This window comes from Leptinotarsa decemlineata, unplaced genomic scaffold (genome assembly GCF_025532065.1).
Source record: "Leptinotarsa decemlineata unplaced genomic scaffold, Ldec_3_MD MMD2_tig00000505_RagTag_RagTag, whole genome shotgun sequence".
NCBI classification, from domain to species: domain Eukaryota; kingdom Metazoa; phylum Arthropoda; class Insecta; order Coleoptera; family Chrysomelidae; genus Leptinotarsa; species Leptinotarsa decemlineata.
The window spans coordinates 4,975,546-5,036,493 of record NW_027412549.1 but is presented as its reverse complement, the minus strand read 5'-3'; the positions used below and the strand labels follow the sequence as shown (position 1 = coordinate 5,036,493).

The window sequence follows — 60,948 nt, the reverse complement described above, 5'->3', positions numbered from 1 at the left end:
AAAGAACATCCCGGTCAGGTCTCATTTTTTCAATTCTGTATTCATTTCTATCAATTAAATTTTTCATAGTTGACTAGTTGTTGCCCGCGTAAAATTTGGTTTGTCACATTAAGTTTCGTGACAGACCATTTAAAAAAAACGTTTTTTTATGAACCCCAAACTTCAGGTTGCCAAATTCAAAATTTGACAAGTTCAATACAATCCTTGAACCCCTAATTTTCATCCCTGGGTGTGGAAATTCCTGCTTATGCTATACAAAGAACCTACCTGCATATTTCAAGATTCTAGGTTCAGTATTCCTGTTGTGCGGCGAACAGCCGCACTGCGGGCGTATAAGTGGGTACGTATTGTATAAGTGGCCGGCGAATATACTGTTATACTGTGAAATAAACTTCTGAAATTGGTATCAATTGATAGTTGATTAATTTTCGAATGAGGAAGATTGAAAAAAAACTAAAAATCTTATCGAAATATATCAATGGAAGTCAATTTTTGAAAGCAGTTCTATATGAACATTATCATCTCCAAATGTATCTCCGGGATGAATGTTTATGCATTTGATTTTACCAGTAGTTTGTGCTACCATAGAATTTTGCATTTCCATGGCTTCTGTACAGAAAATAACGACATTAGTGAAAACTTTGCTGTGAACTGATTTCATCTGAAGAAAACTTGTTGGTATTGAAATTAGGAGGTGTGAAATAGTAGCATTGATGTAATTTTTAGAAATAACAGTACCTATGACACACAATTATTGACCTTCTGCTACCATATCACCAACACTGCAAGCAACTGATTTAATTGTAAATATAAATAATAAATGAATAAGAAATGAATTCCACCATCAAAAAATTATTTAATTAATTGATTTTTTGATGATTCTGTTAATAACAAATAGAAAAAACATTAGTGCACTACTCGCTTATTAAAATACAGGTTATGTATACTGTAGCAAACACAACCGTATATACATAGGTATCCGAGCTCAGTGTGGCAAGAGAGATGAAGTGACGCTGAACCAGTGGGAAGAGAATCGCACAGTCGCTTACACTCGGCGACCCGTCGCCACGGCATGTGTCGCCTTGACAGCATTCGGTTTTACATGTGGCAATATATTTTTTCAAATATAACTTCGATAACAATCATTGTGAAGAAATTAATTCTGACAATCGCCATGTATGAACTCACAGTCCCAAATTCATTTATTGCCATCTTCAATCTCTACCGCAACATCAGAAAGTTTTCACATTATTGCCAATATGTATTATGTATACTGTAGTAAACACAACCGTATATACTATATCCGAGCTCAGTGTGGCGAGAGAGATAAAGTAACCAGTGGGAAGAGAATCGCACAGTCGCTTGCACTCGGCGACCCGTCGCCACGGCATGCGTCGCCTCGTCAGCATTCGGTTTTATGTGGCTATAGTTTCACATCAAAAATATCAAAATGTCACAAGTGGGGCTTTCTGTAAAAACTTATATGAACTTATATTGTAAAATAAAGTTCTGAAATTGGTATCAATAGATAATTGATAAATTTTCGAATGTGAAAGGTTTAAATGAAACACAACAAATCTTATCGAAATATATCAATAGAAATCAATTTCTCAAACCAGTTCTATAAGAACATCATCATCTCCAACTGTATCTCCGGGATGAATGTTTATGCATCTAATTTTACCTGTAGTTTGCGCTACCATAGAATTTTGCATTTTCATGGCTTCTGCAAAAAAAATAAAGAAAGTGAAAACTTTACTATGATTTGATTTCATCTAAAAAAAACTTGTTGGTATCGAAATTAGGAGGTGTGAAATAGTAGCATTGATATGATTTTTAGAAATAACAGTACCTATGACACACAATTCTTGTCCTTCTGCTACCATATCGCCAACACTGCAAGCAACCGATTTAACCAACCCAGGCATGGGTGACCTCACTTGTTTCGAAACATCAAATTTGAGTTTTTCTGGCATCAAATGCAAGTAATCAGCTGACCTCTGAGAGAGAATGTAGAGCTTGTAATTGGTACCATGATATCTATAAAATAAAATCTACTCAAATTGAAACTATAGAAATAAATTATGTCTCTGCCATGGATATGTATGATAATGACATTTCAAAATAGATGATGATGATTCAGTACTTACATTATATTATAAAATCCACTAGCATTTTTTGATAACAACTGTATTACATTGTCCTCATTATTGATTTTCACATTCAACAGAGGTGATGCCAGGTTAATAGAGTTTTTATCTATCCTAAATTCTTCTGCATCAATTTCAACGACAAATAAACCATTTTCTTGCTTGACTTTCAGTTTAAACTTCTCTTCCATCATTTCTATATAGAGATTCCATGAGTCTAAAGTTTTTCCATAAATTTTGTGTTGTGGAGCGTTGATGAAGTTTCGGCTGCGAAGCTCGTTTGTTGCAAAGATTGTGGAAGCCATTGCTAAGAGTTTGAGTTTTTCGTTTGTTTTCAAAAGAGAACCTGAAAAACATCAGATTTGGTTGAACAAATAGTGAAGTGATTGTTGGTAAAATAATTGTTTCATGTACTGCTGTGCCCATCATCACTTTATCTCAGTGACAATAGAAATATTGAAGGGAAAATGAGATACTGCTAATCAAAGATTTCTTATGAGAAACGTAATACCTACATTTATTATGTAATATATCAATACCACCCTTCAATAACGGGGAGTGAGAATACCCCTGCTGGGTAAGACTTCACCCGTAGAGATAAAAGTACTCCTAAATGACGCCTCATCCTGAAGTATGTGTATCAGTGCCGAAATGTATGACACTAAGTTCACTCGGCATCGTTAAAGGAAGCTTCAAAATATTGGCACCGTTTCTTCGTAAAAAGTCTTGTGTCACGGTAATGCGAGGATAAGCCGAGATGAACCTTCCTTCCTCAGCCTCCAGGGATCCTCATGGGCCATGTAGTAATCAAAAAAATCCGAACCTGAATCTACAGAGGACGTCTTCGAATAAACGACTTCAACTCTTCTTCCTGTAATGAAGGATCCAGAGGAAGATTTTTCTAGTTCTCCAACTCTTGAACAAACCCAAGAGGCTAGGTAGTGCAATCAAAAAGCGACTTAATCACTAACTCAAGAGTAGAAGATCTTCCCCTGAGCAGGTCATGTAAACGCTCAAGCTTGAAAGATAGTTCATCAAAGACCTGCATGATTGAATCTAATGTATCGTCAGGAATAGCCTTTAAATGGATGCTACGGGCATCAAGATGAGAATCTGAAACCTTGAACATTCATCAATCTTACTAAGATACGATTCTAAAGCTGCACATTCTGGCCTGGATGATTACAGAAGATCAGGAGAGCTTCTTCTAGCTGGTAGGTGCAGGTGCATGTAGCCAAAGCCATAGGATAGCGTCGCCACGAAATCCGCCACACTTTTGAGTTGCTTATATATCTATCGAAAATAGTCGTAGACTAAATGCCGATCAGTTCCTCACTACCATGGTCTGTCAACCCTGAAGGGGGTTATTGTCTACTGGGATATTCAGGTCCTGGTAACAGAGCACGTAATCAGTGATTGCTTTGCCGTGGATCAGATCAAGTTTTTAGAATTCAGCAGAGCACCGCTCCTGCGAGTTTACCTGAAATATCACTCAAAAAATAAAGTGATCGGTTCTTTTGAGAAGCTGGATTCATTTTGTCGAGTTGCCAATTGTAGACAAGCACGCCCGGTCAGCTACAGGAAATGCAAGTTCTTTTTCGAAACAGATTTTCCCTACCCGGTATGCTGAAATATGACCGAAGGAAAAAAAGCAGTTGAAATCAAGGTACACAGTCCCCAAGAAATTCACCCAAGACCCAAGCCTCACGAGAGCCAAAACACACGGAAGTTCTAGTTATTTACCTAGTTGAAACCAGTACCTAAAACCAAAGCAAGCATCTTCGATCCAACACCAGACAGCGATGTTTCAACCTGGACAGCTCAGTTCATTTTTGATATTCGTAGATTGTGTTTTCTGTTGATTCCGTAAATGGTGATATTTTCCTAATTTCTCTGATTCTATAAGAAGACGCGCAAATGTGATATGTTTTTGTACTTATATACATAATGTTTCATGTAGAATATGAAGATAAATGTGAGGTAGAGTATACAAAATTTGAAATGATACTCGATGTATTCTGTATGAAAATGTATCTCAGATCATTACACGCTGAGCTAGTATTATCTAACCCACTTCACCTGATAGCTTTCAGATGTTTGGACGAATGGTTGAAATACAGTTATTCAATTCATTCTTATATTTATGAAAAAAAATATTAACTGTATACCATGACGCTCTGTTGAAAGAATACGGTACGAACTATAATTGATTTTGAAACGTAACCTGGTATACAGGGTGTAACATAAGTACTTTGAAATATTCAAGTGACGTATTCCTGAGATAATTTCAAGAAAAAAAGTCTATATGAACTTGTGTCCGAAAATGCTTTGTTTCGGAGATACGGGGTATTGTAATTGAATTTTTTGTTCGCTTTTTGAAAATAACTCTTGCAAAAAATAAGTTATTTGCACGAAATTCGGTACCCGGGGTTTTTTTGACGTGAGAAATCATAATTTCGTATTGATTTTCATGAAACATCTAGAGGGCGGTGCGTACGCTGTCATTATTTATTTCAAATTGCCCTAACTTTTTTGACAGTAAACTTTTGGTACTTTTCATGAAAAAACCTAATTGTCACCTTTTCCAAGTATGAAAGGTACACCTCCTCAACAACGCTGGAGGTGATCGTTTTCGAGATATATACAATTTTCTATATCGATGCATATTACTCAGCTCCTAGGGCGCTGAGAACATTACAAAAACTAATTATGTGGTGGATCTCGTCAAAATAAACAACTTTTTCCTATAAAATGACACATTTGACAATTTTTTTTTTAATTTGGATTGACTAAGCAGTTCGAGAATGCTCAATTTAGAAGAAGTCAGGCATACTGCGTATAAAGTTTGATGAAAATAACTAAAATTGCAAAAAACTTATGACAAAAACCTACCATGTTTTGGAAAATTTCAACAATCTGTATTTCGAAAACGAATCATTCTTCGTTAAACATTTTATAGGAAAAAATTCTTTATTTTGATGAGATCCACCACATAATTAGTTTTTGTAATGTTCTCAGCAACTTCACTTAGCCCTAGGAGCTAAGTAATATGCATCGACCTAGAAAATTCTAATATCTCGAAAACGATCACCTTCAGCGTTGTTGAGAAAGTGTACCTTTTTTACTTGGAAAAGGTGTGGAAATTAGGTTTTTTCATGAAAAGTACCAAAAGTTTACTTTCAAAAATGTTACGGCAATATGCAATGAATAATGACAGCGTACGCAGCGCCCTCAAGATGTTACATAAAAATCAATACGAAATTATGATTTCCTACGTTAAAAAAACCCCAGGTACCGAATTTCGTGCAAATAACTTATTTTTTGCAAGAGTTACTTTCAAAAAGCGAACAAAAAAAATTCAATCTCAACACCCCGTATCTCCGAAACGGAGCATTTTCGGACACAAGTTCATATAGACTTCTTTTCTTGAAATTGCCTCAGGACTACGTCACTTGAATATTTTAACGTACTTATGCTACACCCTGTATACTTGTGTATATATGTAGAATATTATCGATATTTTGAGCAAATAAGTACTCTTGGGTCACCCGGTATAAGTAATACCTGAGGCAGAATTGACATATTTTTATTGTTGGTGATTTTGTCGAAGTGAGGACCGGGAATCAGAATTCGAAGATGAGAATCAAGTTCACTTGTTGTTGGAAATAGAAAGATGAAAAATAAAAAAGGTGATCGAACAGAATATCTCATAAACACATACAAACCTTTGAACCCGTCTGGATAAACCTCTGGCAAGTAATTGGTACTTATATCTCCTTTATTAAATCTCTCCTCAGTCAAAATATCTCGTAGAAGAGGTATATTATGTGTCACTCCCCTTATGACATATGAATCCAGTGCTTTTATACTCCTCTCGATGGCTTCTTTCCTATCTTTTCCTCTGCAAACCAGTTTGCAGATCATTGGATCATAGTAGACGCTGATTTCGCTTCCTTCCTCGATACCACTATCGCATCTGACACCTTCTACTTGAGTGGGTTCAATATACTTGTGGAGTCTACCTGAAAATGTTGATTTAGAGTATAATGATTTATGTTTTTACTAGTGACGTCACGATTAAAGAAAACGAAATGCAGGCTGGTTGACCGTGGTCAAATGAAACTGAAGTATCAAACGTTTCGTCTGTCGCAAACATTATTAGTTGTATATGCGCCGACTGTGAGGACGAAGGTTATATTTCGAAGAATCTGCAACGAATTGTCGCAGTCAATGCAAATACCAATGATGATTTCTGCTATAGTAGTAGAGTAAACATTTGGTGCTACAAGTTCCATTCGAATTTGTTTTCCCTAATCGTTGATGCATTTACGCATTTACAGCATTTGATGTTATGAATTATGATCATTGAAATATCAGAGGACTGCGGTTCAGAAAGTGATAATTTTGCGCAACTAATCAGGAAAAATGCTCATTTCTCAATCGTTACGCCATCAGAAGAAATATTGGGGAGGAATGTCTAAGAGGTGTATTTGAAGGTACATTTTTGAACCCACTGTCGTAAGTGATTCAGAAGAAGTCATTATGCTTCTCATTAGCAAGTTTTTGCTCTTGTAAGACACAACACATACAGCACCAGATATTTTTAACATCTTTTGCAAATTAGAATGTCTGAAAACGTTCGTTCCAAAGTTCGTTCCAAAATTGCGGAATTTGTAGTAAAAAAACCGTGCATGAATCGCACCAACGGTGATCCAGATTTGCTTCAAAGTTTCATAACTGGTGACGAATGGTGAGTATATGGTTATAACATCGAAACCGAAGTATCATAATCGCAATGGAAGAGCCCACGAGACCAAAAGTCCAAAAAAGCACGCCAAGTTCGATCAGATGTTGAGGTTTTCCTTAGTGTCTGCTTCGATTACTGTGGCGTTGTGCATCAAGAGTTCTTGCCACGAGGTCGTGCGGTCAATAAGGAGTATCATCTTATTTAAAAAAATATGTTTAAGATATGTTTTTCCGTTAACCAGCTGTCACACCTCTACGAACGACAACCTTCAGAAGTTGAAACTTGTGCGAGCTAAGTACTAAAGAAGTCTTACCTTTTAACGTGTAATTCCTAACACGGGTTGGACGATAGCAAGTGAAAATCGATCGTTCAGACTGGGGCTTGAACCACCGACCAACACGGCACTCAATTCGAGTGAGTGAATAAAGCACCCACGTCGAACCGCCTGGCTACCGACCGGAAAAACAGTGCATGGCTTTTGCATCACGATAATGCACCTGCAGACTCGTCATTGCTTGTTCGTAATTTTTTGTCCAAAAATAACACAGTTGTCATGCCACCATATTCACCGAATTTGCCCCCTTGCGACATATTCCTGTTCCAAAGATTGAATAGACTCATGAAAGGACGGCGTTTTGTGATGATTGGGAAGATAAAAACTGAATCGCTGAGAGGGCAATAAAGGCATACCAAAAAGAGCATATCACAACTGCTTCGAGGATTGGATAAAACGCAGGCACAAGTGTATTATATCTGAGGGGGATTACTTTGAAGGGGACAAAATGAAACTTGATGAATAAATAAATTTTTTTGGAAAAAAATGAAAATTCGCGTCATTTTTGAACAGACCTCGTATATAAACTGATTTGGCGATATACGTACATGTTCAGAATTAACAAATGTGAGGCACGAAATCGTACACGGTTCGTATTGCCAGGTTATTTTCATGCTGAGTAGTAGATTTTCTGTTAGAGAAGCATTACACTTGTACAAAAAACAGTACAAAATACATTTTATAGATGCATACTATAGGTAAATGCCACTATTTGAAGTAATCAGTAGATTTTAATTTTCAAACAGTGGATCAGTAAGAATTGAAGGGGTTATATTTTTTTTGGGAAAGAAAGTTTTTGGCTTTCTACTACTCCATCTTGGATGAGGATGAGGGAATCTCCCAAAGAAAGGAAGGAAGTAATCAATTTGAAAATAATTAACTCTATACATGGTTGTGTAGATCATGCAAAGAAGTAACTTTCAGACACAAACTGAAAGAAAGTCCTCCTGATACAGCTACTCTCATATAAACATTGAATTACACGAAAGAACAAAATTCTTTCGAAACAAATACTACTGAAGAGCCTTGGGGCAAGTGTCTTAAGGCGAAACATCGATGTATACCAGTGAGGGTCACAGTGTTCCATGTAAGTGCAATTTGTTACCATTCATTTAAAGTAGAACTCATGTGAATGATATCTGCTTTTTATTTCACAACGAATGTTTGAAATACAAACTGAGTAGAGAAAAGTATCTTCTGTATAATTCAGTGTTCATATAGAAGTATTTGTTTCGAAAGAATTTTGTTCTTTCGTGTAATTCAATGTTTATATGAAAGTAGCTGTTTCAGAAGGACTTTCTTTCAGTTTGTGTCTGAAAGTTACTTCTTTGCATGGTCTACACATCCATGTATAGGGTTACTTATTTTCAAATTGATTACTTCCTTCCTTTCTTTGGAAGATTCCCTCATCCTTTTTTTTGTATCAAGATGAAGTAGTAGAAAGCCAAAAACTTTCTTTCCCAAAAATGGATCAGTAACTCGAGAATCGCAAAAAGATAAACCTGGCAACACTGAACACAGTGCTCCTTTCGTGCGTTTTCTTCTTGTTTTATGTCCTATCATCCATATGTTATATTCATAAATCGTATCTATACTCGTAACTGTTTTGTATTCGACTTTCATTGCAAGTCTTTTCATAATTATATTTCAATTTCATCTGATTCATGGTCAACAACACTTTTGAACTAAAACCCCAATATCCATATATAATTCACAGATATCAGGAGATCTATTTTCAACATCTTGAACTCAGAACACTGTTTTCATTAATGTGTCAATGAAAGTCATTTTGGCATTGTGAGTCAGTCTAATTTAGGTTTCTGACTTAAGTTTGGCGGTTCTGGGATTTTAGAATGAAAAACTTGATATCACAAAATTACTAACCTCGATTCTATGGGAACTGACAACAGACACATTATATTTAAAAATAGTTTTTGAACGTTTGTTGTAGTAATTAGTAATCAGTCATGGTTAGAATACATATGTTTATTACCCAAGAGTATTCGATGGCTAAATTGGTGAGATCCAACCTTGACTATGCCTATACTTTATGATTTTCATGCTGAAGTTATTCATGTTTGACAAGATCCTGAGGTTGGCAGGTGATACCTATAGGCCCACCCCCAAGTAATATCCGCATACTGAATCACGTTAACCATCCTAACTGAAGAAAAGAAAATCGTTGATCCTTCAACATACTTCTGAAATCTCATTTGATAACAGCCACCTAACATAAGGAATAAACTTTTCTAAATCAATTCCTAATTACTAATTAATATTTTATTTCATTCTGTCTAAAAAAATCAGCTCACCCTCTACTTATTTGAGGCCATTAAATCGAACATTACGGTACCTGATACCGTAATGTGTTGCCTAGCAATGTATTTTGTTTTTGAAAGCAATGGCATGTTAGTTTCGCTTTTCGACCAGTTCTCACTCAAAAATGATAATGAGAATTTTCTTTAGAATATGTAGAAAATGTACAAGCTGTGTTCACTATTATTTCCATATTGATGAAGACTAAGATTATAATAAGAACCATATATAATAATTATAAAACTGTCATGATTAAAAATCATAGTTAACTAGAAAAATACACACTGTGTACCCTCGAGACCAGAATTGCGTTTTTCATAATATTTACATTAACTAAAATTAATAATTTGTATTCCAACTGGACCTATATCTATCGATAAAGTTTGGGTAGTTTTAGGTGAAATACATTTTTCTACTTCAGTAAATGAAAAGTATTGGAAAACTGTGGACCTCAATGGACCTTATTTCCATTGATACCTATGGATAATCTCTAGGTCTTTTAAATTGTAAACTGTAACTGTAGTGAATAAAAAAATATAAAAAATAGAGAACCATAGAATATACTCCTACTATTATTTCTAACTGACCGTTAGGTGTTATTAGGTACAGAGAGTACTCTTTTATATTTCGGACTCATCTCATCTCCCACGTCGTCTGGCAAAATAATTCGTACTCTAATGTCACTTGCCCGAGTTACCGTAAACTATTATCAATTTAGATACTTGATGATGTGAAGTACTGTCAATATCTCGCTGCAATAACCCTTGTGGTTGATGAAAGATAAATATTAAATAAAAAATATATTATATAATGAAGTTCATATCATCCAATTTGTATCCAAAAAGTATTTACTGTGAATTATTTTATTACTGACCTATACTAGGCAACCCAAAATTTTTGTAAGGGTCTTCCGCATACACTCTACTCTCTATCGCCCACCCATTGATTCCGATGTCTTCCTGGCGAATTTTAAGCTTGTGTCCCCTGGCTACTCGAATCATCTGTTGAACCAAGTCCACTCCTGTTATGCACTCAGTGATTGGGTGTTCCACTTGTAATCTTGTGTTCATTTCCAAGAAATAGAAGTTCTGTTTTTCGTCGACGAGGAATTCCACCGTTCCAGCTGAAGAGTAACCTAGTTTTTTACAGAGTGATACCGCTTGCTCGCCCATTGCTTTTCGAGTTTCTTCATTGAGGAACACGCTGGAAAAAAGCAAATGAGTACCAAAAGTTTCCTTTTCGATTTATTTCACACGACAATCAGTAGAATATGATTCAAAAGGTATGTAGAATCGCTACTATATTCAGTTCAGCACATTTATTGTATACATTTCTTGATTAACTGATGGTGTCAAGGATAGTTTAGAAAATTATTTTTTATATTGAGTACGAGGTGCTTAAAACCATGTCGCAAATCGATGGCAAACATAGAACCATATATACAGTGTGTAAAAACCAAATGAAATAAATTTATTATATCGGTTACTGTACATATTTAAAAAAAACCCGAAACACGTCGAATGTAAATTATAATTCAACATTCTTCAATGCCACCCCTACCTTCAACCCCCTTCGAATGACAGGTACAACCCCCAATTTTTTAAATGGGACTTATAGGTTTGAAAGGTCTCTTCATTCTCCATTCAAAAATGTTATAGCTTTCAAGTTTATTGCTACCATTAAGATAAAATAAATTAAAATCATGTGGTATTTTAAAATACACTCAAAAACTGAAATGTAATGCAAAACGTGATGAAATGTAGAATACGAAAAAGAATTATGGATGTTAACGAAGTAGATGTTAAAAATTTGTTTGAAGGTAGTTGACAATGTTTCTTGGTGCATTTCATTAGTTTGGACTTCCATTGTCTGATATGTTATAAATTGATTTGAAATACCTGAAAGAATCTGTAAAAAATTGAAAAAGAGAATAGCTGAAAAAATAACAATTATATTAAGCAAAAAAACTGAAATTACAATGAAATGAAATACAAGCAACAACCATAAAATCAAAAAGAAAATTAAACTTATAACAGAAGATGAAAATTAAAAAATTACCTATTAACAAAAAATGAAAAATGAAAATTAAAAAGTTATTAATTAAAAAGATTTAAAACCGAGTTATTTCACGACGTTTCGATTGTTAGTATCCACAATCGTCTTCGGATGACAACCTGAAGACGATCACCCGAAGACGTTTGTGGATACTAAAATCGAAACGTCGTGAATCAACTTGGTTTGGAATCTTTTTAATTTTCAATTTTCATTTCTTGTTGATAATTTTTTAATTTTCATCTTGTGTTAACATTTCTTTTTTGGTTGTTGATTGTATTTTATTTCATTGTAATTTCAGTTTTTTTGCTTCATATAATTGTTATTTTTTCAGTTAATCTCTTTTTCAATTTTTTACAGATTTTTTCAGGTATTTAAAATCAATTCAAATCATATAGACAATGAAAGTCCGAACTAGTGGAATGCAGATGTTCAAAATGCTCACCGCGAACGTCTTGGCAACATCACAATCTCAAATGAAAGTGTCTTCTAATATTATTTAACATATCAGGCGTGACCGACCTAATCGCAAGCGTTATTCGTTCTTTTAAGTCATTAAAATCTGAGGGTTTAGTTTTATACACATTGCTCTTTACATATCCCTATAAAAAGATATCTAATGATGAAAGATCAGGTGATCGCGCTGGCCATTCAATCGATCCTCGCCTCCCTATCCATCGATTGGGAAATGTTGTATCGAGGTATTGCTGGACATCAACTTGATAATGTGGTGGTGCTACATATCGTATTCACTGGAACTTGAGGTTTCCTGGATCAGGATATAAATTTGCTAAACTTGGAATGATATCATTTTGAAATAGTACCAAATTATTATCGTCATTCAAGTTCCCCTCAATGAAAAAGGGACCAATGATATGGTTTCCTACAATACCTGCCCAAACATTAACCTTTTGAAGGTATTGCGTGTGTTCTTTTCTCATCCAGTGAGGATTTTTCCTTGACTAGTAGCGGCAATTTTGCCGATTGGCATGACCGTTAAGAGACAAAGTTCACTCATCAGAAAACATACGTCTTCTAATTGGATAATATTGTTATCCAACATGTCCATCATTTGCTCACAAGAAGAAGTTCCTTTATCAAAATCGTCTTCCATGAGCTCTGAGTAGATATCATTTTATAGGTATGCATTTTATTTTCGTTCAATATGTTTACTATCGATGTATGGATGGCTAACATTTCCTCAAACTCAAGCATCACATCAAATTTGAGTTCATCACCTATTGCATTGGCAGCTGCTTTTTTTATTAGCCCCACATGACCAAACTCGCGAAACTGATTCTCTATTTTGCTCATTGTTCCTTGAGATATCGGCGGTAAATTAGGAAATTTCTCATGAAACAGGCGAGCTACCTCCGCTTGCGTTCGGGTTTCATCTCCGTAACCAATCATTTGTAAAACTATTATTTTATACATTTCCGTTAATCCAACCATTTGTCAGACTTGAAGTTAACAAACTTCAAACTTAAATTAAATTACTGACAACTAATGTTGCAACTTACAAAACAAGTTGACAACTCGTTTTGAACTAACGTTGCCATGGAAATTATTTACAGGATGCCATCTAAAAAGAACATTGCTATGATTTTTGCTGACTTTCTTATTATCAATACCTCAACATAAAATAAGTTTTAAGTATATTGCAATAATTTTTGAGTATATTTTATCGAATGACGATAATCACATGATTTTAATTTATTTTATCTTGATTGTTGCAACTCCGTTTCTAGTTGAAATTTTTGGGGATGGCTGTCAGAGAGGGTTGAAGTAAGGTATTATTTTATAAATTCAGTAACACAAAAAATGAGTACGTTTTCATTATCAGGTTATTTTTGGACTGAACTGTGTTTTACGATATATTTATGAAGATGATAAATTTTGTCATTTATAATATATTTATCGCTCGTTCAAAGTCCAATTTATATATACTACTAATATCTATGCATTTTCTTAAAAACAATCATAATGTTCCACGAAAAATTAAAAAGAGATCAAGAGTCACGATTGTTTCTACTGTCAAAGCGATAATGATAAAAACATTGAGAGGGCAATAATTGTTATTGCTCAATTCATATCAAATTATTTTGCGTAATCGCTTCAATGAAGTATTATTTTCAAAGAGATAGCAAAATAATGATCATGCTTAAGAATTTTTTTCGAATATATTCTTGCAAATCAACCAATAATTCTAAAAGCAGTAACCATTGCTTCGTTAAAATGTTTCCGATGACTTTTTCTTCAATTCAGTGGCGATCCCCTACAATATTTGCAACCGTGTGTGTATGTGAAATATAGACACAAATTGAAAAACATTTTGGACTGTTTTCCTTCGTTTATAAAAGTTGATTGTGTCCTTTCTATAAAAGTAACTTGAAACGCTCTTTCTTATAATTAAAAGCAAGAACATCTATCAGGAGAGTAGAATAGAGAACACTTCAGTTGGAATGGAAAGTATCAAAAATATTTTTTTAGAATATCTTTTCATTCTTTTGGGCCAAATACATATCATAGATCTCTATGTCAAAACAGATACAGATACAGAGATTGAGGGAATGAAAGAGAATATGCTCTCTTAAATAATGATAAAACTATTTATTTGAAATTCTTTCGAACCCAAATTAATCAGTTGAGGAATGAAAACGGGAATGAAAACAATAACTTGAAAGGAAGGTAACAATTTTCTTTTGGACAGTTTCATTGATTCAATCACTATAATTTCAGTAATACTCTCTTTCTTTCCATTATTGATGTGTTTCCAAACATACTTGCTGAACGGCTGTTTACTTTCCAAAAATGGCCATGTTTGGATGGATAAGCATGAGCTCCATAATTTTTAAAAACGCTCTCAAGTTTTAATTCCTCGGCTGGTATTGAATTGTACAAAAAACTAATTTTTTTTATTTGTTCAATGAACAACCTTAAAGAAATTGAAAATAACGTAATAAATTGAAACGAAGCACCATTCCTCATCAGCTATATACTGGATAAATTCAACAAAAACTATTTTTTCTAATTAAAAAATATCAGTTTTGATTCAACAGAGACTAGTACACTCTGAAATCAAGCAACAACTGATTTCGAGCAAAAATTAAGTGCAAACATATCTGAAATTATTTCACCCAGTCAAGAAAACAAAATACCGTTTAATAGCGGAGAAGTATCAAAGTTTGATATTCTGAAGATGTTCACTTTGCAGATGAGTATTTGCTTCATTACTGTAATACTGACTTGTTCTGAAAATATATAATTTCTTAGCCTGATGAATTTGTATTTCGTTAATTACAAATGATAATCATATATTATTTCTTTTAAGTTTTTGCCTAAAATATAAAATATTTTATTATATTTTCAATTTTGAACAATAAATAATGAAATTTGGAACAATCATGAAATACAAATCAATTCAGAGAACTAAGATTATAAAAAAAAGGAAAGAAGAAAAAAAAAATCACATCAAAGGTGCTGCTTCCTTCCCTCCTGTTCATAAAAGAGGACATATGCCTCATTGAAAAGTGATCCTACCTGGGAGCTTCTTCGATAACTTTTTGATTTCTCCTTTGAATACTGCATTCTCTCTCGTTGAGGTAGATGACATTTCCATGTTTGTCGCCTAATACTTGGATTTCTATGTGTCTAGGTTTATCTATAAATTTTTCTACCAACATCCGGCTATCGCCAAAACTAGACTGTGCTTCTTGGGTTGATAATTTGAAGCCTTCCCTGTAAAATTATAGATTTTGACAAATCAGAATAGCAAATCAAAATGACAACATGGGAAATTGTCAAGACTTACTCGCGATTGAAAATAATCTGAAAATAAAACTGTCAGGTATTGAATCTGATCATCACTTAATTTACTAAACAAGAGAAGGTAAAATAGCCGATGCTTATTTTAATAGTCACACAAAAGATTTTTTTCCGTTAATTCGCTATGGCCTCCCGTGAACGACAAATTCTCTGTGTTAGCTAGGGATTGGAATATACGCAGTGGAAATCGAGGTGAAAAGTTTTAATCAAACCTATCTAGATGCAATATAATCGAAAAAATCTAAATGAGAACGATATAAGAAGGAAGATGACAAGAGTTCATTAATTATTCACTATCATTTTACCTTCCCCACTGATTTTGATGTATATGTAGACAGACATATATATATATATATATATATATATATATATATATATATATATATATATATGTCTGTTTTAAATTTTTGCGAAATAAGTTGTATTTAGAATTGCAATTGGTAATAAAAATGCGTTGGAAAGATAAGTTAGGCATAAAGCACTAACTTTGTTGAGATTTGGCTGAATTTGAGAAATCGGCAAATGTCAAATTTTCGAAAAACTGTAAAAAACTAAATTTGTACTAGAGAGCTAAAAATTGGTATATGGGTAAAAAATGAAAAAACAATCATCTTTTCTCTTTACCGATTTTCGAAATTTCGAGCAATAACTGCTTTTCTAAACATTTTTTGGAAAAAATGTCAAATTGGACAGGGAAGAAAAATCACTTGATCGGTCATATGCATGTCATTTGGCATCATTTTTAAAGCACAACCTAATGGAGATATCAAAAGTTGCTTGAAGAGATGAACAAAAAAAAACTCATTTGATGCGGACTTTATGTGTGACACTGTATATCTACTTAACGAGATTTGAGACTCAAAATAGTGACCAGTAATGTAGCTCCTCAGCTTTTTGCTTTGAAGTGGGATCTCATGATTAAATATTTCAGACATCATAGTTGGATTTTGGCTCAGAAGAAAGCAATAATCTGTATAATGTACAAATTGTGGAGATGTTGAATAATGTGTGGACGTCACTATACAGGGGGTTTATTAAATATACGGCAAAAATTTAAGGGACAATTCCTTGGAATATTCTAAAGATACGTTGTCCTTTGATGATTTTTGATGGAGCGCTTTGTAATGTTTGCAATGTTCCTTAATTAACGGAAAAACTGATTTTTCAAACAGAATTCAACAAGAATTGTTGAAAATGCTCAGATGCAAGAATCCAATCTTTCCCTCATCGACTCCCGAACTCTTTCAAAAACACTAGGATCGTTTCTGATTGCGTTACACCCAGCAATTATTTGATTTCTCAAATCTCCCACTGGAGTAGTATAAACAAATGACTTTAGGTGGCCCTATAGGTCCAGTGTAGTATTATACTTTTATTTGGGCCACGTTAATAATTTTAAAATTACCAAAATTGTTCAGTGCCTTCGAAACAAAATATCCTTAAAATAGTCCAAGGAATAGTTCCTTAATTTTTTGCCGCATATTTAGTAAACACCCTGTATAATGCAGAAGTATACACCATCAATCCATTCCAGTGAAAGCAAAGTTGACGATGCTAACCGTGCTAACGCAGTTTCTTCGGAAATACGAATAATTTACTGATATCTGGGAATTTTTTCGATAAAATCACCAAACTTAGAGGCAAGCAGGGTTATGAACTGATGTTACTGAATACTTAAACTAATGAGTCTTCAAAACATGGGTCATCTTTCACTTTTCATCTGAAGGAATAATACTGTCGGCTCAGATTATGTCAGTGATAGTAATTGTACAATATTGTTAAAATAAAATTAAAATTACGAAAATGAAGAATAAATCATAGTGGTTCAATGGAACAGTCAGATACCAAATGTTCAAGAGAAGGTGTGAAGTAAGTTCAGGAACGAGTTTGTGATATTCGTTCGAGAAAAAAATCTCGATGACCCCACATAGTTTTTCGTGAACGATGAGTTCATAATAGTATTTAATTGAAAAAATGTAGGATGAATTTGAGAGTTTATCAATCAAACCTAGTTTTGATTTGAAATAAACAGTATCTTTGATCTGAATTCGTATGATACTGAATCTAATAATAGTATAGTTCATATGTACTTACTTTTGTAACATTTTTCAGCTCTGTCCAAAAATTTCGACCAAGATGTCATTCGATTCGTATTTTTGCCTAGAAAGTTTAAGGGAAGGTCCGAAAACGCGCCGATTAAAAATACAAAAGTTATAAACAATTAAGTGGAAAAAAAAATGGGCTTTAGTTTTTTGTTAATATCTCGGAAAATTTTCAAAATTTTGGAAATTTGAAAAAAGATTTGAAAAGATCAATGGATTTGCGTGAAAAGTCCCAACTCCCGAAACTGTATCTCGATTATTTATAATTTTTACAGAGCCCTGAAAATAAAGCCAAAAGCGGGTAGTCTGGCTTCCGCGCGCCTTTTGTCACTCTGAGATAAAAACAAAAAAAATTATTTAAACATATGAAATATAAATATTAAGGAATGAAAAAATTCATGTACCTAATGTTGGGATACATCAATAAACAATAACCCGCAGTCAAAAAATTTTTATCCCAATTTTAACGTTAATTATAAATTTGTTAATTAATAACTTTTTCTGAATTGAAAGTTGATATAAAAATCCTTATAATGATTAAACTAAAACCCTGGCATTTTTTTTCTTCGGTGAAGTTATCCTTAATAGGCAAAAAAATAGATTACCGTTGCCAAAATGAAAAATTGTTATTTTATTTTTTTTATTGACAATTGAAAATTATAATTTTATAAAAAATACATTTAAGAATTTTTTTTTCTAATTTTTCATTGTTTCAATGTCTCATGGCTGAAAACTATTTGATAATTTTTTTTTAATTTTCTACAGCTATTGTTAATAAATTTATTATAAACAAATACATTGTTTATAGGCAATTCGAAAATTTTTTTTGCATTATGTTAATTGAAAAAAATCATGATTTTCAGAAAAAAATGGTTTCTTAAAAAAATTTCTTTGTTGCTAAAAAATGCGTTCGTTAATCAACGATCGTTTTGTGCAACTAAATATTGAAATTAAGGAACCGTTTTTTTTTAAATAATAAATTCTATTGTTCTTTGAGGTTTTGAAAAAAACTTTTTTTTATTTTTTTTTTAATTGTTTATTCAAAAAAAATTTTTTGTTATATACATTTTTTTTTCCATACTCTGTTCTATAATAAAAGTAACTATGTGTTTTTTTCGAATTTATTCTATTTTTTATAAAACTTTTAATATTGTGATACCTTGATACTTGTCTTTCAATCGCTCCTTCGCTTTTATAATTATAATAACTTTCAAACTATTGCAGTTATGATAAATATGCTTCAAGTCTTTTTTGTTCATTATGAATTTATTAACAATTTAAGCCTTTTGCTAAAGTTGTAGTCCTATTATTTATTATTATAATTATAAAAGCGAAGGGGTGAATGAAAAAGACAAGTATCAAGGTATCACAATATTAAAAGTTTCATAAAAAATAGAATGAATAAAAAAAAACACATAGTTTCTTTTATTATAGAACAAAGTATTGGAAAAAAAATAAAAAAATATAATTTGTTCATAACAATTTTTTAAAAAATAAACAATTAAAAAAATAATGAAAAAAAAAGTTTTTTCAAAACCTTGAAGAACAATAGAATTTATGATTAGAAAAAAACGATTCCTTAATTTCAATATTTAGTTGCAAAAAACGATTATTAATTAACAAATGCATTTTTAACAACAACGAAATTTTTTTTGAAACCATTTTGTTTCTAAAAATCATGATTTTTTTTCAATTAACATAATGCAAAGAAAAATTTTCGAATTGCTTGTGAACAATGTATTTGTTTATAATAAATTTATTAACAATAGCTGTAAAAAATTAAAAAAAAAATATTATCAATTAGTTTTTAGCCATGAAACATTGAAACAATGAAAAAAAATTGTAATGTTTTTTTTATAAAATTATAATTTTCAATTGTTAATAAAAAAATAAAAAATAACAATTTTTTTATTTTGATAACGGTAATCTATTTTTTTGCCTATTGAGAATAACTCCACCAAAATAAAAAAATGCCAGGGTTTTTAATAATCATAGGAATTTTTATAATAACTTTCAATTTAGAAAAAGTTATTAATTAACAAATTTATAAATTACGTTAAAATTGGGATAAATTTTTTTTACTGCGGGTTATTGTTTATTAATGTATCCCAACATTACATGAATTTTTTCATTCCTTAATATTAACATTTAATATGTTCAAATAATTTTTTTGTTTTTATGTCAGAGTGACGAAAGGCTCGCGGAAGCCAGACTACCCGCTTTTGGCTCTATTTTCAGGGCTCTGTAAAAATTATAAATAATCGAGATACAGTTTCGGGAGTCGGGACTTTTTTACACAAATTCATTGATCTTTTCAACTCTTTTTTCAAATTTCCAAAATTTTGAAAATTTTCCGAGATAATAAGAAAAAACTAAAACCCCATTTTTTTTTACTCAATTGTTTATAACTTTTGTAATTTTCATCGGCGCTTTTTCGGACCTTTCCTTAAACTTTCTAGGCAAAAATACGAATCGAATGACACATTAGTCGTAATTTTTGGACAGGGCTGAAAAATATCACCAAAAAGAGCTAAATCGAGTACATGTGAACTAGACTATAAGGGCCCATTACACGTTCAGTAATAATGTCATTCCACAGGTTATTACAGAAACGTTATTACTAAAAATTTTCCTGTCATTCCCTGTTATTATTTTCCGCACCTTACATGTTCATTATTATTGATATTAATTTATCATTATTATTATGTTTCGAGTGGCGTAGAAATCACATAGACTGTGTTTTTATCGTGGAAATCACACAGACTGTGTTTTTATTGTTAATGGATTTGAAAAAAAGCATTTCCAGTTATAATTATTGCTGAAAAAGGGTTGGTTGGGTAATAGGATCAATTTTTTCTTAAAAAAACAATTGTATTCTTGCCGACGTTTCGAATTTAATTAAATTCGTCTTTAGGGCTCGAAAAGTAGTTTTTTCGTGTTGATTATAATACTATTTTAAAAACCATCAGACATATTAGACATATTAGACAAAATAGTATTATCATCAACACGAAAAAACTACTTTTCGAGCTCTGATGAAGAATTTAAATAAATTTGAAACGTCGGCAAGAATACAATTCTTTTTTTTAGGAAAAATTGATCCTGTTACCCAACCAACCCCTTTTCCAGAAAAATTATTGGATCACTAAACTAGGTAACTGAATATAATTATTGCATCAAGTATAAACCATTAGAAAAACGCGAAAACTATTCACATTTAGTGTTACTGAAGGAAATAAGTGATACGAAGGAAGTGATAGATTATAGAAATTATTTTCGTATGGACGAAGACACTTTCAATAAATTATTGCGAATGGTCCAACCAATTCTAATAAAAAAAAAACGGTTAATAACAGTTTTATGCTCGGCCGACCTACAACGCAACCAACTGAATCTGATGCGTTTACCAAGCGAGCCAAGTTGAGGCATGAAATATTATTACAGAGTGAGTCGTTGTAAGTGGTGGTTTTGTATTTGTGAAAAAATCGTGTCTATTTTCAAAATGAACAAGTGTCATGGCAAAAGGCATACATTTGAACTAGAAACAGCCTGTTTCATACTTTTTTACCAATTCATCCACAATAGCACTGGATGTTAAAGTATTGTGATTGAAGCTGTTAGGAAATTATTAAAAATTGGTTGAAGAGTTAGGGGTATCATATCAGATTTAGGTTCTAATTGTTATAAAACTTGCCAGAAAAGATTTCGAAGTGACGGTAGAGCAGCCATATTTCTTCGCTGATGAGATTTTTTTTTACATTTTTGATATATCTGCTGAAATGTAGCAGAAACCATTTTTTCGGTGACTTTTTGAAATTAGATGAATATACAACTTTTACAACTTGGACAAGGACAAGCAATATAGACTAGCACCCAAATTTACTGATTCTCATTTATTTCCAACTAACTTTCAAAGGATGAAGGTTAAATTAGCCAATCAAGTTTTCAGTCATTCGGTAGCTACAGCGATAAATACTTATGCCTGCTTCAATCAGATACCATCAGCAGCAATAGGAACGGCTACATTCATTGAAATCTAAAACTCACCATTCTGAAAAACCTTTAGAATAGATTAGCATAAGTTTTTGACCTTAATTGTATATTCTTATTTTACAAAGCATACGTTTATTTCACCAACTTGTCTTATTTTTTATCAATTCCTAAACAGTTCACAATCATATGAGACATTTATTGTGAGCTCCTCGTAGCAATGATGAAGTCAGATCATGATCACATATTTTTTAATCGAACCTCGTGCAGAGGTGCACAATAGCTCTTAGCCGACATCCTCCTGCCCTGCCAAATCCCAGCAAAAAATAAAATCTCGACCCGATACATCGAAGACGCCAACCGGGAAGTGAATTTACATGTGTTTACTTCTATAAGGTGTTATCACTGACAGTATCCCCTCCCCCTGCTAGGAATGATGCTCGAATATCAAAATATCCGGATACGCTTCATTATCGCTTCAATACTTGCGATCATTGCAGTTTCTTATCATTACACGTTCATTATCAATATCATTATTTTCAGGTAATGACATTATTACTGAACGTGTAATGGGCCCTATAGGGAAGTGTTTCTGGAACAATAACATGTAACTAATTCTAAGGACAATGTGATGCATTGTAATATGCAATAATATTTCACTGTCGCTTACTAATTTGTTTCACAAATAATACACTCACATGCAATCATAATTAGATGTTATTCGACTGAAACGTAATACTTAATTCATTTCTACTGCTGGCCATATTCAGGGACATACGTCGCTACTTGCTATATATGAACTTTGCATGTGAATTGTTGTCATCTTCAATATTCGAAGTGGTCATAAGTACCTATCACGACTAGTTTAGTTTCCTCATTAAGAGAAAGTGATATCATCAGAAATATACCCGACATTATTTTGTTTTTAAAGATGAGTTCCAGACTGTCCTGGGTTTTCAGTTTATGTATAATGGCCATACCTTATTTTTTCAATAATGTTTTTTTGGTAATATCGTAAACATAAAGGAATCATCATTCCGTGTTAGTAATCACACGTTAAAAGGTAAGACCTCGTTAGTCCATAGCTCGCACAAGTTTCGACTTCTGAGGGTTGTCGTTCGTAGGTGTGCGATAGCTGGTTAACGGAAAAACATATTTGAAACATATATTCGCAATGAATGACACAAAAAATGCTATAATTATAGGATATTGAAAATCAAGAAATTACATATGACTTTTAAAGTTTCAACTCAAACTGGTAGCAAAAAAAGGAAATCATCTAATTTTTCATGTATCAGAAGTATCAACTTGCGTTGAAAGAACCGTTAATACCATTGACAGTCGAAACACAACAATACAGCTTGCAATTACATTATTATTATTATTCCTTACACCATTTATATATCATGAATATTTTTTTTCTGAGTGATTCGGCCGTTACTTAATGAATATTCATAGCAATTTCGAAAACTACACCTCACGATTTGATCTCCACAAACTTTATTAGAAAAATATATCACAACATGTTTCGCACTTAAGAAAGTTATACTGTGCTAGCGAAACATGTTGTGATATATTTTTCAAATAAAGTTTGTGGAGATCAAATCGTGAGGTGTAGTTTTTGAAAATATCATAAATATTCCGACCGGAATAGCAGATCTATTGAAACATTCGATAAATTGAGGAAATAATTGATTGAACAAACCGACGATGCTCGGTTTGCTGGGTAATGACACGGGTAAAAACAATTGAGGTTGTTACATTTGTGATTTTGCAGGCACGAATAATTGTTGTATCATTTTAGAAACAAAATCAGCAATATCCATCAGAGATAAATCTTTCACAACGGAGCTATAATGCAAATAGACTGCGTAATATTGCGTATCAATCCACTGCAGATGACGAAGAAATCCACGAGAGAAGTGTCTTGTTCAGTGTTGCCAAGTCTACTGTGTTTGCAGTAGATCTTCTATTTTGGCTCTCGATGAAACTATTTGAAAGTAGAAATCCACTTATAGCACAGTTCACTTTCTATACTGATTATTGAAGGACTGTAAATAGTGAGAATACAATGTATGTAGTATGTATTTACGAAATATATTTTCTATTTTTCTTTTGTGTCGGTTCACACCAGCTCTACTGTTAAGCATGAACATGACCTGGCAACACTAGCCGTGTTAGTATGGACAGACTTCGTGCTTTACAAAAATGTGAAAAGTTTATATAACTCAGCTAATGACACACTTGACACATTTGACAAATTGAGGGTCAACTAGTAAAGCTATGCGATTCAACTAGAACTAGGGAAGAACCAAAATGAATCATTAAAAATAATTATACTTGAATAGGCATCTGACGATTCGACTAAATTTATTATTCACCCTTGATACTTTTCTATTCTTGCAATGTTAATGGGAAAAAAATCTATTGATGAAGTCACACTTTCTCTATTGGAAAAAATCGATATGATGCTGAACAAGGGTCGGTGCCGTGGAGAACTGTCCTCAATGTCGCTGATCATATTCTACCAAAATAGCATGCAAATGTAAAATATGTATCAGGGTAAAGCATTGTACAATCTATGCTTATAAATGCGAAAGTCGCATTTATAAGCAAAGTCGGGAAGTCATTCCCGATTCTCTGTATTGGTGAGTCCTAGGAAGCTAAAATTTGGTATATAGGTGCTACTTAGGTCTTAGATACCCACTAAGAAAGAATTTTTAAATATTTCTACTGGTGCCCCCCCCGTGGAGGTGAAAGGGGAGCGTTTACATATGAAAATTACTTTTTCATCATCACCGTTTCTTCGTACTACTATATGCTCGGTGACTGAAATTTTGTATATAGGTTTGTTTCATGTTGTAAATGAGCAATAAGAAATAATTTTCAAATATTCCAACTGCAGCGCCAGCCGCGGGGAAAAAAAGCGCGTTCATAAAATAAAGTTATCTTTTGATCACTGTTTCTCCATGTCCTTAAATTTCCGGTGGGTGAATTTATCAGTATTGCACCCGTGCGGAACCGGGCGGATCGCTAGTAACAAATATTTCTATTCACACTGTAAATGATAGGTATGTGCACTGAGGTTCAACAAGAGACTATTTTCTCACCTAATAGACAACATCGTTTGTATTCGTGGGCGACACCAATATAAAAACATGAAAAAAAAATATGAAAATCTTGCCTACTAGGCAGAATATGATTTGGATGATTGGCTCATTGGTAACCGATTTCTAAAACACGATATACTATTTCAGATACCAAATTTATGAGTCATTTATACGATGATGTATGTATACCTGCTTTTCAACTTCGATGAAATTAAAACTGATTGACAAAACACAAGGAATAATTTACCGATTTCGCTTCAATAAATCAGGGACATCACTACATATTAGAAAACGAAGTCTTCCAGCGCGTAATAATTTCAAAGACTACCGAACAATTTTCCATACGATTTTCAACACAGAACGAAATGATACAAGAGAGAGATTTTTGTGTTTTGTGTTGATTGGTTGACACATACCGTTGACCGCCATGGCAGATGTCTATTTTTTGAAGGTAGCTTACTATACCCACTTTAATGTTTCAAAAGTTGGTCACATATAATTTGGGAGGCCATACCAAAGCGAAGCGAGTCGGTAGTACACAAATTATTCACTTAATATCCATTCAAACTACTGATTGGAAACTACATGAATAAGTTTTGAATGGATTGTAATTGGTGAAGAGCGGTTTTGCATTATAATAGAATATACAACTTTTTATGGATGTACGCGCTTTATACGTAAATGCAATACATGTATTTTCCATCGTCCTCATGATCATTTACAAAACAAAGAAGAATGTGTACCTGATGGAAACCAAATAAAAAGTATTCTATGATATATTGTATAGCTAGATATTGAATTTTTGATAAAGAATTTGTGTATATTACTCAATTGCATCACACCAAAATCATGATGATTTCTGAGAGTCGTACGTGGACTTTAATAAAAAAATTTTTTGGCTACGTACATTATATGAGTGATTTTTTAATTTTTTTATGTTGGTACATTAGAATGGTTATGGAGAATTATTAAATCAATATTAGAGAAGTTGCTGAGGATGTTGACATATTTTCGGAAATAATGGGCGGCGTATGTCAGCGAAATTCTTTCCAAAATTGCTGAATTTCGGCCAAAAAAAAACGTCGCATGAGCATCTTTCAGGAATTCTTGATTGACGTCAACGGCGATCCAGAGTTGCTAAAAAGAGTCATACCTGGTGACGCATCATGAATATTTGGTTGACATGGGAACCAATGTCCCATCGTTTCAATCGAAGAGCTCAGGAGAGCCCAGACCAGAAAAAGCACGTCAAGTTGAATCAAATGTCAAGGTGTTGCTCACTGTTTTTTACGTTTTACATGGCATAGTGCATCAGGAGTTTTTGCCACGTGGTCGTACGGTCAACAGAAAGTATTATCTAGAAGTTATGCACCGATTGTGGAAAGCAATTCGTAGAAAACGTACGGTATAGTGGAAAAATAATTTATGGCTTTTGCATCACGATAATGGACCTGATCTCTCGTTACTGCTTGTTCGTAATTTTTTGCCAAAAAAAAAACACCATAATCATGCCTCAGCCACCCAATTCACCAGATTTGGCCATCTGAGATTTTTTTCTGTTCCCAAGATTGAAGAGAGCCACGAAATGACGGTGTTTTGCGACGATTGCAGAGAATAAAACCGAATCGCTGAGAGCAAGGACATACCAAAAAGTGTATATCTGAGCTGCTTTAGGAATAGGAAAAAACGTTAGTATATTGTATTATATCGTACGGGGACTAATTTGGAGGGGTATAAATATAAATTGATGGATAAATAATTTGTTTTTGAGCAAACTCGAAAACTGTTTTTGCTTGATTCAGTGTCAGCTTGGAAACGTGAAAGTAATTGTGGCAGGTTTATAAATAGATAGATATCGACTTCACTAAGATAATTTATAACAAACATTCTCACATTCAACTTTTAATGTATGTATTTCAGTTCAGGTCAAATTTCGTAACTGAATATTGAAACAATTAGCCTCAACAGATTGAGCTGAAATGTTTATACTTGTTAAGTTTGGTTGACAATGCAGACAATGCATGGTTATCTAAGTGACGTCATTCTACTTCCCACATGGTGGTCCGCCCAAGATGGCGGATTATGCACCCCAAGAATACGAAAAATGAAGGGACGTAACACTCAATTCAATATGGCGAACAGTCTAAGATGTCGGAATGGCTTCTTATGCACCCTCATGATATGAGTACAAAAAAAGATTTTCCATAGACAAATACGATAAATAACATGACGTTACTCCAATTCTGTAACGGCGTACCGGACTAGCTTTTTATGCTCCTCCATGATATGTGTATTGAATGGGAGGGTTTTCTGGAAAAAAACAAATGAAAAATAATGGGACGTCACTCTGAATTCGATATGACGGACCGTTCAAGACGGCGAACTACTTTTTTATTCACCTCCATCTCGTGGGTATCAAGTGAAAAGGTTTACATAATATGAACAATATGACGACACTCTAAATCCAATATGGCGGACTTCCCGAAATGAGAGACAAGTTTTTTTCGTACCTGTATGATATGGGTGTCAAATAAAATGGTTTGCTGAAAAGAATATGAACAATAACATGACGTTACTATGAATTCAATGATATAACTCGGCAAAGGTTAGAGATAGGTTGGTCGTGCTCTAACAAATGTTGTATGGACCGATTACTCTACAAAACAGGTTCGGAAAGAAGAAAATAAACTTTAAATAGAATGAAACCCTTCAATTCATCAAATCACACAATTTATATGATATAAAAACAGTTCACGAGATTTATATGCATGGCAACAAAAGTACGTACATGTAACTTAATTTTGACATGAGTAATTCTAAATGAAAAATTATGCTTTTATAAAATATGTGAATCTCGCGACAAGATTTTATATCATATACATTGTGTAACGTAATAAATAGATGGTTTTAATTTGGTTTTAAGTTAATTTTTTTAAGAAATGGTGAATTATAATTCGAGAATATTTTTTCACCAATGATCTCCACAAACTTTATTTGAAAAATATATCACATGTTTCGCTTACACAGTAGCTTTATCAAGTGATCAGACTGGCAGAATATTTAGGAATCGAATCCAGGAACATCATACGAGCTATGTGAATAAGAAAACAAATTCAACATATTCAAATCATATTCTAGAAGAAAATCATATTTTTAACGAAGAGTTCGAAATTTTGCAAATGATGTGAGGTAATATGCTTCAGGTGATCATAATTGAACAGGTACCTTAGGCAGAGGTTTAGGTAATTTTTTGAAAGTAGTCTCAATTGAGGTTTTCTATCTTTTCTACAATGACCAACCTATACACCAAATGTTATATCCACTATTTTGAAATGCCGATAAACCTCATTTTCAAAATGAATATTTCATGTGCTGACCTGTCTAGATGTATTTCCTGTTCTTAATACTTGAGAGGCGTATCCTGTGCTGTGTTTACAATCTCTAAACTGAATTTCAGTTCGGTAATATGATAATCTCTTTACCTGGCATCATCATCATTTCTCGCAATCCTCATTCCTTTTCCTCCACCTCCAGCGGATGCCTTTATCATAACGGGATATCCGATATTTCTGGCGATTTCTACGCAGTGGTCTGCATTTTCGACAATGCCGTCGAATCCCGGTATAGTGTTCACTCCCGCAGCCATTGCCAATCTTTTGGACTCTAGTTTATCGCCCATTCCTGTTATGGCCCTCGCTGATGGTCCTATAAAAGTGACGCTTTCCTGTTCCTGTAACGCAAGAACTTTTATGGAAGGGACGGAGTTTGAAGTGTGCAATAGGCAGGTGTAATGAGGAATTTGATGGAGGTATTTCGAGTAATTAGGAGTACCCGTTTCCACCAACGTATGATGAATCGATACGCTTCAATTAACCTTTCAAGTGATTTGGAATAGAAAATAAAGTTAATGGCGTACTTGAGTTCTATTATGGAATAAATTCACGAATGGAAATTGATTGATAGTCAGCATTATATTACATTGTTTGAAAAGTTTTGTCTGTTTTAATGTCATGTGTTTTTGTAGCTCCATATCTCAACAAATATTTATTCTACCGTGTCGTGCTATATAGTATACATTGATGCTGTTCTTTTATGAATTTTTTTAATTTTTTGCTTTTTTCCAGCTCATGATGTCGTTGAGCGATTTTCGACCAATTTTTCTCGAATTCAAGTCGTACTAAAGCGCTACCGAAACCGGCAGAAAATTTATTCAGGCATTCAGCAATGACAGTGTTAATGAACGCACTGTTGATTTCCGTACCAGAGTTTTAGCCTCGAAGATGAGCCCCGAAGTGGTTGACCTACAGTAATCCAGGACTCCAGGACAGGAGGAGGACTGACCCATCACAAACGAAGCGTGGAATGGCGGAAGAAATGGGCGTCAGGTTCCATGCGGTTTTTCATGGTTTAAAACGTATTGGAAAGATTGAAAATCTCGAAGAGGGTGCCTCACGATTTGAATGTTCGACAGATATTGTCATGTTTCGAAGTTTGCCTTTCTTTGCTTTTGCGCAACCAAAACGATAGTTTTTTGTCTGGATCGTCACTGTGAATAAAAGTGGATCCTCTACGATAACAGGAGACGTTCGTGACGTTGATTGGACACCGATGAGCCACCCAGACACTTCCCGAAGGTAAATATCCTCAAAAAAACCATGGTTACTGTATGGTGGTCAGCGGCTGGTATGGTTCACTATAACTTTCTGCAACCGGGCCAATTCATCACAGCAGAGTCCTATTGTGAGGAAATCGACGAAATGTACCAAAAATTATATCAGCAGCAGCCAGCACTGGTCAACACAAGATGTCCGATCCACGACAACGCCCGTCCGCATGTTTCATAAATCACCGTACGAAAATTAAACGAATTGAGCGGATTGAACTGTTGAAAGAACCTAATGGATAATGTGGTTCCTATCAATACCAATACAATGTTTTTAAACAAAATGAAACTTTGTTTGTATAAATGTAGGATTCAGGTGAAAGATTCCTTCTGAAATCTTTCACGTATAGTCAGTGGGCATACTTGAAGACTGGCTATAAATCAAATCATCTAAAGGAACAATTCGTTCAGGCCAGTCTCAACACCCTACACAGTAGGTTAATGGACTGACACCTATCAGAAAACAACTACTCCCCTGGCTAATACCACGAAGGGCGTTGGATTATATCCGACAGGTGTCAGTGCAGGATTCTTCACAGAAGTTATTCCTGCATATGCTGTTGGCAATACAACTGCCGCAATAGATTTTCAATTATTGGAACACACTTGCAGACCGGTTTCGGGCTGTTTGGCCACTCGTCAGTGCAAGGTAGTGTATATCATCAACATAAAGTCGATGATTTCCGATAATTGAAAATCGAATTCCGTCAGAGTATCATTCCTCGAACTAAGCTGAAGACTACAACAAACAACAGGTTTGTCGTCGCTCCATCTGCCTGTGAACGAGGTAACCAACTGCATATCCAAATTTGCCCAATTCCTCGTAAAAGGAAAAAAATCTTTCACGTATAGTCAGTGCACAATTTTTGGTGCATTTCGTCGTTTTTCTTACAACAGGACTATGCTGTGATGGTCTGGCACGGTTGCAGAAAATTAAAGTTAAAGATACCCGTCGCTAATCAACATACAGTAACCATGGTCTAAGAGTGGGACTGAAGAGGCTCATCGGTGTCCAACCAATTTTCTGTCAGAGAGGATCTACTTTCAATCATACGTGACAATCCGATGAAAAAGATGATCGTTTTGTGGAGCATCCACTTTTCGAGCTTTTGAACCTTTCCAATACGTTTGAAACCATCAAAAACTGCATGAAAGCTGACTCCCAGTTCTTTCGCCAAGGTACAAATAGTTTGTGATGGACTAGTCTCCACCAGGGTCTCCAAATCCTCGTCGTGGATTACTGTAAGCTAACCATTTCAGGGCCCATCTTCAATTCTGAAATCTCCGGAACGAAATTTCGCAAACCAAAGTCGAACAGTGCACTTTTAACACTATCATTGCCAAGTATCTGATTAATTTTTAGGGCTGTTTCGGCAGTTGAGAAAATTGCTCAATGACATCATGTAGTAATGAGCTGAAAAGGCAAAAATTAAAATTTGGAATTAATTCGCAATAAGAAATTCGCATGAATTTATTTATCACTTTGAATTGAAGGGGTTATATTTTTAGGAGTGATTAATTTTTTTGGGAAAGAAAGTTTTTGGCTTTCTACTTTTCAAATTGATTACTTCCTTCCTTTCTTTGGAAGATTCTCTCATACCTTTTTTTTGTATCAGATGGAGTAGCAGAAAGCCAAAAACTTTCTTTCCCAAAAAAATTATTTATCACCTTTCGAACAGTATTACAGTTCCATAGGTTTCTCTTAATCTGTCATATTAGGTTATCATTCAGAAAGCTGTCCCTTCGCGGAGATTTGAAATGGTGGACTGACATTTCCATGTAAACCTGTGTAGTTTAATAAATCAAATTCAACCAAATTCAGAATTTTGCCTAAACATTTTTAGTAGCGCAAAAGCTGTCGGATCACACTGTATACTTCAACCACAAAACACTATTGATTTTCTTGGAAAATTCAATTATTCTGAAGATATTTATCATATTTAAATCAAAATGAACCGCTATCAAGCGAATATTATTGTCCTCCCGAATTGCAACAGAGCCGATACATTAATAAATATATGGTGGGGTGATACCCAATGATTGATGTGTTGTGCAAATAATCTCATCAACATAACAGCGAGATTACGATATCACTTTATTTGCTAAATGATAATGCACGATTAATTTTTAGTTAATCTCAAATGTGTGACCCTGAAAACCAAAGCAGAGAGTCCAAAGGCGATACAGACTAGAGTTTTACTAGCACAATATATAAAATGAAGAAAAATTGCTACAAACACTTTCCTGGATACTGCAGAGGGATGAATTAGTTGCAAATTTCACCACACACCAAAACTGGAACACTTTTTCTGACACATGTTGTTCTAATCACAACATAAATGGACATAAATGCTGTAATTCAATTGTATGTGAATGTTTCAAAAGTTTTGTCCCTTTTATTGTCATGTGTTTCTGTAGCTCCATACCTCAATAAATATTAATTCTACTACGTCGTGTTGCAGACTGATTGATAGAGAATTTTGTACTCTACGAGTAGGTATACATTGATGGTGTTAATATGTTTCCAAATTTCAATTTTTGCCTCTCTTCAGCTATTACTATATAATGCCGTTAAGTGATTTTTCCCCATTTTTCTCTTTGAATTCAAATTCAACCAAGTCGCTGCCTAAACAGCCCAAAAACTAACCACACATTCGGCAATGGAAGTGTTAATGAACGCACTGTTCGACGTTGGTATCGGCCGAGCCCATCACATGACAAAGTTCAGTTCTACTGAAAATTTCAAGAGTGGGTGTAGTTTCGACTGAATCTAGTCACCAGAAGCTTAGAAAATGGGTGGAACGGAAAAATTTATTTAGTAACTACGAGTCTTACCAACATTCCAACAAAATCAGCATTTTCTGATAAGAATCCATAACCAGGATGGACAGCATCAGCATCAGTGATTCTGATTGCCTCCATTATTTTTCCTTTATCCAAATAAGATTCGGATGCTGGTGAATTTCCTATGAAAACTCCTTCATCAGCCATTTTCAAGTGCATCTGAAATTTTTTTTCATATATTATTCTAGTTTAAGTTTTAGTATATATCATAATAATATATTATGTGTACTGCAAATACATTTTATTGGATATTGTCTAATTGTAAAATATACTTCAGGGATGTTATTCAATTTCCAGCATTCGTTTCACGATCTAAAGTATACAGTGTGTAAAAGCCAAATGGAATAAGTTCATTATTTCAGTTGCGGTACATATTTTAATAAAATCCCGAAACACGTCAAATTCAAATTATAATTTGACATACTTGAACGGAAAAATGCTACCCCTACCTTCAACTCCCGTCGAATGATAGGTACAACCCCCAATGTTTTAAATGGAAGGTATAGGCTTGTGTTTATTGCAAATTTATTGCAACAATTAAAATAAAATAAATCAAAATCATGTGGTTACCGAAATTCGATAAAATACACTCAAAACTCATTGCAATACGTTCTGAGAATAACTTACTTGATCTTGCGGTATTGATAATAAGAAAGTAAGCAAAAACCATAGCAATGTTCTCTTTGGATGGTATCCTTTAAAAAACTGTAAATAATTTCTGTGGCAACGTTAGTTTAAAACGCCTTGTCAACTTGTTTTGTATGTTATAATATTAGTTGTCATTATTTTAATTTTACTTTAAAGTTCGTTAACTTCAAGTCTGACAAATGGTTATATTAACGGAAATGCATAAAATAACAATTTTACAAATGGTTGGTTACGGAGATAAGAACCGAACACAACAGGAAGTAGCTCGCATATTTCAAGAGAAATTTCCTAATTTACTGCCCATATCTCAAGGAACAATAAGCAAAATAGTTTCGCGAGCTTGGTCATGTGGGACAGATAAAAAAAGTAGCTGCCAATGCAATGAATGAGGAATACAAATTCGATTTGATGTTTGAGTTTGAGGAAATCTCACATACATCGAGGACACAGGCATCCACTATATTCAATGTTAGCCATACATCGATAGTAAACATATTATAAGAAAAGTAAATGTATCCCTATAAAATCATACCTACTCAGTAGCTCATGGAAAATGATTTTGATAGAAGAACTTATTTTTCTGACCAAATGATGAACATGTTTATAACAATATCATCTAATTAGAAGACGTTATGTTTTCTGATGTGTGTATTTTGTTTCTTAACGGTCATGCCAATCGGCAAAATTGCCGCTACTGGTCAACGGAAAATACTCACTAAATGAGAGACAAACACATGCAATACCCTCAAAAGGTTCATGTTTGGGCAGGGATTGTAGGAAACCATATCATTGGCCCCTTTTCCATTGAGGACAAGTTGAATGGGGATAATTAGTTGGCACTACTTCAAAATGATGTCATTGAAAGTTTAACAAATTCATATCCTGATTCAGGAAACCCTCAAGTTCCAGTGAATACGATATGGTTTCAGCAGGATGGAGCACCACCACATTACCAAGTTAATGTCTGGCAATACCCTTAATACAACATTTCTCAATCGGTGGATAGGGAGGCGAGGATCGATTGAATGGCCAGCGCGATCACCTGATCTTCCATCTTTAGATTTCTTTTTATGTAATGAGCAATGTGTACAAAACTAAACCTTCAGATTTAAATGACTTAAAAGAATGAATAATGCTTGCGCGATTAGGTCGGTTACGCCTGATATTAAATAATGTTAGAAGACAGTTTTATTTGAGATTAGGATGTTGCCATGTCGTTCGCGGTGAACATTTTGAACATTTACTTTGTTAACATCCATAGTTCTTTTTGTATTCTATATTTCATTACGTTTTGCATTACATGTTAATTTTTGAGTGCATTTTATCGATAACATTTTTGAATAGAGAATATATCAAACGATTTATCACAAACATATACATCCCATTAAAAAATTGGGGTTGTTTGTACCTGTCATTTGAAGAAGGTTGAAGGTAGGGGTGGCATTTGTACGTTGAAGAATGTCAAATTATAATTTACATTTGACATGTTCGGGATTTTTTTTAAATATGTTCAATAACCGAAATAACGCGTTCATTCCATTTGGCTTTTACACACTGAAATATATCATCAAACAATCCATGTTTAGTATATTCGAACTCGGTGGTGACTTATTTGAGTGAGACAAATATTGGTCAAAATAGTTTTATTAACAAAAAGTGCAACATATACAGAATATTATAATGCAAATCAATGTAAGAGAAATTGTGAAACACATTCTGAATTTGAATGCTGTACTTTGAAAAAATCATCAACGAAGTGGAAGTAGTATCATAGGATTATGAGCCCAATGAAATTTATGAAACCCACCCATCCTTAGGCAAATGATTGAGCAGGGAAAGGGGAACACAAACGCTTAAAACAAATGTAAAGTAATATCAGTGAAATATAATAATATAAAATAACTATGAGTGAAAGGTACATTTGAAAAATATATTACTAACTTTAGTAAAATTCACCAAAGAAGTGAATGAGGTTCATAAGTTGTACCGGCAGAAACTTCATTCTTTACTTCGATACTTTATGAAACAGGAAATGGTAGATGACTTTTTTATAATCATGCAATGAGCTCAAAAAATTTCCCATAATAGCAGCATCTTTACGTGATTAGGTAGCGTACTGAAAGAGATGATCCTTGCATTTGGATGATAATCAATTCTATTATCCTCTGGCAAACTAAATTAATATATCATACACCTCTGAATCGAAGAGGAAAATAATTATATCAACACTTTAAATTCACTTCGAATTAAAAAACTTACTGAATGGGAATCCGCCACAGAATAAACCGCAACTGTTTTGATGCCCATTCGTTTAGCAGTTTTGATGACTCTACATGCTATTTCTCCTCTGTTTGCTATCAATATTTTGTTAAAAGTTGGCTCTGTGGGATCGATTGGGTCCAACGTATACATATTTCTTCTCTGGTGGAATCCATTTTGAAGAATTGATGGCAAACAGTTGATCTGAAATTTAAAGAATAAACATTTTTTCAGCAATAATTTCTTGTACTGAAATGAAGTAGCTATTGCGGATGATTAAAATACAATGAACTGTATTTTACATCTTGTGAGGAACCTGGTTGTTAAGCGAACTCTAATTCTGAAGCCTAATTCGGACTAGACTAGTAATTTAGTAAAGTAGCGATTAATTTACTGGCTAAATGTGTGCGAACCACAAAAAATTAGTCGAGTAGTTCAGTGAATGATTTAGTCGAGTCAATACATTTTACTCTATTTTTATCGGGCGAGCAGCGCCTCCCACCACGCGTCCGTGCCAACTGGTTCACCGGATAAACAAGTCGAACCTGTTGATTAGTCGGGTACATTAGTGGCCGCAAAAATGTCGTTTGGCTGGAGCGAAGAAACAACTTTAAAATTTGTTTCCAAATTCGTACAGGACGAATGTTTATGGAATATTAAGTCCCCACACTACAAAAATAAACAAATGAAACAATCCGCATACATAGACTTAGAAAAATAAATGAATTTACTCGCTGTTTTTAATGTCCCTGCTGGGCCCCAGTTCCTTTTTTCCAATAGAATCATCGCTGTTCCACGTTGAATTCCAGCGGCAGAATGTAGGTAAACAAGCGAAAAAACGAAATATCGTTGAGTTCACTTTTTGATTTCTATGATTGATTCAAATAGAATCCGGCTCGAAGGACCAATGTTTTCAATGTTTGAATATATCGTGGACTGTATAATTTGTTTTTGATGATAATTTTGTCTGTAGATGAATAAACGTCTTTATTGAATGACAATTGCTTGTACACTACTTCATACATTAATATTCAAATCGACCTTCTTATCTACTAAACAAAAAATAATTTATTTCACAGCGGGCACTTCGCAGGGTTGTCGGTTAAAACAAAAGTAATAAGAATTGCCATTCAACATAAGTTTTAACACCCGGATTTGGAAAAAAGGATAATAAATTGAAAATTAAAAACATCAGGTTAGTGCACAGTTTTATTATTTTGAGTATTTCAAAAGCATATTCATTAATGATACAATAAGCTTTTAATTATTATTACTACCTATTGTTTTTACAAGTATTTTTACCTAACGAGATGCATTCGTTTTTAGATCTACCTACTTGCTTGTAATTGCAGAAATCGCATTTCTCAAAAGAGTATCTTTACGCTGAATTTTATCAATCTATCGAAGTTTTCTTTGCGATCTTCCAATGCTAATTCTCTCAGAAGACAATTAGTAGCTCCTAATTTATCTCTTCTATCGATCCATGACACAAATTTCCTCATCCACCTCTTCTAAAATAACCATTGCGATTAGCTTATTCAGTTTATTTACTCTATTGCGTTGCAGCCTGTTCATCTTGCAAAACACCACTCACTTGTGTACAGTATATACTAAACCGAATGCGAACGATTTCTGTGTGCAGTAGCGAGTAGAAGCCACTAAATTACACGCTACTCCACTAAATTACTAGCCTAGTCCGAACTATTAGGCTTGGGAGATATACTGATTTACTTTTTGGAAAACGAGAACAGAAATTGTCAGTGTCTCATACTCATACTGAAACTCGTTATTATTGAATTTTTATGACCACTGATATAAAGGTCAAATTTCATTTTCAGACTGGCATAGAAATGATTGTCAAGATAAGGTTGATATTGATGTACTTCTCCTATGCTATTTTATTCTTATTAAAATATTCCCATTTTGTATCTCACATCGGAGTAGTATTGTTGACTTGGCTATCATCTTTTCCGTGTTCAGAATGCTCTTTGAATAAATACGGAATTATCAAACCAAGCATAATATGATCGCTTACATTGTTTTCATTCTTTATTTAGTATAGTATAGCAATTCATCAGAGTCAAAGATATGGTTTTCATTTGAACTGTTCAACAGTTTTTAGTATAATTATTTATTGCATCACTTCCGTCGTTTATTACCATCAGTATCATGATGCATAAAAATGATAAAGATAACAAATGAAAGTGATAATATTGGAGGTATCCATGAGGTTGGTGATCCGAAGTTCTCACAAACTCATCTACATCTAAATTTATGATATTTCTTCAATTCGCTTAGTAATTATTCTCAAATTTTCAAACACCCACCATCAAAACATATATTTAAAGTTTGAAAGCATCTACAACATATTTTTCAAATTTTTCATCATTCTATAGTTTGCACAATTAACAAAGGTTATCAAACACATTGAGTTCACAAACTTTCTTCCATTTATTTACCGATTTTGACTGAATTTACATTTGACACCCTTTAAGAATTCTCAGATAGTTCAACATCGTATATTTTCCATTTACTACTAGCTGTGATATGTTCCTCAAGTCTTTCTCATCACCAGAACAAAAATGCTGTCGTTTGACGCGCGTTCTCTAACCAGGTTAGTATTATCTCAGGAGAAGGTTAGCAAAACGTGCGTTGAGAGACAGCATTTCACGCCAAAGATTTAAAATTCCACCTATCACGTTTTTCAAAATTCAACAATTCATAAAAATTTAAAGATTCTGTTTCATTTTTTAGATTTTCAATCACTCTCGATTCTATAATCTTTTTAATTTTTTCCCTTCTTAACCCAAACTATTTTTCAATATCTTATGGATCTGTTATTTTCTGCTTAATATTCTGCCATATTCCATATAATAGTGTAATTTTTTCAATTCACAAACTCTCTATATCCACAACATTTTTGTTAATCTTCTCAGATTGGGAATACTATAATATCAAATAAATTTATTTCAATTTATGCCTGCTTAATACGTTCAACGCCTTGTATTAGTTTTCAAATTGTTCACTATTCCAGTATTCATTATTTTATATTTTTTTAACACTCCCTATAATTTTCTATGTTCTCATGTATCTTTGAGACAATAAACTTTTTATAATTCTTTTCGCATTTGCGAAATCCTTATATTATATGCAATAAAATATGCAATAATCATCTTTAAATTTCTCAAAATTTTTAATCACATAAATTTCAATATACTGCTTTCCTAACTTTCAAAAAATGAACCGCCACATTCAAATACAGAATTTGAAAAAATATGAAATGCTTTGTTCCATCTTTGAAGCCAAAATCACAATACATACTATAGAACTTTGTAATACTAGTTTTCATAATTACACCACCATATGTGAAACATACAAAAAATGTGTAAGAAATTTATTAACATCGGTTAAAGTTGTCCAGTCTAACTGTCATTATTCGAAGACGACACTGGATACTAACAATCGAAACGTCATGAAATAACTTGGCTTGAAATATTTTAATTTTTATTTCACATTCATTGTAATTTCGTTTCAGGGTCATGGCCGGTGAGAAGCCCCCTCTGGAAGTGCAGTAGATGTGTAGAAATCTGTTATCAGTCTGTTAGATTATTCAAGCCGTAAACATCTATACTACGTAAAATTGCAAACAAAAGTTTCTATTCCTTTTTTCCTATTCCTTTCTTTGTCATACACTGACCCAAACATTACGCAAATACGGTTTCTCCCACCGGCCATGACTCAGTCCTTTAGCTGTATTACTAATAGAAAAAATTAAATAATGTAAAATAATAATTTTTTTTTATTAAAACAACGATAAAAATGAAATAAAAACAACAATAAAAATTAATTGGCGCTACGGAGCGACTTCATTGATTCCAGTGGCGCATTTGCTTTTTCAGCTGCAGGAAAACCCGGAAAAACCTGCAGCACCACATATCTAATAATTATTAGACTTTTCAAACACTTTTTTTTTCGCAGATAATCAGTCACAGCGACACTGTGACACTGCGAAATATTATCTGAAATCTGATGAGAACTAGTTCATAATTCATGATGTTCACCAAGAATCCTGTCACTCACATATTTCTGATATTATTTTTCCATGAAACTACTAACTTGAGACGTGAAATTGATTCGCCTTAATGTATTCAACATCCTTCAAGAATAAAGAAATATATCATATAGAAATATTTACTCTTTATATGAGGAACATTACATTACATACGGGATTTGATAAATGCCTCTTCAAGTTAAAAGATCAATGACAACTGTACATTTTTATTTCGAATAACTTTTTTATTTTTTGTCGGATTTCAATGATTTGAAAAAATATATTTCAGGAAATCCAGATTAATTTACATTAAACAAAATTTTTGATAAGGCCTGATTTACGAGGAAAAGTTATGTTGAAAAGAGAAATGAAAATTTGTTTTTTTACCACTTTTATTTGTAACTAACGTTACTGCAGTTTCGTCCTATATGGACATTCTCAAACTTATACAATATTCATTGTATAAAAATAAAAGTGGTGAAAAACATACAAATTTTCATTTCTCTTTTCATCATGATCTCCTACCACGTAGTAACGGCTACATCTATCAATTTATTGAAAAGTTATGTTTCTGTCGTCTATGTTTAGGACACCCTGTGATGATATATAGTTCTTGGATGACACTCAAAATCATCCTGTATGCAAGCTTAGTTCATTCCTCATACATTGTTTCTTCATTCATTGGATATCACGATTCGTTTTAAATTTATTAATTATTGAATACAACATTACATATTCCCTACGTTATTCGAGTTGGGCTCATAAAAAAATCGAAATTATGAAAACATGTAAGTTTTGGATTAATGCTTGCGAACATAACGAACAAATGGCAGATTTTTATAATACTCATGAACAAAGTAGTGAGACAATCGTAGAGTTTCAACCAGAAACTTCTACCATTTTGAAAACTTATAAAAATGAAGTTTTTCTGGGCCCTGTATAAAATACAAGAAAGCTGTACATTGGATTGGAAGTATCAAAGTCGTTCTGAATGTCGCTATTTTTAAAAATTAATAGGAAGATGTTAGATTAAATGTTATTTATTTTGATAAGTTACTTGTATTAATTTAAGAGCCTTATACTTAATCTAGTTATAGTTAAAATAATTCCTCTTGTGGGAATTTCAGAATCTGGTAAGTTTGAAAGAACATTCAGACAATAATATGAAATTATCTAATGAATATTATATTCCAAGTACGTGATCTTTTCAATACTCAATATCGACTTGAAAAATATATCCTCTCACATACGTTGTATTTATTGAAGCAAAAGCACTTTGTCAACAAAGTTTTCGAAGCTTTCACCACCATTTTCAAGAATTTTTATGTCACCCTCACAGTTCAAACTAAAACATCACTCCACTAGAACCTTCACACACGTTTGTTTCCAAATAGTTGTTTTTTACTGACAACCGACTATTATTATAAGTAGTTCATTGATAAGCCTCAATACAGCATTCCAAATATAAATAGCTAGGGACGAAATTAGTGATAATTACACCAGGCGATTTTGAACCATAATAATTGACGGGCACGACCGTACTTCTCTGAAACCGGTACCTACGTCCCACTACAACGGTACTCGACTGAAAGCTAAATGGTCGAGAAGTAGATATTGGACTTCGCACACATCATGGGATAGGATAACGGATAAGCGACAGTTTATCTGATTCTCATTTGTTTAGTGGCCCTGAAGCTTAGAATTGAAAGATGATTCGTGGATACAATCGTATACCGTGTACATCAAAAGTAACGTACTCTAGTACGTCCCATGATTAAAATGGATTTTCATATTATTTACATACTCTCACAGATTCATATTATTGATAAATAATATAATACAAGACATAATTGAAATCCAAAAATTACTTTTTGAGATGCACAAGCACTACAGAAAACATCTTCCTTAAGACTGTGCCTGTGTGAAATATGCGATTCACTGACGCACTGTGTTGCGGCTAGTGGAAAAGTAACTTTTTTCCGATTATTTTTTTCAGTGTTTTTAATAATGCAATTTTGTCACAGACATTCCAAGTAAACAAAAAACACATAAAGCTTATTTTTATGTTGGCCCGTTGATTTCTAATTGATTTTAGAAGTCAAATATACAAAATTTTCACGAAAAGAGGGGATTTCAGGGCTGTATTCAAAATGATCTCATTTGATTTTGGTGACAGATATTTTGTAAAAAAAGGAATGTTGTTTGAGACATTTTCATATGCACCTTTTTCAGAGCGAAAACCCGACTAAAGGACCATTTTTCCTTAAAATTTGGGTTAGGTAAAAAATATCTAAAAAGTCCCAGAGAGTCCCAGTTCCAAACCACTACAGAAATGTTACATAATTTGTTTTCAACGAACTGTGAAAAAATCAGCTGCCCATACCTGCCCTCCTGGAAGTTATAGCGATTTTAGTATATCACTCTCAATATTTATTCCATAGAAATAGAACGGAAATTCTCGGAATCACTTATTGAATAATTTAATCATATTGGTTTCCGGGTGACTTTCCGTCATCCCACGTCAAATTTTTATTATTTTCAGACCGGTTTCGGCTAATCGCCATCTTCAGTGTTTTCTTTTTTGTCACTAATTAGTCCGCGTGAGTGCCCGTCTTTATATAGTGTTTTCTTTTAGCTTGTGGTGGTACCTTTCTCTCTCTCTGTTGTTTTACTATTTTATTCTGTCTCTTTCGCTCTCTCTCTTCCCCTTTGTTTTTATGGTGGAATGCGGCCTTTACGTCGTTATCTTTCTCCACTATGCATATAAAAGTGCAATGAAGTTCACTGTGGTTTCCATTATAATTTTGACAGTCAAGAATTATGGAATATATTGAAATTTCCTATCAGGAACTGCATGAGTTGATGCAACAGAGTAAAACTAGAAACGTGGAGGATGTTTTGGAATTGCTTGATCATGAGCATGGAGTGAAAAGTAGTTTAATATTTCCAAACATAAAAGATAAATTGAAAAAGTTCGTCAATAAGTACAATGCACGTCTTCAAGAGTTTAACAGGATGTATGAACGGCTTGGAGCTACGGACTGGATTCAAGAGGGCTATATTGAAGTTGGAAATCATCCAACTACTTCAAAACGAAAACCCAAACCTAAGGAATTTACATTATGCTGTGAGAAAACAAAGAAGAAAAGAAGCATGGAACTAATGGAAACAGAAGAGGTTTCTGCAGATTTAATTAAATACACAGCTGAAGAATTGAGAAAAGAGGAAGAAGGGGATATAAAGGCAGCTTTGGCTTTATTCATGGACATGAAACTCAGCGTTTATCAGTGGCAAAAGTTAAAAGAATATCAAGAAAAATACAATTACTTTCCTAGTTACAGAAAACTTTTAGACGAGAAAAAGGAATGTTATCCAGAGGATGTCGAGGTAACTGAAAAGTCTGCTTCAGTCAAACTACAATCTCTTTTGGATCACACCGCGAATAGAATACTGGAATCCCCATCAATTGACCACCTTCAAGCCTATGTAGAGAAAGACATGTTATTGATTAGCAAATGGGGTATGGATGGATCTTCAGGATATAGCCAGTATCAACAAAACTTTACTGACAATACAGCAACTGATAGTAGCTTGTTCAGTATATCTATGGTTCCTTTAGTTCTTTCATGCAATAAAGAACAAGTATGGGAGAATCCAACACCATCATCAACCAGATATTGCAGACCAATCAAGTTTGAATATGCTAAGGAGACTGGAGAGTATACAAAGCAACAGGACGATCTCAGGAAAGAACAAATAAATAGTATACACGAAACGATTATCAACATAAGCGGATTACAATTCAAAGTAGAACATAAACTGGAGGAAACAATGGTTGATGGAAAAGTCTGTAATGCTTTATCTGATAACAAGTCTGCAGCAACGTGTTACATTTGCCACGCAAAGCCCAGTGAAATGAATCAGAATTGTTAAAAGGACACCCAATCAGGAAGCTTATAGATTTGGATTATCAACATTACATTGTAGAAGAAGATTTATGGAAACCCTACTGAACATTGCTTATCAAATCACTGTGCGCAAAGCAGAGGAAACAAAGAGAACTAAGCTCAGTGAAGATGAGAAGATTATTAGAGATCAAAGAAAAAAGGAAGTTCAACAAAATCTGAAAGATCAGCTCCAAATAACTGTTGATGTTGTGAAACAAGGAAGTGGAACAACTAATGATGGTAACACAGCATGGAAATTCTTTAGTGATCCTGAGAAAACCGCTCTGGCCACAGGAGTAGATACCGAACTTATAAGAAGGTTTTCTAGTATTCTTCAAGCTATAACTTCTGGATATAAGATAGACTGCGATAAGTTCTCGAAGTACGGAAAAGAAACTGCTGGTCTCTATGTAAAGAAATATTCGTGGCATTATATGCCACCAACTGTCCACAAGGTTCTTATTCATGGAGCTGAAATAATTCGTTCATTTTTGGTCCCCATTGGCCAACTATCAGAAGAAGCATTGGAAGCAGGAAACAAGGACTTCAGAAACACAAGGCTTTACCATGCGAGGAAAACATCAAGAAAAGACAATTGTGAAGACATATTACATTATCTGCTCGCCAATTCTGATCCCGCAATCACAAGTAGGAGAATACTGAAGGAGAAGAAACACCTGGAATTATCAGAGGAAGCAATGAACTTATTGGTAGATGACTGATAATTTGTAATTTTTCTGTAGAATGCAATAAAATAGGCCTGTGTTATAAAATAGTATCTTCAAAGTTTTTTTTTATTCTACATCTATTCTAGCACTCCACAAAAATGAGCATAACTCTCTTAAAACTGAAGCTATTGACTTCAAACTGGTATCAAATTAAACCTTTTATTGCCACCTTTCAAATAAGAAATGAAATAGATTTTGGTTTTATATAAAATTTCAGAGTTATTCAACAAATATCGAAAAATCATGAAAATTTGACGTTTATAATTCTTGTTCGGACCACCCTATAATTTATTTTAAAAACTAATTATAGGGTATTTATCAGAAATAAAAGAAGAATTAAAATAATTTTTTTTTAATTTTTCGAACAATTTTTTTTTATTTTTGATTTTTGTTGAAAATTTGACCCAACAATTTTTTTCGGTGTAAATTTTTTTTTCACTCATTCTGTTTGGGATTTCATTCTGACCAATCTGTAGAAGTTTCTCATCGATACAATTTAAATGGCAGTTTAGGCAATATGATTTCCAAAAAATTCAGGTTTCGCAACACTGTGTGACGGTTAATTTGCTTGTATCTTAATTGTTTACATCTAGATTGTGACAACCCAGAAAATTGTCTTCATTGCATATAAAATAAAAGGCTTATACCTGCCCTCAATTTAGATATTTTCGATGGCAAACACCTCGGAAAAATTGCAGACATTTTTCTTAAATAATTTTCCCTTATATTTTGTACATACATCGGACTGTAACTTTTTGATAGTTTTATTATTCAAAATTAACTTAACCTAGTCGATGCTGAAGAAAAGAGTTTCTCATCAAAAACTAATCTAACCTAAATCATAACCTAGCCTACGAAGTAGGAGAGGAAAGTTTATTATGAGAAACTTACTTGATACAACGTAACCAAGCCTGATGAAGTAAAAAGTTTTTCCTCAAAAACGAACCTAAGCAGTAAACATTTTAGGCGGAAAACTATCGGCCTATTGAAATTTGCTCTCCTCAGACATATTGGTTTGATGTTGAGTGTCCTATTAAAGCGTGAGCATATAAAGGGTCTTTCATTAAGCGCTTCCTAACTTTAAATTTAAATGAAACGAATTGTCCGAAAGACCTATTGATGCCATTATGTTGGAATATAACGTCATTCAAATGTCCGTCTAAGTTTTCATGACACTGGTGCATAATTCAGGCTAAATTTGACCGATGGAATGAGTTATGTTAGCTTTGAGGACTGCTTTGGTTTGTGGCATATTCGCATGTGCCTGCAACTTGAGAAACCCTCATAAGAAAAGTTCTAACGAGTTCAAATCGTACGATCCCGGTGGCTAGTTCACATCACCTCTGCGTGAGATGACCATGTCCTCAAATCGCCCATACAGAATATCCAGACATGAGCTGTGTGGCGCATAGCGCTGTCCTGTTGAAACCACATGTCGTTGGTGTCCAGATCATCCAACGCACTCCAAAAAAAGTTGGTAGTCATTGACCTAAAGTGCCTGCTGTTGATGAAGCACGATTTAGATGAAGCACTTGATAGAGGTAAGTCTTTGAACAGTTGGATAGTACTTTATCAAAGTCATCTAGAAGAATGTAGAATGTAGGAGTATTGTATGATACTGATACTTGCGGATATTCTTTTCGTTCATGAGGAATTGAAAGCATTTTTTAAGTAATTCAAAAAAACTAATTTATATAGTAGGATCAAATAATCAGTTTCGAAGAAGAAACTTTTCAATTTAAACGAAATTCCTATGTATTTGATAAAATCAATCAACCGTATGAATGTTTTTACCAACTAACAATATGGTGAGAGCCGAAATGCCTTTGTTGGTAACAAAAAGTTCAAAAAAGGACTGATAAGGAGTTAAAAACAAGTGTCGAAAAAAACGTCTGTGCATTTTTGCAAATAGTTGATTTTTCAAATGTAAGCTTTCACGGCAGGCGTCAATGTTTTGGTTAGTTTCCACGGACTTCCAAGGAGTTTATATTGTGGTCCACAAGTAGCAGCACGATCCAGAACCATTTAAACAAAGGCATAGTCCCTTCTCTTACTCAGGCACTCAATTTATGTTTTTCATAAGAAATGCTTTGTAATGTTACTCTTGTGTTTCATGTTTAGTAGGAGCATGAATTTATGCTACTATAAGGAAATTATATTTCATATATATAAATCTTTTTACTGTTGCTTGCAAATTTTTTTTACATCGTAAATGTGTTCTGCTATGATAACTACTAACTACTGCAAAAGATGAACAGTGGAATATCAATAGTCAGTTTATAAAAAATATAGAAAGTTTCTTGCGTTAAAAAATACATTGAAACAAGCGTTTGAAGGCGCGAACTAACATGACGTCATACTGTATCAATCCGGGCGCACGCATATGGTGTAGGCTGTGACTGCCGTTTACTAATTTACTACTTATTTAAGCAGCTGCAGCGAAACGCTTCTGTGTAAAATGTGATGAGGTCCTGTTTTTTTAACAGATTTGTATTATCAGGATGTATATTTTCGTGATTTGTGTTTAGCCTTGATTCGGCTTTGTTTGTGTGTTGTTGAATGTATAAATCTAACAAGGACTTTCAATTTCAAAGACGATGGAACACAAACAATATTACAAATATTGCATTGTGCCTTTGTGCACAAATACTTCCATTAAATCATCCAATACAATATTTATAAAAGTACCTGAAGATGATCGTAATCGTCGAACAAAATGGTTAAATGCATGCAGAAGGAATAAAAATTATATTTCACAGTAAAGATTTTCATGTATGTGAAAACCATTTTAATGTAAGTATTTACATTATTGAAAGGTCAAATTTAGTTGACTGGTTAATTATTATATAACTATAAATTATTTTTTAGTTGGGTATTTCAGTCAATATCTGCGGGCTAAGGAAACACTATTTTTTGTTATTCAAGATTTCGGAAATATATTTTTTCCTTTATCAAGAATATCTACAGATATTGACTGAAATACCCAACACAAAAATAATTTATAGTTATATATATATATATATATATATATATATATATATATATATATATATATATATTTTTGATTGATGCAACTAATTTTCCTTTATTTTGAGTATTTCAATATTAAATTCTACAAAAAAGATTTGAAGCTTTATATCTTCTATTAATTATCTGCGAGCGCTTTCGACAGTTGGTAGTACTGTCATCTTCTGACACTCCTCAAACTGCAGTTTGAGGAGAAAAGCACAAGTTAGGTCAAGAATATGAACCGCATCTGAAAGAAAAGACTTTGGCAAGATCTCAAAAAGAAAATCACAAAAATAGAACCGATGGTACCATCGTAGCAGTTTACGACTTGCAAGCTGTATTGCAAATTCCTAAAGGAAAAGTATCCTTATTCTTTTATAAATCCAGGATTAACTGCTTCAATTTTACGATCAGTGATTTAAGGGCAAAAAATGTCTTGTGTTACTTTTGGGATGAAACCGAAGGAAGGAGAGGAGCTGTTGAGATTGGGAGCTGTATACTTGACTATATTAAATCTCAGGCAGACCAGAATCCGAATAGAGAAATTGATATAATTTTCTATTCGGATAATTGTGGTGGTCAACAGAAAAATTTTTAATACGCGGCCACTCACAAAATGAAGGTGATAATGTGCATAGTGTATTTGAAGGTGATTGACAATGTTTCATGATAAATTTCACTAGTTCGGACTTCCATTGTCTACTATATAAAATGATATGAAATCCCTAAAATAACTAAAAAAGAAGAATTAAAAATGAGATAGCTGAAAATAATAATTATATTAACCAAAATAAACCTGAAATGAAATAATAGTGAAATAAAATACAAGTAAAAATAGAATAATTGAATAAATAAAAATAAATAAATGGAAAAAGAAAGAAAATAAAAATAAAAAGTGAAGAGATTACAAGTCACGTTAGTTCACGACGTTTCGATTGTTAGTATCTACAATCGTCTTCGGGTGACTGTCACCCGACGATACTGTTAGTATCTACAATCATCTTCGACGATTGTAGATACTAACAATCGAAACGTCGTGATTTAACGTGACTTGGAATCTCTTCACTTTTTTTTTTTTTTCTTTTTCCATTTCTTTATTTTTATTTATTCAATTGTTCTATTTTTACTTGTATTTTATTCCACTATTATTTCATTTCAGGTTCATTTTGGTTAATATAATTATTATTTTCAGCTATCTCATTTTTAATTCTTCTTTTTTAGTTGTTTCAGGGATTTCATATCATTTTATATAGTAGACAATGGAAGTCCGAACTAGTGAAATCCGTGCATAGTGTAATTGAAAAGCAGATCAAAAGATATTTGCAGTCCGGTCCCATCTACATACCAGAGCAGTATAAAACGTTGATTGTTACTGCAAAAAAGACAGGGAAACCTTACACAGTCGAAGAAATGACTCATGATAAGTTTTATGACGTCAAAGCTTTGCAAGAATCGTGGGGCACCAATTTCAGTATAGACGAGGAGAGAAGTCCGATCAAGTGGCATGACATTAAGATTCTTAAAGTTGAAAAAACACACCCTGAAGCGTTTTTCTACAAAACATCATTTCAAGAAAAAGCATATAGAAAAGCGTGTGTGCGAAAGCGGGTTCTCCGCGCAAGGGAAACCGGGACAGCCACAGATCTATCGTTGTTTTCAATTGGCTTAACACAGGCATACACAGGGAAAATTGCATTGTCGGATGCAAAAAGAAAAGACATAAAAGAATTGACAGTTAAAAACGTTATTCCGAAATCCTATTATGATGTTTATTATAAAGGCGTTCTGGGCGATAATAACTAATTGACTGTTGTATTCTTTTTATACTGTTTATTATTTTTTTGCCCACACAATTTGAGAAAATGTGATCTGAAAGTGCCAATATTATATTTTAGATATACAGTTAAAAAAATTATTATAGAGCAGAAAGTATATTTTTTATGTTCCAAGGTATAAGTTAATTTTATTTTGAGTATTTTTATAATTCGAGAATTATCATTAGTTAGTTTTCATATTATTATTGAATAAAAATTTGTTTGATTTGAATACTTGTATTATTTTCGCTAACTAATCTGCCAATATTGCCCTTTTGTTAGTCACAAGAGTTGCTCTAAGAGTTGGACTATAATAAACAATACAAAATACTATTATATTTTAAGTTCATGTTGCTACTTCAAAAGAGAGTTAACTCAAAACTAAATTCAACAAAACAGGTTCAACTCAAAATAATAAAAAAAATACACACACATTTATTAAGCAAAATGAAATAACTACAAAAATCAAATTTTTAGCCCTAATGTATGAATAAAATTTGAGAATCTTACAACATCTTTCCTGACCTTGCATTTAAAAAGAAGTATATCATTGAGAAAAATTTTACTGCGTACAGGGATACGGGAATAAGTTTTTCGTCTTTTCTAGAAAAATAGCTTTTTTGAGTTAATACCTGTTTAGATCTAGGTGTGCGATATTATACACAGAAGAATAATTGTCGATTGTAGGTGTGAAATTGAAGAGAATCAACAATAGGAAAACGTGACACTCATGGGACATTACTTCATTAGAATCCAATAAGAAAGACATCGATAAGACCTTATTGAATGTGTATTCAGTTGTGTCAACATAAAAGAAAGGTTTGATTGAACTAGAAGTCACTAAGCCACAATAAAATGGATCTTCAACGGACTGGATACTTTATGACTTTGATAGAACAGATATTAGCCAAAAGACGGCAAGAGCCTAACAAGCCTTTACAATCTGCTATATTTCTTATTAATCCAAAAAATGTTCGGAAAGGTTTGAAAAAATGAAAAGGGAAACATACTTTCCTGATACAGCTCCATGAGAATCAAGCCACCTTAAACAAATAACGATTATAAAAACTGTCCTTAGCGGATACCATTTGAGTGACTAGTCGTAGAATTGTTAAGCCAGGAGGCCATTAAAGGCCCAGAGTTGGGAGCAAAAAAGAAGTAAATAAATACACAGCAAGAAAAAATCAGTAAATAAAGGAAATTGGAGACTGTGATTACCCAAATAAAGAGAAAAATTTGGAGTAGCAACTCACATATTGAACCACGTCGCTATAATCGAGGCTAGTATGACCAGTCCGCAATATGTGGAAACCTATGATTAGTCTGTAGAACACCGAACTAGAAAATTGTGCAATCCGAAAAGAAAGAAAGCTCTTACACCAGAAAACGTCAAAGAAATTTGTCAAAAAAACACACATTCTCAAAAGAGGCGTATTCGAAAGTATTTTTGCTTGTTTTGGAAACGGAGAAGAACTTTTTCCGAGATGTCAACCGTATCAAAAAAACTAAGTATTAAAAATGTATGTATAAAAGTATATAAAAATTTAAAATATTGTAACGAACAATATATCTATATGTGTATATATGTGGAATTAGTAAATACGACAAGTTACTGACTATCTGATTTGAGATTCAAATTGCGTAGTACTCATAACTTTTCAATTAGCCCTTTATTGCACTTGAGCAGCTCTTTTGTTATTCGATATTTATTTGTTTCATAGATTGTGGAAAGTTACAAACCTAAGAAACCTCAAGAATCTATGAGATTTTGTTTTAAATCTATGTGCCTGTGTCAGGCTTCTATGTTTATCCTTTCACCAATATTCAAATCAATCTGTATTTCCATAAGCTTTCACAGAACCGTGTCCTCAGCCTTCAACAATGTTCTATTATGCCAGAATAGCGGTTTGGATTTTGTGTTCCTTTTAAATCTGAAATTTAAATTAATAAGAGTTTACAATTTTACAAATGTGCATTGGAACATGTTAATAAAAAGATTATATTTGGAGTCCTACCTACTCAAATTCTCATCATCAGATTCATTTTCATTTTTTTCAATGAAGTTGGCTGGTGAACTAACCAATCAATGAGCTCTAATTATTTGTGATCGACCCCTACGGAGCAATTAAGTTTGGATAACTCTAATCCAGAATAATAATTGTCTCATTCGAAAAGGCATAACCCAGCGAAATGGGGGTATGAAAATTGGTGTAAGTTATGCCAGTAGAATAAGGATTATATTGAACAAAGCAATTTTCTGCTGGGACAATTATTTAAGGCGAATGTGTGAGAACGGAAGAGTAAACTGATCAGCTTGGGCTATAGCTATGGCCTGCTTGATAACATAAGCAGGTTGATTATCATCATTATCACGAATTTAAAGTTTCAACTTCGATTCATTCTGACAAGGAGTGATGCTTTTCCATTTACACTGTCAAAAACCCACTGCTGAAAATTCTGTTGAAATCTGTTTCTTCGTTAACCAGTTGTCTCATCTAACAAACGACAACCCTCAGAAGTCGAATCTTGTATGACCTAAGAATTAATAGGGACTCAATTTTCAATGTGCTATTTTTATCAATATTAAATATCTGTCAAAAACGGACTTCCTCTCTATCAGCTGTCCCACTACGAACAAAAAACCCTCAAGTGTCGAAACTTGTACGAACTGAATATTAACTAGGTTTTACCATTCAGCGTGCAATGCGGTTGTGTATACTTTGAAATGAACTGTATTTCCACTAAAGGTTTGCCAATAATATGATGTGTGGTTCACTCGTCGTTTTCATCAAAAATTGATCTCACAACATGACTTTCTATCTCCAAAAACGGGGGTACATATATAAAAAAATCTGAATTCAAGATCCAAGACAAATCTTCAACAAACAAATCAAGAATTTTAATGATTGCCGACTGCATTGCCAGGAAGTCATAGGTTTAACCTTGTTGAAAGAAGACTATGGAATGGTTGTGGGGTTGAAACTAGTTGTCTTCAAAGGTGATATTGATAGGTTTCAAAATAAGGCTAATCATATCGCATACATGTCTGTGGGCAATTGGAATTCTGTATTTTTTGCGATCTTTCTTGAGTGACTCTTGTAGAGCCTGGAATGTGATATATACTCATACATACATATGATATAAAACAATTCCGAAGTAGAGTGGAGACGAATCAGTTACAACCAAAACTGTATGACAGACATGATAGTAGACTAAGAGAACTCTTCATTGAACAAAAAATATTGTCCCAAATAGATAATGTTTGTTAGGAGGATGAAAGGAGGATGGAAAAGAAAGATGTATAGAAAAAAAAAGTACAATTTAAAGCACACAAATGTTTGGATGCTCAATTCGATCCAAAATCATCAAGATAATTAGTCCCATAACAATTCCAGTGATTCCAGAGTAATGTGACCAACTTATTCCAAGAAGATCCACAAAAATGATGGTTCATTCGAGTGAATCAAATATCAAACAACAAAAATATCAAAGAAATATTGGGACTACGAAAATTTTTGATCAATGTTTCATTCAGCTCTCGTGCTAGGAATCACACGTTGAAAGGTGAAACCTTCAATTCTTAACTCGTACAACTTTCGACTACTGAGGGTAGTTGGCGACAGCTTATTACCAAAAAAGCACATTTTTTTCGAAGACTCATTTTGGATTCATTTTGATTTGTTGAAAAAATGCGTAGTCAGTTCATGAAATCTCTTCAATAGTTTCATGACTTGTCATAATAATTTAGTGATTTTGATGAAAACATTTTAAGTGGTCGGCAGAATAAAACTCTAGATATCATTTTCGATACTGTTGTTCGAGTTAGGGGTGTGCAATTCGAAGAATCAACGTAGAATTGAAAATTTTCAATGGATCATAGTATTCATGGACAAAAAAACAAATTTGTATCGACTTTGCTCATTGCATTACATTGGGAGAGGGAGTAACGACCCTCCTCAAGTAACTTCGTCCTGGATGGTAATGATTTAACATCCACGTAGTAGTAATATTTCAAATGGTTTCCTCAAACGTAGTGAAGTAGTTTCTACACAATCTCTTATTTCAGTGAAGCAGTCCAAACCTGTTCAAATGACGTCTAAGATTTCCAAGAAGTTAGTATAATATTTAGCGTCGCAAAATGCATCTTCAAAATAGTTAATTGTGATGAAACTGTTTTACTCACATTGTGCCTTACTAGTGGATGAGTCATCGATTATTTTATCATTAAATGGGGATCTTTTTGAGGTTTAATTTTTCCTTGAATCGAATTTAATAATCATCAAGAAACCTATCAATTAACAAATTGATAATTTTCAAAAGAAGGTATAGTAGGAACTGTATCGGTAGTTTCGTAGGAAAACTTCTGTTCTTGCTTGAATTTAGGGCTTGAACAGAAAAAAATTACTTTCGGATCCTGAGGATGAATTAAATATATTCATATATTCGAAACGTCGAGTCTATTGTTTTTTCTGTACCCTTTGAGATCTTGACTGGAAGAGGAAATCAAGAAAAAATTGCTGAAAATACCAGTACACAGTTGACCAGTTTACTAACTTTAGATGTATCGAAAGAGAATAGAGGCATAGAAAGTGGTTACAGTAAATTGAAGTAATCGTCGTTTTGGCGAGCGGAATTGTTATGGATGGTGATCAGACTAACCGTAATAGCTGCCATGTATCTCTTTTCGAGGATGTATTTTCTTCAGCTTCGGCACAATTGTCGGTTCTTGATGAGTGTGCGTGGGTTTCATTTGGGTGAGGGTTAATAACAGTGATTTACGATATATACCATGTGAAATGAGAATATACTGACCCGATAGTTTTCATATATGTCTGGAAGACTAGAGTGCATTGAAAACAATAACCATCAGTTAAAAAAATTACTTTGAATTCATAATAACTCAGATATATATTCGCCTAATTCAAAATGATGTGGTAGAAAAATTGTTTTCGAGTTGGTCTTGATCTATGCTTCCACATGAAAACCCTATGCATTTGTAGTTACGTCGGAAAAAAATCATTGTTATGGAAATTATCTAAATTTTGAATTGAAAACATTTTTTTTAAAAAAACGAAACATTTTTGGTGGAAACTTTAATGATGAACATTGTATCATTTTTTCAATAATTGTCAAATTATATAACAGTGACTCCCGTGTTGGTCGCTGGTTCAAGCCCCAACCTGAACGATCGATTTTCGCTTGGTATCTTCCAATCCGTGTTAGGAATCACACGTTAAAAGGTAAGACCTCGTTAGTCCTTAGCTCGCATAAGTTTCGACTTCTGAGGGTTGTCGTTCAGTTTTTAAAACAGATCAGGTTTTGAATGCCATATAGCTATTTGAAAAACTACGTCTATGAAAAAAGCAAGCAATTTTTTATAGAGAATTTCTTAATAATACGATATCATATTATATTTATGAGAGAGTTCCAAAAACATTCAGATATTTTGAAACTTCAACATCGAATTTCCCCACAGAATATTCTTTATTTGGTTATATACACTGAATTCTTCAAAAAAAAATTATACCCATTCTTTCTGGATTAAATTTTTCAGAAATGCCGTGACGAAGAGATATATCAAAATATTCAAAATGAGATATCTCTACTTGGGAATTAACTGAAATTGAATGTTGTCCACGAAAGACAATAAAATAGAACTTTTAATGGTCTGCATAGTCACTGCGCTAGTATTCAATTAGAAGGATGTGGTCCAGTGAATTATTGCCCTAAATTCCAAGATTTTTTCATCGTCTAGATGGGAAGTGTGCACATTCACAAATGAAAACCGCTTTTCAGAACTTAATTGGATTCCAAAGATGATCATGATATCAATGAAATTGAAAAAGTAACTATGCTGGCTGTGATTATATTTCTTCAACTGTATCACTACATATTATTGAACAAAGTCGTTTCCCGCCCTCTGTCCCTATGTATGCTTAGATCTCTAAAACTATGCAACGGATTTTGATGCGGGTTTTTTGTTAGAGTGATTCAAGCAGAAGGTTTACATGTATACATATAACATGCATAATATAGCAGAGAAACACTGACAATTTTAGAGGTTTCTAATGTGATGAGCCTACATTGCAAACGCTGACTGAACCCACTGAGAGGAAATACTGGAACCCTGAAACTATGATGTTATGTGGTTCAGAATAATATCACAGAGAATAACGAAATTCATTTGTTGCGATTATCGATCACCTAGCGATACACAATATAGGGCACTGTTCTCTTCAATTGCAAACACCATTGACTTTCTGCAAATTAATTATCCCAGTGCCGAAATTTTTATATTCGGTGACTTCAATGTCTACAATATCGAATAGCTCAAATTTTCAAATATCAATGACGAACAAGGTCGCGAAGCAGCGAACTTACTCGGATTATAAATGAACTAAACAGGATTCTTGACCGTGATGGATAATATGCTAGTTACCTGGATCTATACCTAACAACCAATCCAGAAATTTACACAGTCAATGTAAGGTCTCCATCGGGACCGTCTAACCACAAACTCATTTCAGTGTTGGATGAATCAGCGATGAATGCTGGAAAACTAAACCGCGCAGAGTTCGGCATTACAGATCAATTGAATGGAAGGGTCTTCAAGACCATTTTCGAAATTTCACCTTCGAAGTTTCAGCTCTAAAGATCCATCAACTTGTGCTTCTGAATTTACGGAAGGTATTCTCATCATCATCTATGGGTGCATATATTCCTTTTTCAATGAATCGACTTTCTAACGGTAAACCTATATTCAACAAAAAAAGCGAGCAAGCTGTCGTCATCATAAATCTCGCCTACCGGCGCAAAAATCCCAGTGCCGAAAACCGAACTAGGTTTGTTAATGCTCGCAACAGCTGCAACCTTAGTATACATGTTGAATCAGAACTTTGCAAAATCCACAATTCCACCACTAACACAAGCGGATGGTTCAGTTGTAACAACAGCCATAGAAAAAGCAAATCTATTGGCTGAACAATTTGCGTCCCACTCCACCGTCGATTTTCTGGGAAAGGCACTACCCACTAATCCACGATGCCGGAAATTTCTTTTCGACAGAGTCTGTCTAGTCAGGAGAATTTTGAAAGAGCTCAATATCCAAGGCGTCTGGCCCTGATGAAATGTCTGATGACAGGCAAAAATCTTCCAAATAACAATTGATCAGTCGCTTTGCTATCAGTGATATTAAAAACATAGAGAAATTTGTAAACCATCATATTCTCAAATATTTGAAAGGCTTCAACATCTTGAGCGATCATCAATATGGCTTCCGGAAACAAAGATCAACAGGCGACCTTCTATTGGAATAACGCAATCGAGAAACATGGAGAATCAAGATCTGTTTTGAGCTTGATACTTCTAAGGCCTTTGATCGTGTGTAGCATGAGGGTTTGCCTGGCCAAATTTCGATGCTATGGCTTGTCGGATCATTTTTGTGTATGGTTCTTCTGCTTCCTGAAAGAACTTTTACTGCAAGTGGTTGTCTTGTCATTCCATTTGGATTCCAGGACATCGGCTACGGAGGCAAATCTTCACCGGTGGCAGGAGAATGGGAATGTAGAAGTGATTCCGAATTGGAGTGAAAGTAACCAGGTTTAATTTAATGACATAAAAACCAAGGCATCGGTTTTCTCCAAGAAGATAAATGTCCCCGAACCGGATATAATAAAGTTAGGTCGCTTTGATAAGTTTGTTGGGAGTTAAAATGGAGACCAATATGTCTTGGCACATTCATGTCGCTGGAATTGCAGAAGCTGCTTCTCAAAAGCCTGGAACAGTGTTCCGAACCAGAAAATTGTACACACCTCAGCAACTTTTGATGCTTCATAAAGCTCAGATCAGACTTTTATTGGAGTATTGTTCACATGTATGGAGTTTTGTCTCCAAACATACCCTGAAGTTGCTGGATTCTATCCAGAAAAGAGCCATCCGCTTGATTGGAGATGCGAAAATCATGTACAACCTTGATAGCCTGAAACATCGAAGACGTGTTTGAGATTTGTCTCTCTTCTATAGATACTTTCACGGGAAGTGTTCAAGTGACTTGGCACATTTGATTCCACCAAGAACGGTACATAATAGAAATACGCGACAGACTGTCACTGCTCATCGTTGTGAGGTTCAACTCAGTACATCTCAAACTTCACTGTTTATGAACTGTTTCATCTGGAGACCTGCTTTTATATATAATAACTTCCTGAGAACGTTTTTCCAAATGTATTTAATCTCGAGTGATTCAAATCCAATGTGAATCGCTACTTTTGCACAGGTACTGCTCTGAGAGTGCCTCAAGAATTTTCCTGCTATGCATGTGTTCTGTCCATAAAAAAAATATGCCTTTGATAGATCAATATGGCCCTTTACAGCATGTGATTTGAATGAATATATTGGAAGATATTACAGATTTAAAATGCAGGGGCATAGCGGTTGCGGCGGTACTGGCCGGGGTGCTGGGGGCGCGTACCTATAAATAGCGCACCAAAGGCAACGCTTTGCCCTATAGCACTTTATAATTAGCAGCGATCACACGCGAGCGGAACCGGGGCAAATCAAAGTTGAATTATCAACTAGACTGGATTACAGCAAAAATATATTTAGAGATTTTTTGAAAATATCTCAAATTTTTTTATCTCAAGATATTCAGAATCTCTGGAATTCTATTGTATTTTTTCTGTTGATGATAGGAAGTAAAAATATTGGGAATATGATAGAAGTGTTGGAATTATCACCATCACCACCATCACCAAAAGTACTTTATTTCATAAAAAAACTGCGGTTTCAATATTACAGAGATTTTTTTTGTAGGTTATTGTTGATGCTAAACAACTGCTTCACAATTACCTTTAGATTGCCATGACGCGCAGGCCTTGATTAATTTTTTTGGACACTTCACGTGATTTTGAGAGAAATAAAAACAGTTTTGTTCATGGTTATTGGTAATTTTTTTATACAACTTTTGATAGACATATTTGCATATATTGGCATATTTTGAGCGCATTGGATACTGATGCGCTCAAGATTCTTCGTGTAATTATTTTTTTTACGCTCCTTCCATGGATAAAGAGTTGACCATCATATAACGATATAACCTTTTTTTCTCTCTACTATCCAATCAGGATAGTAGAGAGAAGATTATTATGATCAGTAAAATTAAAATTTTACTGATCATAATAATTTACACACTATATCAATATCAAGCGGATTTCAAAATGATGATTGCTTTAATTTTGTTTTCTCAGAAAAGAGAGGAGTTGTTGCAAAATTTAGAAAATATTTTGTAAATAAGTATTTTCCATACCAATTTTATAAGCTTATCCTGAAAACATTTCATGAAATTCCTGTCGAAATCCCTAGCGTTTTTTTTGTCAGGAAGACAAATGAAATTAAGTTCTCTAGCATCACTGTCCTGAAGCAGTGTGAGGAGACGATAAAGCCAGGGTCTGTCAATAAGTGCTGGTCCCCTTCAAATCAACACCCTCCGGCTCTTCGAAGGTTATAAGACTTATCTCAAAAGTGCATCCCCGAAAAGACTGATGGAATTCAAATAAAGAGGGACAAGGTAGGGTGCATAGAACAAGATCTGATGTAACCGTATTGATGTTCTTTTACTGCAAGTTTCTGAAATGGAAGGGCGTGTAAAGCACGACTTGAGAGATTCAATTTGGGAGCTTTAACGAGGAAACCAACTGAAAGCGCATGGAAAAAATGTTTCGTAGTTCTGATGCAATGTTAAACTACTTTGTGGGATTGTTCATACTGCATTATTGATGAACATGTTGATTGAATCGGTAAAAACTGCTGAGGCATTAAACATTTCCCTTGATGGGGATCTAATTTGCGATAATTTGAAGTTGAAATATTCATCAAGTAGAACAAGCAGATATTTTCTTGTTCATACAAGATATTTGAAATCGAAGTTGGACCTTGTGATGCACTGTTTGGTGTAGTAATTAATATTGAGAGTGTAGAAATAAGTAAACATAATAATATTATGAATAACGATGGTGGACCAATACCTGATAGTATACTATATAGCTTGTTGAAATAACATTTCTGTTGAAAAAAAAATATCTGTTTTTCCATTAATCAGTTGCCGCCCACATACGAACGACAACTCTCAGAAGTTGAGAAACTTGTGCGAGCTAAGGACTAGGTCTTACACTGTTGGAAAAAATTTGTTAATTTCAACAATATTGAATTTTGTTACAAAGAAGTTGCTGAAATTACCAAAAATTTCTGTTGAATCATCTACTCAAATATTCCTGGTATTTGTTGAATCTATTAGTTGAGAATCTTCACAAAATATTTTGTCAATTTGTGAACTGTTTTGTTAAATTCTCAATATTATGTTCGTTCTTTGAGCTATTGTTGACGTTACCATGAAATTATGGCAAATATTCCAAGACCAATTGTCAAATTGCTAAGAAAGTCCGGTCACTTGAACAATTTTTCAAAATTACATCCCGCAATGAACTGGTGTTGGTGTTACAACAATATTATGTCAAATGTTAAATTATTCGTTGTCAAACTCAGAATATATTTTGGGAATTCAACGAGTCTTTTGAAATTGTGTTTTTCAATAAGTTGTTGTTGACGTGACAATGGTTTTATAGCAAATAATCTCATTAGCTTTTGTTAAGCTCACAATATATTTGCTAATTCAACAATATTCTTAAAACTTCTTTCGTAAAATGACTTGCTGTTATTGTCACAATAATATTGTAAAAAATATTTAAATTCAGAAAATATTTTGGTTTTTCAATTAGTGTCTTGAAATTATAGTCAATGAGCTTTGGTGACACTACAACAATATTTTGGCAAATATTCGATGATCAATTGCCAAATTCACACTATATTTTGTGAAATCAACTGGTCACATAAAATTGTATTCGTCGATGATTTGTTGTTGATGTTATGATAATTGTATACCAAATCTGTTTTAAAAAAAATCTGTTTTTCCGTTAACCAGCTGTCGCACCCCTACGAACGACAACCCTCAGAAGTCGAAACTTGTGAGAGCTAAGGATTAACGAAGTCTTACCTTTTAACGTGTGATTCCTAACACAATACCAGAGATATTAGGGAATAAATTATTTTCTTGTACAATTTCAACATCCTGTATCTCAGAAATAAAGGGATTGCGGACCTATGTTCATATGAAGAATTTTTCTTAAAAACATTCAAGGGTTATACCCCTTCAAGATCAGCTTTCAATAATGAAACATAGTTTCATTATTAGTTACCAAATTTCAAATACTCTAGTTTTTATACCATGGTGTTTGTCAGTGTGCTTGGGAATCTATATAGTACATAAAGTCAGCAAGTACCATATCGAATTGAAGGGAACTGAATGACAAAAAGTTAGACCAGCAGTGCAACTGTTCTCTAATTCTGTTTCGAAGGCAGTTTCATATTGTGGAAGAAACGGATTAATGCCATCAGAGTTACCCTGGGAACAAGTATTAGACTTCGTTCAGCTCATTAACAGATGGTTTGACGTTATGAATTCGAAAACGAAAATAAGGGCTAACGAACCATCTAAAAACGCATTTGGTATAAAATTAGAGGATCAGAAAAAAGTACTAGAAAAAACTTCCAATGTGATTAAAATACTACGAGTGGGAAAACATTAATCCTTGATTCAGTTTCAGAAAGGTATACTTTTGAGTAATAGATCAATTGTTGAGCTCTTCCTTTGTCTTCAGAAGAGGTACTCTGATGTCCAATATATTCTTACTACGCGACTGAATCAGGATAGTCTGGAAAACTTCTTTTCTTTCATGAGAGGGATGGGGTCATCTAATGATCATCCAAATCTTCTGGATTTGGTTCATTTTGGAAAAACACTCAGCATCAATTTTCACTGAGAACAGGAATACCGAAGGAACCGGAGAGCAATGTTTAACTTAACCTCTAGAACAAACATCAGAACATCCTGAGTTTGAAGAGTTAAACTGCATTACTGCTGATATGTTTGGGAATATATCAACGGGAGCGGAATGTCTGGAAAACTCCCGGAAATTCCAAGATGAAGAAAATTTGATTCCATATTCCTTTATAAATCCATGTTATGAAAAATGTCACACTGATGGACCAGATATGTCGCAAGAGGCGTTGGAGTTACTCGGATTGAAAGAAAAAATAAACAATGACTCATTAACTTATATAGCGGGTTATGTGGCTCATAAATTCAAGAAAAAATATAATTTGGGAACGGAAGTTCTTCCAGCTTCTTCCAAAGATTTGGATTGGTTGCAATTCATATCAAGGGGAGGTCTTCTAAGACCCAATAACTCATTCCTTCAAGCAGCACAAATAATGGAAACCGAATTTCAGAAAATGCATGGAAATAC

The 60,948-nt window shown here is 33.7% G+C and overlaps 1 protein-coding gene across 1 annotated transcript; it reads right to left on the bottom strand.

Annotated features, from left to right (window-relative positions):
• Window positions 1-1,577: 1,577 nt before the first annotated feature.
• Window positions 1,578-40,693, bottom strand: LOC111513854 (propionyl-CoA carboxylase alpha chain, mitochondrial). Its single transcript, XM_023170078.2, has 10 exons — window positions 40,342-40,693; window positions 35,041-35,244; window positions 32,125-32,292; window positions 28,109-28,356; window positions 15,140-15,337; window positions 10,422-10,750; window positions 5,876-6,172; window positions 2,151-2,496; window positions 1,853-2,040; window positions 1,578-1,726 (listed from the first exon to the last, which is right to left on the bottom strand). Exons 1-10 carry the CDS (start codon window positions 40,399-40,401, stop codon window positions 1,611-1,613), a joined length of 2,154 nt encoding a protein of 717 aa, XP_023025846.2. The 5' UTR covers window positions 40,402-40,693; the 3' UTR covers window positions 1,578-1,610.
• Between the last annotated feature and the right edge of the window lie 20,255 nt (window positions 40,694-60,948).

What these genes read in the sequence shown, in the direction of transcription:
- LOC111513854 (XM_023170078.2), bottom strand. Translation starts at nt 40,401, where the DNA reads ATGGTGGTGAAAGCTTCGAAAACTTTGTTGACAAAGTGCTTTTGCTTC. An exon ending in TTTTGGGTTGCCTAGTATAG is followed by an intron (nt 6,173 to 10,421) that starts GTCAGTAATAAA and finishes CAACATTTTCAG; the next exon opens with GTAGACTCCACAAGTATATT. An exon ending in ACAAGAATTGTGTGTCATAG is followed by an intron (nt 1,727 to 1,852) that starts GTACTGTTATTT and finishes TTTTTTTTGCAG; the next exon opens with AAGCCATGAAAATGCAAAAT.